This window comes from Phyllostomus discolor, chromosome 8, assembly GCF_004126475.2.
Source record: "Phyllostomus discolor isolate MPI-MPIP mPhyDis1 chromosome 8, mPhyDis1.pri.v3, whole genome shotgun sequence".
Classification (NCBI taxonomy): domain Eukaryota; kingdom Metazoa; phylum Chordata; class Mammalia; order Chiroptera; family Phyllostomidae; genus Phyllostomus; species Phyllostomus discolor.
The window spans coordinates 75,341,641-75,413,729 of record NC_040910.2 but is presented as its reverse complement, the minus strand read 5'-3'; the positions used below and the strand labels follow the sequence as shown (position 1 = coordinate 75,413,729).

Sequence of the window (72,089 nt, the reverse complement as noted above, 5' to 3'; positions counted from 1 at the left end):
CAATTGTAAGACAGAGATGATGATGCCATGGTCCCTTGAGATTTCCAACTATGAACAAGGCCCTAAAGGCAGGGGTCTGGTTTGTAATTTCTCTTTGGTTCAAGAGATGTGGCCACAGATCTGTATGAAGTAGAGAGCTAATTTGAGACTTCTGTGTAAAAGGTGTGAAGTCTTGCTCTGTTTATGAAATAACATTAGAAGTTTTTGGTATGTGAGAATTGGGAAGGAAAGAAAAAAGGAATGATACAATTGTCTACAAAGAAAACTCAGGAAAATCTAAATGAATCATGAATTCCAAAGGGAATGTCTAGAAGTATTAGCAAGTTTGTCTGATACAGATCAATATTTAAAACAGTCAACACTGTTCTTTTACATAAATAATAACAAATTAGAATATACAAATTTTAAAAAGACTCCTCATTCACGATGGCAATAGAAAATATTAAGGAATCCAGAAATAAATTTAACAAAAGAGATCCAGTTGGTTTCAAAAATTACAAAACTTTACTGAAGTACAAAAAAAGAATACCTAAAAAAATGAAGAGGTAGCCCTGGCTGGCATAGCTCAGTGGATTGAGCACGGGCTGCGAACGAAAGTGTCGCAGGTTCAATTCCCAGTCAGAGTACATGCCTGGGATACAGGCCATGACCCCCAGCAACTGCACATTGATGTTTCTCTCTCTCTCTCTTTCTCCCTCCCTTCCCTCTCTAAAAATAAATAAACAAAATCTTTAAAAAAATGAAGAGGTAAGCAATGTTAATGACAAGATTCAGTGTGGTAAAATTGTCAGTCTCTTCCAAATAATCTATGAATTTGATGTAATCCCAATCAAATGATGTAAAACCAGTAGGTTTCTTTTAAACCTGGAATTTAGCACACAAAGAATGAGGAAACATAAGGAGTTAAGATGATTTGAAGATAGAGAATAAGGAGAAAGAAATGGTCTCACTAGGTATCAATATGATTTACTACGGTAATTGAAACAGCGAAGTAGTACTGAGGTCGAAATGAAGAATATACCTATTAACAGACTGACGAGTTCAGACACAGACCAAGCATTTACTAGCTGCAGGTATCCGACATGCATTGGTTTGGAAATGAGCAGGGAAAGGATGGAGTGACCATAGTAAACAGTGTTGGAACAATGGAATACCCATGTATGAGAAATAATCCCTAAAGGATAATCGTGAAAAGCAAAGCTTCAAACAATTTAGAGGAGCATACCATAAGCATATCAAATCAACACAGTGTACTCCTTAAACTTATCTGTATTTCCAGATACTTATGTGTATCTGTATTATCTGTATGATACTTAAACTGTATCTCTACAACACTGAAAAAATTTTAGGGGAAAATATGTTTATGATATCAAGAAAGTAGTTAATTTCTTAAACCAGCACAAAACACACAAAATATATGAAAAATGTCTTACATTTTGACTATTTTAAATTTAAAACATTTGTATGAAAAAAAAAAAAAACACTATAAAGGAAGGGGAAAGACCAGTCATAGACAGGAAAGAAGTGCTTGCTACACAGGTAATCAAGATAGCACTAGTATTCAGAATACATGTGAATCTCACACACTGATAAGAAGAAGCCTGAAAATACAGTAGGAAATAACGGGCAAAGGCTTAGATTAGACAAGTCATAGGGGAGGAAATGTGCATGGCCAATAAACGATAGAAAAGATGTTAAATTAAAACAAAATTGAATAAGGAATAGTGGAGAAAACACACAGAATGGGAAATTAGCCTGAAAAAGAATTTTGTGGTTATTGTGGAAAATTTATAGTTTGAGCTTGATTCATAACATACTAAAAATTAGTATAGCAGATATAAATTCAACTACCTATTTTTTGGTGACAGAAATAAGCAACATTTTGTTTAATGCAAACATAAGTATTTGGATGTGTGAAATGACTGATGAATAAAGCAACATTTGGATGACAATCTGGTGCAAGGACAACCACAAGTTAATTTTAAAAAGAGTCAATAAATGTAAGAATAAGCTGCACCAGGTGAGAAGTGGTTGGTGTAATTCATGTGGGAACTAAAAACACAGGAAACCAGAGCAGAGAAGTTTCTGAGCACAAGGACTTCACAACCCACAGTGTTAGGGGCTAAGGTGTCACCACGGGAGAGATGACTTCTGCTGAAATATTGAGAGAGGTAAAAGAACCTTACGCTACAGGGAGAGGAGCCAGGAAATGCATCTGCGTGAATGTTAGACACAGTGGGCACCCTGAGTTCACTGGAATTAACCAGAGCTTCAGGCAATGGTGAGCTACTAAAATCCTTGTTCCTGGAAAGTGTTTGTGCTCTGAGTGTGACAGGGCTGAGGACAGTTTTTCAGGCACACAAGAGGCCAAATACTTCTCCTTAACATTGTGGGTAGCAGACAAAATCAAAGAAATGTCACCTGACTGCTTTGACCCACCAGTGCTTTGATAATAAGATAAACATAATTTTCCAAAGGGGCCTGTTAGCATGCACTGTTGAATGTGGGAATGGGAGGATCAGGTGGGTATGCAGTTCTAAGACCAGCAGGCTCATAGTGCGCACACACACACACACACACACACACACACACAAGCACACATGCACATGCGCACACACCATTTCTTCAGGAGGTGGAGAGCTCAGGACTGAGATCACCAATTCAAAACAACCCTGTCCTCAATTTGTTCTTATGGATAAGGGTCTCAAAATAACCACTGTCAATTGTCATAAGGGGAGGTCTCTCTCTCCTTCTCACCCCCTCTCTCCCTGGCTTCTCTCCGAGTTTTGTCCATCCTATCTGGAGATCTTGGGTTCTGGAACCAAGGTCTGAGTCCTAGTGTTGCCAGTCCTTCTCTGTGTGTGACCTGAAGCCATTCAATTCACCACTTTTTTAATTTGTTAAAATGACAAAATAATTAAAAATAATTCTACTTACCTCTTCAGAGTTTGTGAGGGTTAAAGGAGATAATGTATATCTGTAGTTGCTGGCTACCTGTCCCTTGATATCACTGTCTTAGAGACCTTGTTCTTCAGTGTCCACAGCCCCTGCAGGGGGAAGGGGGAGTCAGCTCAGATGCTGTCAGAAATGGTCCTGATCCTGCCTCTACTTCTCTTCCACAAATGGGAAGATTACCGCCAGCCGTCTAGCACCTATTAACATTCCTCCTGGGTGGCAGGCAGGCTGGAGGAAGTTCCAGTAGCATGCTTGTAGGGTGGGTCCTTTGATCCTATAGCAAAGGAGATAAGATTAGGATGGTTTAGAAAGAGGAACCTCTCATTTCCCAACTCCACAGTTGGGGTGGAGCAGAAGTGGTGGAAAGAGCTGTCCTGGACGAAACCTGCCAGTGTGGATTCCAGTTTCCTCCTCAAGGAACTGTGGTCACAGCATAGAGGAGATTTGGAATTGCTCACCAGGTTATAAAGCCACCTGAACTGTAACTCCCACAGGTCTTTTTTTCTGGCCACAGAGTAATTGTTGAAGCTCATTAAATATACCTATAGCTGTCCCAGGGGGCACACAGTGGTTCTCAAGAGTAATAGTTTCCAGAGTTCTCTTTTAGAAGGAAGGATGGGCAAGAGCGTTTCTGAGGTAGTGTGTCTCCAGGGATTAAGCTCCAGGCTGACCCATTCTAGCCTCTTTGCTGGAATGTGGGCCCCTCTCCTCTGCTGTTCAGTACAAACTGGAACCACCCCATGGGATACAAGATCTGTGGTACAATTTTGTTCCTGGTCATACTTGCAGCCTTTACTGGAGCCTTTGTAGTGTTAAGTGTCAGGATTCTTCCTGAGAAGTATAGCCCATGAGTTGCTTGGGACATCTCATCTACGGACCCCCCCCCCCCCCCCCCCCGCCACCAAATGATCCATAGGCACCCTTTGAACTCATCCACTTTCCAGTAGCCAACTCCCTGCATGCCACCTTATGGAAGGTGAGTCTGAGCCTTTGCAAATGGCTTGTGAGCATGTGTGGAAACCCTGCCCAACTCTGTAAGTTTGGGAGAAAGCACACATTTTAGGGCATTGCATGGGGAAAACAAACTAGAGACTCTCAGTGTTATAGGGTGCAGCCAAGAGGGGGGGCCCCAAATAGGCATTTGAAATGGGGCCCAGAACTTAAGGTGTCTAGGAGATTTTAAGATGTCTCCATCCCCCACCCCAGGGTGTGGGTTGGGGGAAGGGACAAATGGAGCAGGGCCATTGAGAGCTGTTTTGCATAGCAACAGCCTTGCAGCTAACCTCTGGGTTGGTCATTTAACATATCTATAGCCTTTGGCTGGTTGCATAGATAGGTTAAGTAGCTGTGATCAGCTCTAAGCCAGGGGAATGGAAGTAACTTCCCCACCCAAAAGTAACTTCCCCACCTAGATGTAACTGGGGGAGGGGCGGGTCCCCTGAGTTACGGCGCCTGCATGGGAGCTCAGAGAGGATTGGCTCCAGGACATGGGGCCACACCTGCCCAGACTCATGATGGCAGCCCAGTAAAGCTGGAAGGATATGAGTTCTGGCATGCGAAGCCAAGTGTGGGAGGAGCCGGAAATGAGGCTGCAGAGGAAGATTGGCCGCGGGGATTTAAAACCCAGACTTGGCGGCCATTTAGGAGGGAGAACCATGCTGCTTTAGGAAGGTGAACCTTGAGCAGCCCTGGAGGGGAGACCCATGCTGCTTTAGGAGGAGAACCATGCACAGCCCTGGGGAGAACCATGCTGCTTTAGGAAGGAGAACCTTGCACAGCCCCGAGGAGGAGAGCCATGCACAGCTCTGAGAGAGAGAACCATGCTGCTTTAGGAAGGTGAACCATGCGCAGCCCTGGGAGGAGAAGCACGCGGACTTGACGGAGTGGAGACTCCTGCAGCCCTGAGAGAAGGAGAGCCATGCGCAGCCCTGAGAAGGAGAATCATGCTGCTTTAGGAAGGAGAACCATGTGTAGCCCTGAGAGGAGGAGAACCATGCTGCTTTAGGAGGAGAACCATGCTGCTTTAGAAAGGAGAACCATGCTGCTTTAGGAGAGAGAACCATGCGCAGCCCTGGGAGAAGAAGAACCACACGGACTTGACGGAGTGTAGACTCCTGCAGCCCTGAGAAGAGAACCACGCGGCAGCCCTGAGGAGAGAACCACGTGGCCTGGCAGAGTGGGGACCCCCACAGCTTTAGAAGGGGGAACCACCACCTGGTTTTAGCAGAGATCCCGGCGACTCAGCTGAGGGTGCCGGGAACCCAGGGAGGTCTCCCAGTCGAGAGGGAGTACTAACTGGGAAGAACCAGAGGACTGCCTACGCCATGGACTTCTATTTCCTTTCCTGAGATACGGTACTCTGGACTGGGCAAAGGGGGAAGGAAGGAAGGACTGTCTGTTTGTGGGTGTTTTAAGGGACTTTGGGATTTTGGTAAAGACATTAGGTCACTACTTTAAGTTAGTATAGCATTAAATAAACATTTCCTTTCCTTTTCACGAATCTCTGGCATTGAGAGACGTCTTTCCTCTGGCGGCGGACATAACGGACCCGGGGCCTTCTTTCAAAAATAGTATATCATCCCAGGCCCCCCTTGTTGTGTTCTGTAATATCAGCACCTGCTCTGACTTTCCAGGATTGAGAGAAGCATGCAATCATTGATTGTGCTATTACAGTTGTCACATTTTCCTCCTTCATTCCCTTCTGCCCTGCACACCCCCTCCCACCCACGTTCCCCCACTTTAGTTCATGTCCATGGATTATACATATAAGTTTTTTGGCTTCTGTGTTTCCTATACTATCCTTAAACTTCCCCTGTCTATTTTGTACCTACCATTTATGCTACTTATTCTCTGCACCTTTTCCCTCTCTCTCCCCCTGCCCCACTGATAATCTTCTGTGTGATCTTCATTTCTGTGATTCTGTTCCTGTTCTAGTTATTGGCTTAGTTTGTTTTTGTTTTAGGTGTGGTTGTTAATAAGTGTGAGTTTAGTGTCATTTTACTGTTCATACTTTTTATCTTCTTTTTCTTAGATACATTCCTTTAACATTTCCTATATTAAGAACTTGGTGATGATGAACTCCTTTAACTTAACCTTATCTGGGAAGCACCTTATCTGCCCTTCCATTTTAAATGATAGCTTTTCAGGATCAAGTAATCTTGGATGTAGGTCCTTGCCTTTGATGACTTGGAATACTTCTTTCCAGTCCCTTTTTGCCTGCACGGTTTATTTTGAGAAATCACCTGACAGTCTTAAGGGCACTCCTTTGTAGGCAACTGTCTCCTTTTCTCTTGCTGCTTTTAAGATTCTCTCCTTATCTTTAATCTTGAGTAATTTAAGTAGGATGTGTCTTGGTGTGTTTCTCCTTGGGTCCATCTTCTTTGGGACTCTCTGAGCTTCCTGGACTTTCTGGAATTCTATTTCCTTTGCCAGATTGGGGATGTTCTCCTTTAGTATTTGTTGAAATAGTTTTCCATTTCTTTCTCTTCCTCTTCTCCTTCTGGCACCCCTAGAATTTGGATGTTGGAACCTTTCAAGTTGTCCCACAGGTTCCTAACACTCTCCTCATTTTTTTGAATTCTTGTTTCTTCATTCTGTTCTAGTTGATTGTTTGTTTTTTTCGTTCTGGTCCAAACCATCAATTTGAGTCTGGATTTCCTTCCTGTCACTGTTGGTTCCCTGTGCATTTGCCTTTATTACCCTTTTCACAGACTTTACTTTTTCCTCTGTTTTGTGACCATACTCAACCAATTCTTTGAGCATCCTGATTACCAGTGTTTTCAACTGTCCATCTGATAGGTTGGGTGTTTTTCTTTTTATCACATAGTTGTAATTTTTGGGGAGCTTTGAACTGTTCTTTCATTTGGGCCATATGTTTTTTTTTCTTGGTGTGCCTGTTTTGTAGCAAGGGGCGGAGCCTTAGGTGTTCACCAAGGTCATAGAGTTGTGATGAAATATGTGGGGGAGGGGCTTGAGAGGTGGAAAATGCAGCTTGCTCCACTCTCTGCTGGTTTTCACTTCCCCTGCTACTCACAATCAATTTAGGCCCTTTTGGTGCCGATTCCCTGGTGGGTGAGCTTGTGTACATTCTAGGACCCTGTTGGTCTCTCCAAGGAATTCTCCTGTGAAACTGGGAGATATTCCCACTGCTGCCTCAACCCCACAGGTGCTTTCAATCAGAGGTTGAGGCTTTAATTCCCGGCACTGAAACTCTAGGTTGCGTGGTCTGTCACACTCCCCAGTTGTTCCTCCCAGTTTATCTGCATATGAATGTGGGGCCACCCAGTCCACAATCTGCAACCTGGCCTAGTCCACCAGGTGACACCTTGCCCTCCAGCTGCAAGAAGGCATGCAATCTTAAGAAGTCACTCCCCACAAGGGAACAAGAATCATGGAATGTGTGTATCTATAGAAAGGTCCAAGAGAGCTTTAGAGTTGCTAGTGGACTGAGTAACAGATGTATTTCTCTTCCTAAGCCAGTCAGTAAAAACTGGAGAAGCTGACTCCATTTTGGAATGTGAAGAAAGCAACTCAAAAATTCAAGAACACAAAAACTAAGGAAGCATGATGCAACCAAAGGAATACAATAACTTTTTAGTTACTGATCCCAGAGAAATGGAGATCTAGGTACTGCCTGACAAAGAATTCAAAATAATTATTTTAAGGCACTCAGGAAGCTACAATAGAAAACAGATGAAAAAAATACCAAACAAAATCAGGAACCCAATATGTGAACAAAAGAACTTCAACAGTGATAGAAATCATAGGAAAGAATGAAAGAGAAGTTCTGGAGCTCAAGAATACTAAGACTGAAGTGACAAATGCATTTCAGTTTTTTACAAAAAATCTGAATAGACTTTTTACAAATGCCATAGGGAGTTCTTCAAGTTGAAACAAAAGGATGTTAATTTGTAACATGAAAGTATAAAACTGGTGAAGGTAGGTAAAAAGACAAATTCAGAACACTTGAATTTTGTAATAGCTGTGTGTGTAAGTCATTTTAATTCTAGTATAATGTTTAAAAGACAAAGGTATTAAAATAACTATAACTACAGTAATTTGTTACTGAACGAGTGATATAAAGAGATGCAAATTGTGACATAAAATGTCAATTGTTTGGTAGGGACAAAGTGTAGTGTTTTTGTGTGCAATCAAAGTTTTGCTATTAGCTTAAACTAAACTGTAATAACTGTAAGACTTATGTAAGATTCACGATAACCACAAAGCAAACTCAAAACACAAAAGAAAAAGAAAGGAATCAAAGCATACCTCTGCAAAAATAATCATCAAATCACAAAGAAAGACTATAAAAATGAAAGAAAAGAGCAAAGGAACTACCAAACATCCAAAACAACAATGAACAACATGACTCTAATCCTTAGTTATCAATTACTTTAAGTGTAATGAATTAAATTTTCTTATTAAAAAACATAAGCTAGCCCTGGCTGGCATAGCTCAGTGGATTGAGCGCGGGCTGGGAACCAAAGTGTCCCAGGTTCAATTCCCAGCCAGGGTACATGCCTGGGTTGCTGGCCATAACCCCCAGCAACCGCACATTGATGTTTCTCTCCCTCTCTCTCTCTCCCTCTCTCCCTCCCTTCCCTCCCTAAAAATAAATAAATAAAATCTAAAAACAAAAACAAAAACAAAAAAAACACAAAAAAACATAAGCTAGTCAATACTATCATATTTAATACTTTTGTATGGTGACATATGGTCACTAGACATATGAGGGTGATCACACTGTAAGGTATATAAATGTAGGATCACTATGTTGTACACCTGAAACTAATATAATGTTACATGTCAACTATAATTTAATAATAATTACAAAGACAGAGTAGCTGAATGGTAAAAAAAATTAACCAAGACCCAACAATATGCTCCCTGCAAGAGACTCACTTCAACTTGAAGGACATAGATCAGCTCAAAGTGAAGGGATGAGAAAAAATATTTCATGCAAGTGAAGCTCAAAAGAGTAGGAGTTCAACATATACAAATCAATAAATGTGATACACCACATTAATAGAATGAAAGAAACATTATATGATCATCTCAGTGTATGCAGAAAAAGCATTTGGCAAAATAGAACAGTATTTTTCCTAATATTTAACTAACCATGCATTCCTATAATAATCCCCATGAGGTAAAGATAGAGGGCCCTTTTAGTGTTTTGTTGGTGCCTGCTTATATATTTCTGGGAATTTTTGCAGCAATACTCACAAGTGAGATTCCTTTGTGGTTTTAGTTCTGTGAAATATTTATCAGGCTTTAAAATCAATATACATTTGCTTTATCAAATTATTTTCGAAGTTTTTCTTTTCTGTCTATAATTTGAGTAAGTATCCTCAGAGGACATCTGGTTTTAATCTTCAGGGTAAGGGAGGCATGGTTTTAGAGAAAAAAAATGTTTCTTCTACTTTGGTTTCTGCCAAAGCCCATGGCCCAGTGACACATCACTTAACCATTTCCATGACTTCCTGGGAAACCGGAGACATGAATGGAGTCTGACAGCTGTGATTTATGTTACTGTCATTTCCTCCTCGTGAAGTTCCCTGGCATCTTCTTTGGTGGGACTGGCTATATTTGGGTGGACCCCATGATGATGACGAGAATGGGAACTGAGGCTAGAAGTTGTCAGTTAATTTTCCTGCTTTACAATTTGATAGCTTTCTATGGGAGTCCATGTTTCCCACCTCTGTCCTGTAACTCAACTATTATCGTGACTGGAGTGTCCTCTCTGCCTCTCAAAATTCTAGCCATGTCTCCCGCTAGTGCACACATTCCGACTGACTTAGACATTGTTGCTCATTTCTTTACATCTCCTCCATGGGCCCGCTGTTGAGTCAGGAGAATGCAGTTGGTATGAGGGAAACTGGACTCAAATCCTCATGTATTTTGTAATGCAAGTCATTGAATAAGTCACTTCAACTTTTGGGGATTTGGTTTCCTCATCTGTAACAGAGGGCTATTATTATCTATATTATAAGGCTATTTTGAAAATTTAAAAAGACAATAATACATGTGATAGAATAAAAGTACATATGCACTTGTGTATATTTGACATTTAATGAAATACTTTCTCTGGAACTACATGGTACATTTTGAACTATGTGGCACTTGGCACTTTTCCTTTGTGTTGATATTCTGCATTTACTTTTTAATTGTTTAATTTATTTTAATTTTTAAAATTATTTCAATTATATTTTACATTCAATACTGTTTTGTATGAGTTTTGGGTGTATAGTATAGTGGTTAGACACGCATATACTTTACAAAGTGGTCCCCCCAGTATTTCCAGCATCCACCTGGTACCATACATAGTTATCACAATATTATTGACTGCATTCCCTATGCTGTACTTTACATCCCTGTGACTATTCTGCAAATACAAATCTATACTTCTTTTTTTTTATTTTAATCATTGTTCAAGTACAGTTTTCTCCCTTTTACTCCCAATCCAGCCCACCCACCCTATACTTCTTAATCACTTCACTTTTTCATTTAGCCTCTCAAACTCCCCTCCCTTCTGGCAGCCATTAGTCTGTTCTCTATGTCTATAAGCCTGTTTATTGTTTCATTAAAAAAATAGTATCTGTGTGCATACTTAGTAGTAATATGACAATAAACCAAAAGTATCCTTGGCCACATGCTTTGAGTGACAGAAAACTAAGAGAGACTCATAGGTTGATTTGCATGGACATCAAGTTGAGTTTGTGTAAGTTTCTTTCTTGCCCAACTGGAATTTTCATTCTCCACTGTGACCCCCTTCTTGAAATTTAGTCATTATATCAGAGTCTTTTACACAATTTCATCTATTTTTGAACTTTTTCAACTACAGTCTGATTTATGCTTTGCTAATTTTTTAAATCCTCACCTGAGGATATGTTTATTCACATTAGAGACAGAGGAAGGGAAAGAGAGAGAAACATCAATGTGAGAAACATTGATTGATTGTCTCTTGTATGCACCCTGACAGGGATGGAACCCACAACCTTTTTTTGGTGTTCAGGATGACACTGCAACCAGCTGAGCCACCAGGCCAGGACTACTCTGCTAATTTTGCTGCAAAGTTTCATATGTTCCTTGGACAATGCATTGAATACTTCCATTAGAATGTTACACAAGACCCCTTTAAAACTGGCCCCAAAATGGAACTAATTTCTCTGAAATTACTGTCTTCTTACTAATTTCAATAAAGGTATCCTTTATTATCCTACAAATTACTACATTCTATTATTTCTATTCCCACATTACTTTTGCATCTAGATTCTTTGTCTGTATCTTCACTCTTGCACTCCAGATTGCTCTGAAATGCCTAATTAAACTCCTGGTCTCACCACTCCCTTCATTTCCCTTACTGCTCTCTTTCCTACCTAGGCCTTCTTAAAGAAAAACTCTTATCAGTGTTTCATGCAGAGCCCTGTATCTTGTTTTTTACTGATCAACAGACTTCTGTCTATTTACCTGTCTAATATCTATTTATTTATTCATTCATAATGGAAAATATTGTAAACATCATTGATCCAGTACCCAACCTTAAAATCAGGACTTTAGTCATGGCCTGCATGGTGCTGCACCTCCATTACCTTGAGTCCTCCCTCTTGAATATCCTCTCGTCCTGAGTTCTGTACTGATGTTTTGTTTTTGTTTTTAATGTGCTTTTATTGCATCCACGTTTATTCCCACAAAGTGAATTTTTTGTTATTTTACTGGCTTATAATCTTGCAAAAAGTTTATCTATAGTAGCATTTTGAAACCTACATATTTCAGCATATATTATTATAAGAACAATCAAATTATATCATGACTCAATCAAATTACCTTGGGCCATTCAGAAAATAAAATATTTCTCTGTTGGCTGCAGTCACTGATCCCAATTAGATGGACATTGTGTTGATATTACACAAAGGGGTGTCAGGAAGACCATGTCTACAATGATGTCTGGGATCATTTGTATGTCTATGCCCAGCAGTAAAGATGAATAGAAACTACATCAACAACAATAACAAAAAGAGGCAGTACTATGTGGCCTCCCCTCTTCTGAACTTCATGGTTATGGTAATGCCACCTTTTCTCTTGAGTTCCTCCAGTCCCAGTGAAAGTAAGTTCTTCCTGAAGTTACAACAGTGTTCATCTTTTATCTCCTTTAGTTGCTTTCAGGATACACCTATGTATCTAATTTTCTGTTTTAAGTCTTCTTTGTTTAAACATTATGCATATGATTTCTGAATGGCTCCTAAGTGACTTTATGACATACCACGTACATGTGATGGGTGAGAAATAAAGTCAAAGCTGATTGCATGTAATCATTATCAGATTACATTTATTCATTCCCCCTCCACCAATAATTATGTTCTTTAATGATCAACCTTGATAAAAGTAGAGTGATGTGTTAAGCCAGCCCTTTTCCTCAGGTTTGCATGCAAACTAGGGATGATTAAACATAAAAGTCCAAAAATGACTTTTGAATGGTGATTTATAGCCTTCAAAACCTGAAGTGCTGTGATCCTCAACCTACGACAGAGACAAGGCAGACATTATTTTTATTATGGATATCTGGCCACCCAGGCTCCCAAATTCTAACCTTTGCTCTGGTAGTTTGTAGCAAAGCTGGGACAGATCTCAATATTCCTTGTCTGCCACTCTACCAAAAGGAGCAATAATGTGCGCAAGCTGATAATCTCAATACAATGTCTTGTCAAACTGCTATAAGATTCCAGAGAAGAGGAATGTGGTAGCTGTAAAGAACGAAGGTGGCTTATCAGGTGGGGAAGACATTGGGGATGGATTTCCCAGTGCATTTTAATTGGTGACTGCAGTCTCCAGTGTGTGAACTCCCATTGCTTACATAGAGACTCTCTTACTGAAGAGTGTCATGTCCCGATTTCTCAGACTATAGATGAAAGGATTTAACATTGGGGTCACTGCGATGTACATCACAGTTATCACAGCATCTTTTAAGCTGTAACTGGTCAGAGGGCAGAAGTACATGCCCATGACTGTCCCATAATACAAAGAAACCACTGTGAGGTGGGAGCCACAGGTAGAGAAGGCTCTGAGCACACCCTTGGTGGATGGGACATGTAAGACTGTGGAGAAGACCCGAACATAGGAGATGATGATGCATAGCAATGGCACAGAGAAAACAGCAACCCCGAGGTACATCATCTTCACATTAAAGTGGATGTCAGAACAGGACAGCTTGAGCAAAGGGGTAATGTCACAGTAGAAATTGGCTACTTCCTGGTTGCCACAGAATGACAGACTAGCTGTGAGCAGAGTGTGGGGGAGGGCATTCAGGTTTCCAATGAGCCAAGACCCAACAACTAGCAGGACACAAGTTCGTGGGCTCATAATTGTTGTGTAATGAAGTGGACGGCTGATGGCTGCTGCACGGTCATATGCCATCGCAGCCAGGATATAGCTATCTGTGTTACCCAAGGCAATCATGAAATACATCTGTGTTAGACAGCCCCCAAAGGAGATGGCTTTGGTGCCCAAGAGATGGTTGGCCAGCATCTTAGGGATGGTTACAGAAGACAAGAAGATGTCAGCAAAGGAGAGGTTAGCAAGGAGAAAATACATGGGGTTATGAAGTCTAATGTCAGAGTGAATGGCCAAGATGATGAGCAGGTTTCCAATCAGTGTGATGGGGTAAATGAAGAGGAAGAGGATGAAGAAGAAATCTTCCTGTTCCTGCTCCCTGCTGATTCCAAGGAGGATAAAATCCAGGGCAGAGGACCTGTTGTCTTCTCTCATGGATTCTTCAGCAGGAAAAGGGAGAGAAGTCCAAATTATTAATGAAGTTGCTATGTGTAATAATCATCCTCAACCACTTCTTTTGACTCCCTTATTTGTTGTGTCTAAACCTGGGTGACTAAATTCAGAAATAGGCAAATATGTTGGTGTGTAGGGTGGGGTGGGAGGGAGAATTTTTTTTGGTCAATAGGACTAATTGACAGTTGGCCCTGGATGCTTCTGTCCAAGAAATAATCGATCTTGAATCAGTGGTGCCCATCTTCCCAACCCCAGGACTATCATCCAACCACCTAGGGTCTAGATGCTTTGATGGACCTCACAGTAATAGTATAAATATGTGAAAAATACAGTTTAGTTGCCCATTTGTTTATATATGGCATAGTCTCTGCTCTTAAGGACCTTACATCTTAATGGAGAAGTCAGAATCGCATGCTAATTACACATGAAAAGGAAAGAACAGCATTTTGAAGTCTTTGAAAAACTATTTCAGGGCAAAGAAAGATCAGTGAGCACCCTAGACAAGTAGAAATTTTTTCACTGACCAAACTCAGGATGAGTCCAGAGCCAGCAGGTAACAGGCATCTAACTGGCATCAAAAGATTGCAAATCACAAAGACCACTGGGTTAGGCCATGTCAAAGCAAGACCAGTGAATTTACTTCCCTTCTTACCCATTTTAAAATAGACATTCACCTTTGATAGACTTTTATCTTTACTTCAAATCCTCAAATATATGTAATCGTGATGCTTTTCTCTTCAACCTTCTTCTACCTTTCTTTATTATTTCCTTGGCTGAGTCATCCACCTCCATCATGGCTTCAGTTGCAGATTAGTAGAATCTCAGATCTGTATCTGTGGGCTTAATCTCTTTTTTTCCATATTTCCACATTCAGTCACCCTGTCAACCTGTCTGACCAAACCTCATACTCTGTGAACCCACCCTAAGTAGACTGCAAATGTGTTTTGAGGAGGAGGACAATATCTTGTTCGTTTTATCTTTTCCAACAAGATTATTATGGAATAGTTCTCATTCCATTCACCAATCTGTTTGCAGTCAATACCTCTTGAATACTATGCAGGTTTATTCTATGGGTTCTCCACATGTGGGATGTTCACAGGCACATTCACCCAATTTACTCCTCACCTACATCTGATCTTGTTGATAGGTCATTTAAAATAATTCATAAATGCAGCATTATTTACAATGGCTAATATTCAGAAGCAGCCCAGTGTCCATCAGTAGATGAGTAGATAAAACAACTATGGGACATTTACACAATGGAATTCTACTTGGCCATAAAAAAGAAAAACATTTTACCCTTTGTGGCGGTGTGGCCAGACCTGGAGAATATTATGTTACATGAAATAAACCAGTCAGAGAAAGACAAATACCAAATGATTTCACTCATATGTGGAATCTAATGAACCAAAAAGCAAAATAGAGACAGACTTATAAATACAGAGCAGATGACAGCTCTAGGAGAAGTTTGGTGGTGGAGGGATGGAGCAAAAAAGGAAAAGGACTCATGGACATGGACAACAGGGTGGTGATTACTGTGGGGCAGGGAGTGAGTGGAGGTGGAAAAAGGTATAAGGGGGTAAATGGTAATGGAAAAGTACAATTAAAATGAAATAAAATAATTTATAATAATTTTTCTAATCATTGTCTCAGTGTTTCAGTTTGACCACCATCATGTTCTACCTGCAATATTGTAATCCTTTTTTAACTTCTTGACAACTGGTTCTCTCTTCTTTGATCCAATCCAAGGAATATTAATTGTGGCAGAACATTAGCTGCTTACCCTAATCCAAATCCCACTGGGGCAGTCAGCTAGACTACACTTCCCAACATCCCTTGCATTGAGGCATTGTCATGTGACTGAACTTCAGTCAACCCACCCAGTTGTTCCAGTTCTGGATTTTCTTCACACTGTCTTTGCCCTATTGTCAACTGATGTGAAAGGCCAGGAGGCAGAATGGGATGGCTGAGTCACAAGGCAGCATGAGCATGTGTCCAAAGTTTGCCACATCTAGGAGAGCCACCAGCTACTAAGAAGACACATTGGAACTGTTATATAGAAAAGAAACTTTTATACTTTTTAAACAAATGTACTTCTGTGATTTATTTGCTAGTATAGTCCAGGATATCCTAAGTAATTCACTAATTTTTCTAAATAGAGCTCTATTCCATAATTGATGCAGTCATTCATCCAACCAGCAGCTCTCAGGGTCTCCCATAGTGCAATGGGGATTATACACTAGGCATAGGGAATCCAGGTAAAATTATCTTTCCCCTAATAGATGTGCCTTTTCATGTCGACACCTACATTAATTTGGTTCTCCCTTGAAATGCCTTTTCCTATATTGCTACAGAATCATAATGTCTCAGAACTGAGAAGGTTCCACAAAACTGAGGACTCAGAGACTAGAGTTAGTTCAACTAATTCTAAGGAAGTATAAAATGAAGGGGGTGGGCTTTCTGCAACACGTCAACTAGGCTGATATTGACAGGTCACATTTTTATTAAAAGACCTAGAAATTCTAAATGTTATAAAAGTAAAATTAAAAAAATACATGTAACCAAACATAAAAGAAAGAAATGAAAATACCTAGTTATGAGAAAGAAAAAGAATGCTCCTTTAGATAGTACTGGATGGTGTGCTGGGTGGAGAGCTTCCATTTGCTCCTCCAAATTCATCCTCTTTTGTCTATCCTGCTCTGCACTCCTGAAGTTGATCAGTATCAGCTCAGTGAAGGGCTGCTGTATCCTCTGGCATCTGGTTTGGTTTAGTCAGTGGAGAGCTGCAGCAGAGATGGGAGGAAGTGAAGAGAGTGAGGCGGGAGAATTTTACTCCTAAAAAATCCTAATTTGTAGCTGCTTTATCCTTATCCTGGTAGGAGTTATAACTCCTACCAGGCAGCTGGTAATACATAGCTGTCTCTTTCTATCCCTGGGCTTTGTTAGCTCTTTTCTTCTCTCCTCCCAGGCAGACTTGGGGCTTAAAGTCCTTCCTGATGTTTCAAAACTGATTTCTGGATGGTAAATGTCACTGCCATGGAGGTGTCATTGCTTCTAGGTCTGCTCAGTGGACAGAGCAGAAAAATTACACATATGCATAGATGTGCATATATGCACACACCTCAACATCTCTCTGTTTGTGTGCCAATCTATAGTCTATTTATTATCTAATCTATCTATATGGCTATGTATCTATCGCCTTCAAATCCATGAGTTTACACACATACCTCCAGTCCCAGTCCAATACACAGGGTTTGTCCCCAGCCTTTTCCCTTTCCATATGTGAAAATCCCCCCCGGCAACAGTAAGAAAGCTGGCTTTCATTATCCACATTATAGTCACTTATTTGCTCAATCATAGAATACCAAAAGCAGATTCAGAATCACTAACCAATTCTATTATGAAAAATAAGTTAATAACAAGAAGAAAATATGTTTTTTACAGTTAAATATGTCATTAGTCTGAGGTACATAGTAAAAATACTATGTTCAAGAGCTACTTGGGTTAGCATTCCTCCCCCTTTTTAATGTAGTTCTGTTATTCATTTGAAATCCAGTTAGATTTATTTGTGTATGTTTGCCTTATGTTTGGGTTGATTTTTTCCTATTCATAATTTTATATCTATACTTGTAACTATACTTTATCTGTATCTATTTCTATGTAAATATACCTATAGATAAAGGTACAGGATCTATCTAACTTGCATATCTGCCTATATGGTGCAGTTTATTATCTGGTTAAATTATTTTCACACTACTCACACAGTCTTTCCAACAAATAACATAACTACACTGAAAGGGGCACAGGAAGAAGGAAGCTAATTCTCAAACACAATATCTTTGACTAAATCCAATGGGAAACATAAACACATATACTCTAGTTATTTAATTGTTTTTTTTCTCAGTGATATGGGTTAACATTTCTAAGACAACTTTATGTATATTTTAAGACTGAGCCTGTGTTTTCCAGTGTTTTTCTCTCTTTTTTAAAAGACTTTATTTATTTTTAGACAGAAGGGAAGGGAGAAAGAAAGAAAGGGAGAGAAACATTAATGTGTGGTTGCCTCTCCAGTGTCCCCTGCTGGGGGCCTGGCTTGCAACCCAGGCATATGCACTGAGTGGGAATTGAACTGGGAATTGAACTCTTTGCTTTGCAGTCTAGCACTCAATCCACTGAGCCACAGCAGTCAGGGCTCCAGTGTTTTTCTGAGTGAAGAGCAAAGAAAGCACAGGCCTCAGAGATGCTGATGGGGTGGGGCTATGCTGGATCTAAGGTCTGGTCACATGTGCAGCAGCTGCAATTGAAAGACTGATGCTGGGCACCCACTCTGGGGGAGGGCAACTGCTGGTGACCCCAGAGCTGTGAGTGTGCCTGAAGTCTGGAGTTTTCTTGCATCCCTTGCCCCTGGTGTCCCTTAGTCCTCAGTGTCTTCTGCCTGGAAGCTCACAAACTGTTGTTGTCCTCTACACAAGATATCTTAATCTTAGCAGAGAACTTTTATGACAATTGAAGTGTGCCATTTCAGATACCAGGAACCAAAGGAGATATTTTTGGATGGATCATGTGGCTCTCTAGTTCAACCCAAGAGACGGGCAGTTAGCAACTTTTCTTAAAGGAAACCCCAGTACTGTTGGATCACTTATTTCCTCCTCCCCAGTTACTGCTCCTGAGAGAATGTCAAGGCCATGGGACAATCACTGAGCTGCAAACTCCCGCAGGGCTCCTGAGAGAAACCACGCTGATGCTATCTGGGAAATAAATACATAGCAGCAGTCCCTGTATAGCCCAGGCCTGACACCCCAGGGTTATTCCTGAGGCCATGATGTAATGAATAGAGGCCTGTCTGCTGCCCTGCCTCAATTGAGGTGCTGGAGAGGCATGGTGTGACAGAGGTAGGCAACCTGGTCATGAGCCTGATACAATGTTCATAGCTCACATATAGACAACCTCTGAATATGCAGGCAACCTTTTCATATCCATCTTCAGTGATGTGGAAGATTGAAAAAGAGGGAATAGGTCATTGGTGATGGTGGCAGAGAGGAGCACAGGCAGGCAGGTAAGCTCCCAGCTGGGGTGGGACAGCAGCCCCAGCACAACCTGTGGGCAAGAGCAAACATGGACCAGCATGTCCCAGGTGTAGTGAAGATATGAAGGTCAGTATTCTCCATCTCTGAGGTGTCAGAGGCAAGCAAGGAGGAAAAGACCTAAGCATTTAATAATACGAGTATAACAAAAACTTGACATTGTTTGGGAGGAAGGATGATGTAAGTATGAAAGTCTTTTCTACCAGAAGAGAAAGACAAGAGATTCTCCCAGCAGGTAGTGGGAGCCACCAAATGAGGGGTGCAGAGAGTAGGCTAGGCGATGGAGGAGATCAGACAAAGGAGGATCCCTACAGACTGGTGTGTCTGGGAAAGCTTCGTAGACCAGAAGAGCAGGCAGGATGTAGAGCTGCCCCCTAACCCAGCAGGGTGGAGGGACTGGTGACTGGAGTGTCCCTTCAGCATGACATCTTGAGGATGGCTGCATTTTTACCTTCTAGCCCCTGAGGAAACACTTAGAAATTTGGAGTCTGTGTTTAGACTGAGAAACTGCTTCCTGTGGGACTGATCCTTGGTGTTAGGTGATCTCAGTGTTGGGTGGGAACAGAGAATGTGTACTAGTCTCTGGCTCTGCATCAGGACAAGACTATAGTTGTCACAGCTCCCAGTGGCAGACAGTATAGGGAACAGGGGTGGGAGGTGACAGTGCAGATTGTTCCAGGCAGAGGGAAAGACGAGGGAGAACATTCAGAGATGAGGACTAGGGAATGGGGTGAGGGAAGCCCATGTGTTCAAGAGGCTGACTAGTAGGGAATGTGCTGCCACTGCTTGAGCAGAGGCAGTGTCAGACTGACAGTGATGTGGAATGGACAGGTCCAGGGAGACATTCAGGCTGAGGCAGGTGCTGATGGAGGGGCCTTCCTTTCCTGTTGTCAGAGGGTACCAGTGTCTGGCAATAGGAGTGACAAGAGTAAAGAACAGATGTTAAATTGTAATGGAAAAAATTACAATAAAGATTAAAAAAAATTGGATCCAGATTTTTCTACTGTGTGACCTTCCTCAGCCACTTGGAGACTCAGTTTCCTCTTTAGCACAGGAAAATGGCAATGCCTGCTTCCAGGGGCTCTGCAGGGAGTTCCCTCTCTTTAACTCTGTGGTCCCCCAATTCCCACCCCCTCCTCATCTGGGAGGCTCTGGCAGGAACTTGCTGGGCTCAGCCTGACCATGCAGAAAATGCCCTTTACTTGGGCTGGGGGTGTTGCTCTGAGCCTGTATTCTCAGGGGTGGCCCAGCCAGGCATTCAGCTAGTGTGCCACATTCTGCCCTGTCCATGAGAGGGATTCAGCCTCAGATATTGCTCCATTCCAGTGTCTCTGTCCAGGCCCTTAGACCCTTCCCCTCCTCTGGGCTCCTGTCTGTGTGCACTTGGATGAGCTTCTGACAGCATAGAGAACCCTTTTCCCTGCAGCTCTGGTCCTCTGCTCCATCCACACAGGCTCTCCCCTAAGACTAAGCATCCCAGGGGTCTGCCCCATGGACGGGAGTCTGTCCCTTCATGACAACAGACCTGTGACTCATTAGAGGTAATGGAAGGAGCATTGGAAGCAGAGGTGTTGCAAGAGCTGCTCAGTTCATCCTCCCTTTCCACTCAGGAATCCTTCCTTGCACCAGGGCCTCACAGATGAGTCTTCCCTCAGTTTAGGGACAGATAGTGATGGAGACTCGTCCAAAAAAGACCCTCACGCCCCTCTTTGGATCAGGTTCCCATTCTATCTTTTGACGCTGCAAGTCTGGTCACCTCTTAACACTGTTCAGACAAATTTTTCAAACGCCTTTCAGGTGGCATTATATTGCATGCATTTTTCTGTATTATTAAAATTCTTCAGACCACATTTTACTCATGCATGAATTTCTCCTCCTTCTATCAATGCAGATGTCCCCTTACTCTCTCCACTGTATTCTCTAGCCTCTCTGAGCCCCTCTCAATGCCCTGAGGGTACCACACTTGCTTTTGCCTCAGCTCAGATGTTACTTCTTAAGATGCTAAGATGTTAGTCAGGAAGCCCTCCCAGACTAACAAGATTGAATTGAATATCCCTTCAATGTCCTCCTGTGGCATTCTATGTGACTCTCTATTACAATAGTTTACAAGCAAAGACCGAGTTTCTAGTCTGCTTCCACCACCCTTGGGGACAATGAAGAGAACAAGTCAGGCAAGGAACTTACTTTCATGAGGGAAAGAAAGGACCATGAACACATAAACACAGAAAGAAGAGAATCTTAGCAAGCAGAGAGTGCCATGAAAACAATGAGCGTGAGAACACCATGGAAGGTAACTGGGCTCTGGGTGTGGCTTCTTAAAATACAGATGTCAAGAAGGGACTCTCTGAGGAGGAGAATTTGGGCTGAGACTTCAAAGTGGGGTTGAGTCATTTAATTGGAATTGCATTGTATTTTGGACTGGGGCATTTGAATTTTTATATTATTGAATTCTTCCCAGGTAAGAATATGGAATGTCTTTCCATTTTTCATATTTTGATTAATTTTCTTCAATGAAACTTTATAGTTTTCTCCATATAAGTCCTATGCTTTATTGTTGCATTTACTCCTAAGTATTTTATAGATTTGGTTGTTGTTGTTACTATGAATTTATTTCTAGTCCCAGACTGCTTTTGCAAGAATGGAGAATTATATATATATATATATATATATATATAAATATATATAATATCTATATTATATATATTCTTCCATTCATCTTTATTTTATTATTTTATTTTTAAATTCTACTCCATTTTATTTTTATTTTTAAAGTATATTTTGTTGATTAGGCTATTACAGTGTCCCATTTTTTCTCTCTCCTTTATTCCCTTCCACCCAGCACCCCCACCCACCTGCATTCCAACCCCTTAGTTCATGTCCGTGGGTCATAGCTATAAGTTCTTTGGCTTTTACATTTTCTATACAATTCTTAACCACCCCCTGTGTATTTTGTACCTACCATTTATGCTTCTTATTCCCTGTATCTTTTCCTCCATTCTAGCCCCTCTGCTGCTTCTTCTCTGATAACCCTCCAGGTAATTTCATTTCTGTGATTCCTTCTTGTTCTAGTTGTTTGTTTAGTTTGTATTGTTTTGTTTTATTTTTTATTCTTTTTAGGTTTGGTTGTTGATAGTTGTGAGTTTTAGTGATTTTACTGTTCATATGTTTGATCATCTTTTTCCCCTTTGTGAGTTCTCTCCACCCTGGCTGCCTGTCTCCACCCCTCCTACTGGTCTGGATGAATATTTCTTCTTTAACTGCTTGGTTGTCAGACTTCCATACAATTTGATTTTCTGGTAGTTCTGTTTCTTTTTTGTTGTTGTTGTTTTGAAATTTGTTATTTTTCTTCTTTTGGTTCTTTGAGAAGGCAAAATGTATCTACTTACACCTCCACCTTGGCCAGAAGTCGTATTTATCCTTCTTTTAAAATTAAATTTATTGGCATAACATTGGTTAATAACATAACATTCAAACATACCATTCTACAATGCATTATTCATATATTGCATTGTGTGTTCATCACCCAGGGTCTAGTCTCCTTATCACCATTTTTGACCTCTTTTACCCTCTTCATCTTCCACCCAGCTGTCCTCCCCTCTGGTAATCACCATACTCTTATCTGTGTCTTTGAGTTTTTTGGTTTGTTCCTTTGTTGCTTTCTATTTTATATCCCACATATGAGTGAAATTATATAGTTCTTGTCCTTTTCCATCTGATATTTCACTCAGCATGATAGTCTCAAGATCCATCCGTGCTGTCTGAAATGGCAATATTTTATTCTTTTTTATGACTGAGTAGTAATGCATTGAATATATGTACCACGTCTCCTTTATCCAGTCATCTGTGGAAGGACACAGGTTATTTCCATGTCATGGCCACTGTGAATAATGCTGTAGTGAACATAGGGTGCATAAATCTTTATGAATAAGTGTTTTCAAATTCATCCTTCTTTGTATACATAATCTATTTGTATCTTCACATGCTTACATGTTCCTGACATTCTGCTCACACTTAAGTAATATTGTTGAATGAATGAGTGTCATTCTATTAGCACTGGAAATGACATCTCTTCTTGCACTGTGGGGGAGAGAGAATCTTTGAAACACCCAGGTAGTGAGAGGGAGAATCATTTTTGTGTGGTTGAAGATAAAAGTTGAGGTTTCAGATTTTGAGGGAATTGAGCTCGAATTGTGATTCTACCACTTAGAAACTGTGTGGACTAGGCAAATTATTTTTACTTAATTTGTCTGATTATCGGTGTCCTCTTATATAGGTGGAGCTAATAGCTTCTATTATTTTTTTTTGTAGATAGTTTAAAAACTTTATTTTTCACAGTGGAATAGCTATTAATAGCTCCATTTTACAGGCATAGAGGGGTAAGTACCTTGCTCAAATTTCAGAGTGTAGATTCATAATTGAACTCAGGCCAAAGTGAAGCCCAAATGGGCCTAATCATAGTGCTCTTCTAAAAACGGGAGATGTATGCAGAGCTCAGGGTTGTATGCCTGTGTGAACCTGACTAGTCATTGGCAAATAGTCCTTAGGAATGTCACCTATTACTAGTACTTTGAGACAAAGATTATTGAAACTAAAATTCTCCTTAGGTGAATGCTTTTCCAGTGATTTTCTAAATTTTCCTTTCCATTCTCTCATACTCCTGATTGCTATACTTGATTTTCATTTCACTGTCAGAAGTTATCCATTTTTATTGCAAGTAGTCTACTTTTTCATTCATCTAAGAAGTCCTTATTGCCAGTTGCCAGATATAGCTTCTATTTCATACTGTAATGTGAAGGTTAAATAAACTTTGGAAAGTATTCTTGAGAGCAAACTCTCAATATATGTTGACTACTCTTTTAAATTGCTTGGTAGATGTTCTTTGAAATTTATATGTTCCAGGATATGACAACTTATGGGTCTTTTTTTTTTCAATAATTACGTGCAGAATTCAGGGGACCAATTAGATTTTCAAATGCAAAACTCTTTCCATTGTAGTACAATTTCCATCAGATTCACGTATTTTTCTTTAGTTTCTTTGTAGTTGCTCATGATATTACAATCCTAAATATTAAGCATACATCCTGAAAACAATCTTTTCCACATTCCCTAAATATTATTTGTTACAGGGTACAGGCAAGAAGGGGGACCCCAAATGGCCATTTGAAATGGGGTCCAGAACTCAAGGTGTCCAGGAAATTTTAAGATTTTTTCACCCCTTCCCCCACAGGTGTGAGTTGGGGGAAGGGGCACACAGGGCAAGAACATGCAGGGCAGCTTTGCAGCTAATCCATGGCATGGTCATTTAACATACCTATAGCTTTTGGCTGGTTATTTGGATATGCTAAATAGCTATGGCCATGCTCTGGGCCAGGGGAATGGAAACGGACCCCCTCCAAGATGTGATTGGGGGGCAGGTCCCCTGAGTTACAGCACCTGAGTGGGAGCTCAGAGAAGATTGGCTCCATGACATGGGGTCACACATGCCCAGACCCACGATGGCGACCAGAAAAGCTGGAAAGGACAGCAGATTGAGAGCAAGTGTTACCGAGTGTGGGAGGAGTCGGAAATAGGGCTGCAGAGGAAGATTGGCACAGTGATATAAACCCAGACATGTTAGCCATTGAGGAGAGAAGCGCGCGGTTTTGGCTGAGTGGGGACTCCTGTGGCCCTGGGAGAGAGGACCACGTGCCTTTGCCAGAGTGGGGACACCCACAGCTTTAGAAGGGGGAACCACCACCTGGCTTTAGCAGAGATCCTGGCAACTCAGCTGAGGGTGCTGGGAACCGAGGGAGGCCTACCAGCCTAGCACGGCTGAGCCATGGACTTCTATTTCCTTTCCTGAGTTACAGTACCCCAGACTGGGCAAAGGGGGAAGGAGGGACTGTGTTTGTTTGTGGGTGTTTTAAGGGACTTTGGGATTTTGATGAAGACATTATTAGGTCACTACTTTAAGTCGATATAGCATTAAATAAACATTTCCTTTCCTTTTAACGAATCTCTGGCATTGAGAGACATCTTTCCTATAGACGGTGGACATAACGGACCTGGGGGTTTCTTTCAGTAATAGTATATTGTCCCAGGCCCCCCTTGTATTGTTCTGTAACATATTCACACCAACCTGATGAATAATAATTTATTATTATCCAATTCTGGTGTACATACAGATTTCTCCACTGAAAAATAGCTTTTTCAGTTGGTTTATCAAAATAAGAATTTCATCTGGGACTTTGCACTGTGTCTGGTTGTTATGAATCCTGCTGTAGACCCTTCATCTCTAGCAACTCAGTGTTGCACAACAGTGACTGATTGAATAGATTGCCTCATTCTCCTATTTCTAAAAGCTATGTTCACTCAAAGCAGCATCAGCACAATCTGGAGCTTATTGAAATGTGGATTCCAAGTCCTGCTCCAGACTCACTGCATGCAAATCTGCATTGACTTGTGTGCCCCAGGAGGCTTATATGCATGTTAAAGTTTAGCAGGCTCTGTGGTAGAGTGTCCCATCTTCATCTATTTATTTTTCCTGTTGGAGCTAATTTGCTCCTTGAGATCCTATGTTCCTATAAATGGAAGTTATTGCTAGCAGTTTGATTACATTGAAGTTGAACATTTTTTGGTAAAATACATCACATTATATCCTGTGCCATGATTGATTGATAGAAAGATTAACCCCTGAATTTGTAAAATGAGAGACTGGTCCCTCCATTGTAAACTCACATTTTCCTTCTTGTGAGACTGGGAAGGAATCTGTGTGGAGTGTTTGGCATCATATAAATATCTGGTTCTCCACCAGCCATTCACCCAATGACTTTAATACCATTTAATATCTTTTTATCCCTGCCTGAATCAAGGGTTTAATGGGGCATTAAAGTGTTCTTCATATACAGAGGGGAGAGAAGAGGGAATTTCAGGGGGGGAATGGGTAGGGTTTACAGGAACAAATTTGGAGGACACATGGACAAAAACTAGGGGTGGGGGGTAATGGGGGGGAAGGGGGGAGGGATGGGTGGGTGAGCTGGAATGGGAGTAGGGGGGAGAAAACTGTACTTGAACAATGATTAAAATAAAAAAAAAAGTGTTCTTCATATAGATCTTAAAATCTTCTCAGGTGCTTTTCCCCTAGGTATTTTGCCTTTTTTTAGGTTGCCGTTTGGTTGGACAGGGTGGGGCAAAAGTAGGTTGACAGTTGTTCATATGACAAACAATATAATTAATAAATAATAATATAAGAATAAACTCTGTTTCATGTACTCTCACCTTTAAACCTGCTTTTGCTCTCACCCTATGAATGGGTTCTTCTCTTTCATCACAACTTCCAACTGAATGTTGTTTGTGTATATGAATGACTGATTTGTGCTGTTGATTCTAAAAGATATGAGTCTTAACTGTTTTTCAGCTGATTTTCTCCAACATTATTTTCACATTTTTCATACTTATCAGACTTTAAAATCAATCTTATACCTGCTTTATCAAGTGATTTTGGAAGTTTTCCTTCTCTTTCTGTACTCTGAATAGAAAAAGAGATTCTCTCTCTTTTTAAAAATTATTTGTTGTTGATTTTACTGTTAACGGTTGTTCCATTTTTTCCCCTTTTGCTCCCCACCCCACCTAGCACCCCACAGAGCCTGAGGCCATCCCCACACCATTGTTCATGTCCATTGGTCATGCATATTAATTCTTCAGCTACTCCATTTCCTATACCGCACTTTATATCCCCCTGGCTATTCTATTACTACTTATTTGTACTTTAAAAAAAAGATACTATTTATTGATTTTTAGAGAGGGGAATGGAAGAAGAGAGGGAGAGAAACATTAATGTACAGTTACTTCTTGAGCACTCCTTTCTGTGGACCTGTCCTGCAACCCTGAGAAGTGCCCTGACTGGGAATTGAACCCACAACCCTTTAGTTTACAGTCCAGTGCTCAATCCACTGAGCCACACTAGCCAGGGCTGCTTATTTGTACTTCTTAAACCCCTCACCTCTTTACCCATTCTGCAACACCTTCTAAAGGTTTGGTGGGAGGTCCTGTGAACTCAGTGTTGCTGGCCCTTCTTCAGGGAGGAGCTTTTGACAGGGATACTAGAATCTGCTCTGGTGGTCAGTTATTTTCCACCTCTCCTGAAGGAGGATGTTACACTCCGGTTCTTTGCCATGTGAGTGCTTCCTGTGGTAGGCCAGAGTTCTGTGTCCCTCTGCTGTCTGGGTGGGCATGTTACTTGTTTTACTTATGAAGCTGAGTAGATGTGATATGACATGCCAGTTTCAAGCAAAACATTTAAAAGCATAATTAGCCCTCTCTCTCCTTTCTCCTTTTCTTTAAGAATGGCATATCCCAAGGACTGCTTTAATCACAGCAGAATGCAGCTTGAAATTGCTGTGTAATATAAGTGAGGAAATAAATCTTTTTGTAATCCATTGAGACTGAGGACAGTTTCTACTGCACTATAACCAAAAGAAAAACAATTAATATGATATATTTAGTGGGATGTAGTTGGCTCAGACTTTCTGTTTCCACCATCAAAATGCCCTCTATATCAATGATTCTGTCTCTGTTCCTCTTGCTTGCTTAGCTTGTTTTTTAGATTCAAGTATTGATAGATTTGTATTTTTGCCATTTTATTGTTCATAATTTTGATCTTTTTTTTCTTAAATAAGTCCCTTCAACATCTCGTATAACAATGGTTTTGTGATGATGTACTCCTTTAGTTTACTCTTGTCTGGCAAGCTCTTTATCTGTCCTTAGATTCTAAATGATAGCTCTGCTTGGTACAGCAATCTTGGCTATAGGTCTCTGTTTTTGACGACTTTGAATACATCTTGCCAATCTCTTCTGCCTGCAAAATTTCTTTTGAGGAATCAGCTGATTGTCTTATGGGAAGTCCCCTGTAGATAACTAACTTATTTCTTACTGCTTTTATTTTTATTTCTTAAAACCCTTCCAAGTGCCAACCACACTGTGCAGTGCTTTTTTAACTTCCATATATAATATCTTTTTATTTCTTATTTCTTTTAAATAATCTTATTGTTGTTCAATTACACTTGTCTGTATTTACCCCCTACCACTCCCTTCCACCCCAGCCATCCCCACCTCCCTCCCCTGCTTCCACCCCTCTTTGGTTTTGTCCATGTGTCCTTTATAGTTGTACCCAAAAACTCTTTCTCCCACCCCCAATTATTTGCCCTCCCCTCCCCTCTGGTTACTGTCAGATTGTTCTTAATTTCAATATCTCTGGTTATATTTTTCTTGCTTGTTTGTTTTGTTGATTATTTTCCAGGAAAAGGTGAGATCATGTGGGGGAGCTTCGCCTACAGAGTCCCCCATCCACCATGGATGAGAATAAGTCTACCAAGACATAATCTGCTTGGGGAGGAAGGTGGCGGATCTCTCAAATGAGATGAGCCAAGAGCCTTTTCCTCAATGGGCTTTTATTGGGTTTCTTTGCACAAGAATACAGCTAAAGCTCATTAATCATTGTCAGGCAGTAAGGATCAAACAATAGATAACAATGAACTCTAAGGGCCTATTTTGAGTCAGGGTCTATTAGCTAAAGAGATACAAAACTTTGGAAGACAAACTCATTTTCTGCTCAGATCTTTATCATTTAATTAAGAACATTTTTAGCAAAGCAGGTTTCATGGGATTTTAGGTATTCTTTCTTAGGCTTAATAACTGAGGGAGCCTGCCCTTTCCAGCACAGGGCTGCACCACCCTTTGCCATTGTTTCAGGCTTACATCAGGCAGTGGAATTAAGGCAGTCAAGAGATTAGGAGACTTCTCACAGAAAGAATGATGACTCTGGCTTTGTCAAAGTCAAGGGGCAAAGGTCCATCACCCCCCTTTGCTCTAGCGACTCAGGTCCTTCCTTGGGGCCTCCATGTGATCGTGCCTGTCTTAGATCATTCCCCCCTTGGGGAATCTTACCTGTCATTGGCTAACCAACCAGGCACTGGGGGCCAGTTATGGATGAAGGAAAAGTAGCAGAGGAGGCGCTCCTGCCAGAGAGATAAGCTTTATTTGCTTAGTGGCTTCTGGTCCTAAGGTTGCTCCCTCAGCCTTAGCCTTGTGGGGTTAGAGCTTTTGGAACCAGACAGGGTAACTCTCAACAAGATCACATGGTATTTGTCCCTTACCACCTGGCTTATTTCACTTAGCATAACGCTCTCCAATTCCATCCATGCTGTTGCACAGGTAAGAATTCCTTTCTTTCTGCTGCATAGTGTTCCATTGTGTAAATGTACCATTGTTTTTTTTATCTATTCATTTATTGAGGGCAACTTGGGTTTCTTCCAGCACTTGACTATTGTAAATGGTATTGCTATGAACATTGGGGTGCATAGGTTGTTTTGGATTGGTGTTTCAGAGTTCTTAGGGTGTAATCGTAGCAGTGGAATTGCCAGGTAAAAAGGCAGTTCCATTTTTAGTTTTCTGAGGAAATTCCATACTCTTTTCCACAGTGGCTGCACCTTTATCTTCAACATTTGGCATCTTACTTATGCTGTGTCCTGGAGTGGACATCTTTGAAACCATCTTGTGTGGGATTCTCTGCACTTCCTGGACTTGTTTGTCTATTTCCTTCACCAAATTAGGGAAGTTTCCTTTCACTGTTTTTCAAATAGATTTTCAATTTCTCACTCTTTCTCTTCTTTTTTTGGCACTCTATGATGTAAATGTTGGACCCCTTGAAGATGTGCCAGAGGCTGCTTATACTATTTGGCATTTTTTTTGGATTCCTTTTTCTTCTTCTTGTTCTGATTGGTTATTTTTTGTATCCTTATGTTCCAAATCATTGATTTGGTTCTCAGTTTCATGCACTCCACTGCTGTTTCCCTGTAAATTGTTCTTTATTTCGTTAGTGTATCCTTCATTTCTGACTGGAATGTTTTATTCTGTTGAGGTCCACAATCAGTTCCTGGAGCATCCTTGTACCCAGTGTTTTGAAGTTTGCATCTGGAAGATTGCTTATCTCCATTTTGTTCAGCTCTTTTTCTGGAGTTTGGATCTGCCCTTTCATTTGCACCATGTTTCTTTGTCTCCTCATTTTGGCAACGTTCCCATGTTTGTTTCTATGTATTAGGTAGAGCTGCTTTGACTTCATGTCTTGGTAGAGTGGTTTCATGTAGTAAGGTCTTGTAAGGTCCAGTAGCACAGCTCCTCCTATGATCCAAGCAGAGTATTCGAGGTGTGCTCTTTGTGTGGGCTGAGTACACCCTCCTCTTGTAGTTAGCCTTGGTTTCTGTTGGCTGATCAATGGGTGGAGTTTTCCCAGGCCAGTCACTGCAAGGATTTGCTGTGACCACTGACCACCAACCTCTGCCCTTCATGGAGGATCAGCTGTGCAGGGGCATGGTGGTGCTGCTCTGATGTGTTCTATACCTGTCCACAGGGTTTGCAGGTCCTAGGGTTTCCTTGGTGGTGCAGGCCAGGATCAGCCCACACCTGTATTCTGCCCAAGGCCACCTTACCTGAGCTATAAAGCAATCCGAGATGGCTGCTATTTATGCTGGGCTTGGAGATTCCAAGGTGAAGCAAAGCTGTGAGTCTAGGCTGGCTGCTGCTTGTGCTTGGCCTGGGGCTCACTGAGGCCAGCTGTTGCTTGTTTGATAGGATTTAGGAAATTTTGAAGCATGAGCCAAGACTAGCCACTCACATGGAAATATAACTTGGGTGGGCCAGTACATTGGGTTTGGCAGAGTCTCTGGGGATCTCTAAGGTGGGTCAAACAGTGTTAGCCAGGTTGATGGAGACTCAGATATGGCATCATCTTTCTAGTGCTGTGGAAGGACAGTTTAGGAACAGGTTAATTGCCTCTATTTCTTAATGCCAGACACTTCAGTTTCTCCCTGTATACCACTGGTACCCTTCAAGTTGCTACCCTGGTGCTGGAGCTCTGAGGAAGGGGGTCTGAATATGTGAATTCATGTGTGGGTTCTTTTAGAGGAACTCCTTGGGGGTCCACAAATTTCTTCCACCATCTCAATATTTGTTTTTGTTTTTGTTTTTTTTTTTGAGCTAGAAGTTGTGGGGACTTATCTTCCAAGCACTGGGACCCTGGGCTGTGGGACCTAATGTGGGGCTGGGACTCCTCACTCCCAAGATGTCCATCCAGAATTTTTATCCACCATACATGGGTGAGGGACTAGCCTGTTCTGTGTCTGCATGCCTCCCCAACAGTCTGAATGGATGTGGTTTCTTTAGTTCTGTATTTGTCAGACTTCCATTCTACTTGATTTCTGATGGTTCTGCATGATGGTTGTTCTATATTTTAGTTGTAATTTTGATTTGGTTGTGTGAAGGGGTGAGCCATGTCTGCCTATGGTGCCATCTTGACTGGAAATCCCATAGGATTTTAACATAGGCAGTTATGTCTATCTCATTAGATTGAAAATTCTCTGGGATTAAGAATTATAATTGTTTTATTTACCTAGCATTCTACCAGGTCCAGAGTTGGTACTTAATATCTGTTGAATGAATGAATAAATCAAACTTCTTGATTCTCCTGAGAACACAGATGAAGAAAAAGAAACCAAAACTAAAAGGAATGTACAAAAGCAAAAACGGGTAAAGAAAGAAAGAAAGAAATCTAGTTTAATTTTCTTAAATTATGTCTCTCATGCTATTTAGTATATGGCATTTAGTAGTTTTCAATAAAAACATACAGTGCAAATAGTATGTGATCAGTACAAATACATTAAAGTAATTCTTTTCTCTAGAGTTCAGAGAATGACACATTCATTAATAACATAGAGTGAAATATGTTTAAAGAGTTTTAATGGGTCTCACTCCATGTCTCTTTCTCTGACTTCTAGGCATATGGCAGGAGGGAACCAGACGACTTTCTTTGGGTTCCTCCTCTGGGGACTCTCAGAGCATCCAGAGCAGCAGCACATCCTCTTCCTGCTGTTCCTGTGGATGTATGTGGTCACTGTGGCTGGGAACCTACTTGTTGTCCTGGCCATTGGCACTGACACACATCTCCACACGCCCATGTACTTCTTCCTTGCAATCCTTTCCTGTGCAGACATCCTTTTCACTTCCACCACTGTGCCCAAGGCCCTGGTGAACATTCAGTCCCAGAGCAGATCCATTTCCTATGCAGGATGCCTGGCTCAGCTCTACTTCTTCTTGACATTTGGGGATATGGACATCTTCCTTCTGGCCACAATGGCGTATGACCGCTACATGGCCATCTGCCACCCTCTGCACTACATGATGATCATGAACCGCCAGCGCTGCACCCTCCTGGTTACTGTCTGCTGGACCCTTACAAGTCTTGTTGCCATGACCCACACCTTCCTCATATTCCGGCTCTCTTTCTGCTCTAAGAAGATCATTCCTGACTTCTTCTGTGATCTGGGACCCCTGATGAAGGTGTCCTGCTCAGACACTCGGGTCAATAAGCTTGTGCTCCTCTTCTTGGGGGGAGCAGTCATTTTAATCCCCTTTATGCTCATCCTGGTCTCTTACATCCACATCTTTCTAGCCATCCTGAGGGTCCCCTCTGCCCAGGGAAGGTACAAGGCCTTCTCTACTTGTGGGTCCCACCTTGTTGTTGTTGCCCTGTTCTTTGGTACGGTGATCAGAGCTTATCTTTGCCCCTCGTCCTCATCCTCCAACTCAGTGCAAGAGGACACAGCTGCTGCTGTCATGTACACAGTGGTGACTCCCCTGCTGAACCCTTTCATTTATAGTTTGCGGAACAAGGACATGAAAGGAGCCTTGGGAAGACTTCTTAGGGGCAAAGTCTCTTTCTCATGGGGCAAGTAATGTCTGCAGAGAGACTGCAGGTGTTCTCTGTTCTGTCCAGTGAAAAGCTTGACAGAAATTGATACCTCATGTGTCTCATTTTTGAATCCCACAGTTGTCTCCTCACCACTCCCCTCCCAACTTCCCCACAAGAATTTGATAATGTTGAGAAAAATTAAGGTTTTGCATTGTGCTTTAAAGTTAATCTGTTAAGAGTAGCTTATTTACTCATTTATTTCACTTGTTATATAACTTCAGGAGAATGAATGTCTTTTGCAATGTTCTTAATTCAAAAATTTTGTGCAGCCTTTTATGTTATTCATTTAAAACTTGATCCTGGAAGGTAGATTAATTATAAAAATATTCACATGTTATGTCAATATTGGGTGTGAAAGAGTTTATAACATTAAGAGAACTACTATATTTTTTCCTACAAAAATAGGAAATTATACAAATACTTATTGACTGAAGGTTATGAGTTAAAAATATAATAATCATTAAAATAAAGCACAGTTACAATTTTGTTCTTTCTCTGAGTGTGTGATGAGAATACTTAAGATCTACCTTCTAAGACAACTTCAAGTATATAAGTGGTATTGTTATCTATATTCACACTACTGTGCATTCAATCTTCAGAAATTCTTCTTTTATTTTTGTTGAAGTATGGTTGTCTCCATTTCAACCCCCTACTCTCCCCCAGCCTAGCCATCCCCACCTCCCACCCTTAATCCTACTCCTCTTTGGCTTTGTCTATGTGTCCTGTATAAAGGTTCCTTGACAACCATTTCCCTCTTTTCCCCTGTTATGCCCTCCCACCTCCCCTCTGGTTACTGTCAGTTTGTTTTTCATTAATCTTGCAGAACTAATATTTGTATCCTTTGACCAATATCTGCCCTGTCCCTTATATTGCTAAAAAGGCTCACAGATAATGTTGATATTGGTAGTCTAAAGTCCACACTTCAAGTAGGAAGACTATGAAGTAAGAAAAGTACCTGTAATTAGAAAATTATAAGACACTGGAGAAAGAATTTGAAGAAGGTACAAAACATGAAAACATACATTGTATTCATAGATGGGAAGAATTAGCATCATTAAAATATTCATACTACCCAAAGCAATCTATAGATGCAATGCAATCCTTATCTATAGCATTCTTCACAGTGCTACAACAACAACCCAAAAACTTATATGGAAGAACAAAAGACACCAAATAGGCACAACAATCTTGAGAAAGAAGAAGGAAGTTGGAAGAATCACATTACTTGATATCAAAATATTCTACAAGGCCATAGTAATCAAAACAGCATGACATTGGCATAAGAGCAGGCATGTAGATCAATGAATCAGAATAGAGAGCTCAGAAATAAACTGATACCTGTATGGTTAACTAATATTTCACAGAAGAAGCAATGATATACAATGGGGTGAAGGCAGTCTATTTAAAAATAGTGTTGGGCCCTGGCTGGTGTGGCTCAGTGTACTGAGTACTGGCCCATGACCAAAGGGTCACTAGTTCCATTCTCAGTCATGGCACATGCCTGGCTTGCAGGCCAGGTCCTCAGTGTTGGGTGTGCAAGAAGCAGACACACATTGATGTTTTTCTTCCTCTCTTTCTCCTTTCCCTCCCTTCTCTCTAAAAATAAATAACATTTTCAAAAAATAAGAAAATGGTGTTGGGATAATTGGACAGATACATGCCAGAAATGAAACTAGACCATATTTTTACACCATATACAAGAATAAACTCAAAATGGATTCAAGATGGAAATGTAAGAGCTGAAACCATAAAATGCCTAGAAGAAAACATAAGCAGTAAACACTCTCACCTTTCTGTTAGCAATATTTTTTTCTGATATATCTCCTCAGGCAAGAGACACAAAAACACATAAACAAACGAGACTACATCAAACTAAAACATTTTTGCGTAGCACATAAAACCATCAACACAATGGAAAGTCAACCTGCTGAATGGGAGAAAATATTCACTATTGATACATCTGATAGAGAATTAATATTCAAAATTTATAAAGGAACTCATAAAACTCAATACCAATTGAACCCAAACAATTCAATTAAAACATGAGCAGAAGACCAAAATAGACATTTCTCCAAAGAGGACATAGAAATGGCCAATAGACATATGAAAAGATGCTCAGCATCACTTATCATCAGAGAAATGCAAATGAAAACTGCAGTGAGATATCACCTCACACCTGGCAGAATGGCTACCATCAATAAGTTGACAAGTGTTGGTGAGGATAGGGTGAAAGGGGAACCCTCATGCACTGTTAGTAGGAATGCAGATTGGTGCAGCCACTGTGGAAAGCAGTGTGGAGATACCTCAAAAAATTAAAAATAGAACTGTTTTATGACCCAGCAATCCCACTTCTGGGAATATATCCCAAGCAATCCAAAACAATAATTTGAAAGACTATCTGCACCCCCATGTTCATTGCACCATTAATAACAATAGCCAAGATTTGGAAACAGTCCAAGTGCCCACCAGAAGATGAGTGCATAAAAAAGCAGTGGTACATTTACACAATGGAACACTACTCAGCCATAAAAAGAAGGAACTCTTACCATTTGTTATGGCATGGATGGACCCAGAGAACATAAAGCTGTGAGGGAAAGACAAATATCATATGATTTTACTCGTAAGTGGAACCTAATGAACAAAATAAAGTAACAAAAAAAGAACACACATCATGCTGTCAGAGGGGAGGGGGCTGTAGGACTGGCTGATAAGGTGAAGAAATTAAGCAAAAACAATGCAACATTATAGACACAGACAACAGCATGGTGTTGACTGACCATAGGGGAGGGTGGGAGGAGGTAGAAGGGGGTATAGAGGAAATAAATGATGGTGGAAAGAGGCTTGACTTGGGATGGTGAACACAAAATAGAGTAGACAAATGTGTTATAGAACTGTATGCCTGAAACCTAAATAGTTGTATTAAGCAATGTTTTACCAATAAATTCAGTAAGAAGGTTTAAGAAAAAGTATAAATATAAACACATTTGCCTTTGCTTTAACGTTGTTTGTCAGCCTCCAAGGATTTTTTAGAAGAATATTGATGTGGATTTCTTCTTCTATTTAGTTTGGATGCTAATGAAAATCCCCTCCAGGTCACAAATATAAGGTGATCCAAGGTACAGAAGTTGTCACTCCTGGCTCAGATGTGTGAACACTTGTGTTCAAACTTCTCTGTCCACTTCTGTACCATCCCCTCTCCCTCCTTCCACACATAAACCTGCATTTTTGTGAAACATCTTTTCACCTTAGATGTGATGGTTGGACATATTTATCAATCATGTTGCCCCATGTAGGGGATACGAATCTTTGATTAGCAAGTAGTGTGCTCCTAAGACTGTGGAAATGTCACTGTAACCTAAAAAACCTAATGACAGTGACTGGCAGGAGACCTCATTAGACTCAGTGTGGCTGTTGTTGGATATGTCCAGTGAAGGAGAGATAATTGTTCACTGCATTTATCAAGTAATAGAACAGCCCACAATGATGGTTCCTACTGGGTGCACAGCCTGTCTCAGAGTGACCCAAAGCATCTGCCTTTGCCTATTGTCCTTTCCCAGTGGAAAGGTGACTGAAACCAGTTTTATGCAGCTGTTTGCTTGCAGATCCCAGCCAAGGCCTTAGAGAAATGGCAGCTATTTGATGTTCTGCAAACAAGAAAAATGCTATAGTCCTTGTGTCACTGGCCAGTGGTCCCTGAATCCTGGATTCTTCTTTTCAACAGGATTCCAGCCATGTCAATCAAATCATTTGAAATATTTTATGAGACAGGGACAGTATGTGAGAGAAACTGGACATATGTCTCTGAATGCCCATGTGCATACAAAGCTAAGATACAGTTAGTCATTGCCTGTGCCTGCTCCAAAGGCCCACCTCCCCTGTTTCACCCTCCCAGAGGTGGGCCTGTCAGTGATGAGCCATGAACTCCGAAAGTCAAAAAGTCTGTGATGGTCATTGAGAGTGAATGAGGACAAAAGAGTGCCGCTGCTATGCCCACTTGTGGGGACATCAGATCGCAGCGCAGCACAGCCCCGATGGCCTCTCTCCCTCTACCCCACTCCAGCGCCATCACACGGCTGCTCCCAAAAGGAAACACCAGGAAAGATGGAAACTTCTTAGCAATGGCAATTCTTCCTGGTGAAAAAATCCAGGGTCTATTCTGTTCTGTTTCCATTTCAATCCTCCTTTTCGTAGTAAACATTGGTTATCATTGTCCACATCCTTCAAAAGTAGTCCTATTCATTCATACCTCTGTGTTAAAGGCCAATATCTGACGTGCATATTCTCACAGCACGCCCGTGAGAAATCTTGAAACACTGCCTATACAGGAATGAATGGAAAGATATCCAAGGTGTCTCGAAGACCCGGGCACTTTCCTACTGTGACCGGCTCTCATGTCATAATGTTGAACGTGGTCCCTATCCCAAGGTACTGCAAATGTTAACCTGGGGGCTCCTTTATCCTCACGGAACCTTTGCTCCTTATGGAGTTTCACTCCAACCCCAAATTGTATTATTTTGACACCAAAGGACAGTCAGTGTCCCCATCCATTACGTGGTCAGACACAAAAAGCCTCGGGTGCTCTCATGTCACGCCCACCAGAATCCACAGTGGGAACATGCACAGAGACAGGAAGGGATCAGGGTCTGCCCGGGCAGAGCGGGCAGGAGGAGGAGGAGCGAGGCAGCTGCAGGTCCTGGGTTGGTCTGGCCCAGCTTGGAGCTTGTTCTGGAACGAGGGAGTGCTTGGGACGTGATGGATGGTTTGGAAAAGCTGTGAATGTAGCGAAGACTGCTGGGATGGACACGCTGGAGGATCACACAGGTCAATTTCCGTTTCACTTAACTTAAATTTTACTTGCTTTTCACATTTCAATAGAGTTTATACAAGATACATTTTAATTTAAGGGAGTACTATACTAACACACGAGGTTTAAGAGTACAGGTAAGAGACGGGGAACTGTAGAAATTGGAGTCAGAGGGCAGGGGGTCGCTCTGTGCCCGGGGCAGTCAGCAACGCCAGGGGCTGAGTCCGTGGGTCTGTGGGCCTCTCAGCAGCAAAGACCAGTGGCTCTGGGGCCTTGAGCGGTTCTGCTTCTTGCAGTTGCGTTGTAGCTATGCCTGGGGCTGGCTCGGGCCCTGGAGAAGGCCCAGCACTTGGCATTTCCTCTTCAGGTATCTCTTGTTCTTGGTCTTGCTCTGGAACTGGTTCTGTAGTAGCGAGAACAGAATGATTAACTGCCAAGACCCCCTCTTACACATCTTGTGAGAGCAGGAAACTTCCCATGTTCGTGGACAAAGTCTCAGGTTAAATCCAGAGGTGACCAATTCTTCCCAGGCTGCAGGCCATGGAGACAGCAACCTGAGCTGATGCTCTGCTCCTACTTATCCCAGCCTCTAGAAGCCCTAGCCTGTGTGGCCCTGCCCTACCACTGCCCACGAGCCCATCACATACCCAGTCCTATTGCTCCTCCTCACCCTGGGTGCCTGCCTCAGAGGGCTAAATGTGCTGCAGCTCTGAAAGGAGAAGCTGGGCCCAGTGCTCCAGGACTGAGCCTGGAAAGTTGAGAGCTCTAGGTAGGCCAGCAGCATCATCAGGCACAGAAATTCCGGGGGCTTGAAACAATTCTCAGGGGCCTGGTCCAGCCAGATGTCCAGGATGGAGGAGATGGCCCTGGGACAGACCAGAGCAGCTGAGTCTGAGGCCTGGCTTTGCCTTCTCCACAGCTCTCCCTGAGCTTTCCCATGGGGTGTGGGCCCCTGCGCCTCCTTCTGCTGCCCAGGAAGAGCCAGTCCTGCTCAAGGCCTCCCTTCAGTCGGGCAGTCCTGGCAGAGATGGGCCTGGTCACTTGTGAAGGGCTCACACAAGTCCTCTGTCACTGAGAGCTCTGGCTCAATGACGTGGGTGTGGGTCAGCTTGCTTCAGGGCAGCCCTGCACCCTCTGTCAGTGTCCCTGCCACCTGCTCATGGAACTGAGAACCCCATGACGGGAGGGAGGGTGGTGCATGCTCTTTACTCGGCACTCCTTGGCCCATAGTCAGTGTTCAGGAACATAGACGAGTTAGAGAAGAAACATACTCTGTGTCTAGCCCTGGCTTCCCAGGACCCACCTAACACCTCCCACTTTAGCTCCTGCAGCTTCTTGCTGTCTGATTACCAATGTGCCCAGGGAGGGTGTTCTCTTCCCACTGACACTGAGTTCCCACAGGGCAGAACCCTCAACTGAGCTTTCACTGAGCTTACTGAGCATAGTGTTTCTCACAGCCCCTATTTGGGACCCAGCACAGAGTGGGAGAAAGTGCTCTCCCACACCAGTAAGTCTACATGCATAACTCTCTGGAATCTGTTTCTGGTTCTAGGAGAAACCCTCCCACCTCTGCCCTCTACAGAAATCCCATGATGGGAGGGGGGCATGGTTTTGCCAGCACCTCAAGTGCTCAGTCCCCTTGCTCCCTGGATATCTATGTGAATCCAGTGCCCAGATACAGAAAGATATCATGGTTTCCCAGGCAGAGCATGGAGCAGGACATGTGACCATCTGTCATGTGTCCTCAGTGCATTTCTTTCCTTTTTTTTCACCTGTGTCTGCTTCTCTTGTCATGTCACCTGTCATCATCTCACAGAGGACAGAGAAATGAAGATGTGACTCTGTGTGCACATGCTTCCTATGCTCTCCTTCCAGGATGAAGTTCTGAAATGTGTTCTCTGTCCCTGGGCATGAGGAGGCTGTCAGCTATATAGAGGTGGTGACTCTGGGCTCAGTAGATGGGGACAGTGGGTGAGTGAACCTGGACATATGTGTCTGAATACTCAGGTGCATACAAAGCTAAGATGTGAGTAGTCATTGCTGTCACAGCCTGAAATCCCACCCTGCCCTCTTTCACAGTCCTGGAGGTTCATTGGACTGTGTATACATTGGAGGTCCTTAGCTCCAATGTAAACATGAAAACTAAGAAAATCTGTGATGGTCTCCAAGTATTAGTGATTTAGCCTTAATACCAGATTGTGTAAATTTGGGGGTGGCAGGAACTGTGAAGGGTACTTGTATAAAAAATCTTATGTGAAGAGAAATAGAAACAGGGATAGTAGCAATAATAACAATCGCCTCATCTGCAAATGTAAAATGGGATGGGAAAACTAATAGAAACAAGGATATTTATAAAATATAGGAAACAGTGATATTAATAATTGCCCTCATATACAAATAGAATTCTGAGAAAAAGAGAAATCAGAAGGAATGAACATTTCAAGAGTTAATGTTGACAGATTTTTTCAAAAGGAAATGTAGTAGAAACATTGTTAGAATGCAAGAGCCCATGAATTTCCTGAAAAAGTTATTAAAAATGTCTGAGCACAGCTTAGCGGAATTTAGCAAAAGTGCTAAGACAACATTTTAAGCTTCCAGAGAAAAACAGAAGATCCCTGACAAAGCAGCATCAGTAACACTGAAGTCTAATTTCTCCACAACATACTAGATGTAAGAGGACAATGAAATCATATGTGTAGAGCAGGAGAGAAAATAACTTTAAATATAAAAATCAATGTTCAGTCTAAGAGTCACTTAAACTTGATGTCATCATGAAACTATTCTTAATTATGCATGGCTTAAGACGTTCTCCAGAGAAACATTTGCCTTGAATACTCTCTTGAAGAAAATACTCAAGTTAGAAGACAAATGTAATCAGGACAATGATGCAAGTGTTATGATAAGTCGTGAGAAAGATAAGTTAGTCATGCTTCCTCTTGATGAAAAGAATCCACACAAAGTCTGAAATAAAATTGTAAAATACTAGGTAATGTCAACACTGTCGAGTGGATGAGGGTCTGGGGTGGTGGGACACGAGACCTTGTTAACATAGTTGTCCTGCTGGGAGAAAAGAGAGATGTGTTGAAGAAATCCTTGGGGGTAAATTTCAATGCATGCATTTTAATTTAAGAGAGGGCATCCTGGCTTGTAAAATAGAATGGATAAACTAAACCATTCTTGTGAAAAAGGACCTATTTAATGAGTAACAGTAAACTATGAGAAAACATCAGAAGAAAATTTGGCCAATCATAGTTATTGTTTGCTCTGTCATACACATTGTGTCAGTACCTAGCAGATAACACCCAGCCTTTTAAGCAAAATGAAATGCTAGCATCTACTATGCCACATAGGAAGTCTCAATAAATTCTGAAGAAACACATGTTCATTCTCCATTTAGACGACAGATAATGCCTAGTGCAAATATGTTCTCTAACCATCATGCACTAAGGTAAGAGGTTAATAATAAAAGGATATCTCTCAAATGACCAAATATCTGACATTTTAAGAAGGTGTTACTAAATATGAAGTGAAGTGTATACTACATAAACCTTCTGTTCAAAAAGAAATTGTGAGACACATTATGGAATACTTACAATTAAAAAATAAAGAAAAGCTACAAATCAATAGCAGGAAAAAATTGAGAGTTTTAGTTTTAAAAAGGAAATAATATGAGGAAGGAACTACAGTTGGAAGAAAGATCTAAGTATCCAAATTAAAAATTAGAGTGAGACCCAGAGTGCCCTTAAAAAACAAGAAGGGGAAAAGGTAATGGCAGAAACCAGTAAAAGAAGGAACTGCAAAATGGCCTTTAACAAACTAAAAAACTGGGTATCTGAAAAGGCAGGTAAAATACATAGATTTCTAGCCACACTGACCAAGAGAAAGGAGAAGGATCCTGTGTACATATTTTCAACAAATGAGGTGAAAAGAACATGTTCCTTGAAAGAAACTATAATACCTTACTCAAAAGGATATAACTGGAGTCCTCTGAAAGAAACTGAACTTGTAGTTAAGACATTCTAATGAAGGACATCCAGGCCCAGATGGTTTCTTTGGAGATTTAAACAGGAAAAATAAACATACATTTCACTGAAGAGGCTATACCAATGTCAAATATGCACTTGACAAGTTCAACATAGTAAGCCATTAGGGAAAGGTCAATTAAACCACAATGAGATATACCACTACACATTTGTCAGAATAACTAAAATAAAAAAAAACAACAGTGACAACACTAAATGCTGATGAGGATGTGGAGAAACTGTATCACTCATAGAGTGCTGGTGGGAAGGTAAAATATTACAGCTGGTCTGGAGAGTAGTCTGGTCATTTCTTATAAAACTCAATATGCAACCTGCCAGTTACTCTTGTGGGAATTTATTCCAGAGAAATAAAACTTGTGTTCACTCAAAAACCTGTACACAAATGCTTATGGAAGCTTTATGTTAAAACCAGCAAGCTATATCTTAAATCCCTTGTTGGGATTAATGTGTAGAATTTGTAAGAAACATCTGTCAAATGAAGACAGGAAGAAAACTCAGAACAAAAATGTGTAAAGTATGACTCCAGGCAGGAGTCATCCAAGACGTTTTGTGAACAGCTCCAGCCTTTCATGAATATAGCAACAATGTCTTACATCTGTTGGTATTTGGACTTTCTTTAAAGAGGCCTTACCTCTCCCTAGGCTTTATGACAGGTAGTTCTGGCAGATGATGTAAGTTTCCCCTAATCATGGGTTGCTGGGGTGTGTATAGCTTGTCCTCATCCCTCAGTTCCCCCAGGAAGCCAGAAGGGCAATTGAGACCAGAGACAGGCTCCCTAAGGGAGGGCTTTGCTTTGGCAGAGGCCAGCCCCATGCAGGGGCTTGTTCCCCACAGGAACAAGCTGGTTCTCAGACTTGCCTTAGGCCTGAGAATGAGGAGGGGTGAGGGACAGACCAGGAGAGAGACGAAAGGAGAAACCTTCCTCAAGCCCAGGTCCCTATGAGTTTTCAGGGACGTGGTGCCTCCCCTTTAGGGCCTTGTTAGTGGGGGTGTCCTGGGACTGTGTCTCCAGGGCTCCTCTGATGATGCCTGAAGGGGTGATAAAGAGCTCTATAGAGCTAGAAGGCCACCTAGGGGCTGCCTGCCAATATGATTGTCTAGGCCAAGCTCTTCGAGATGAAGAGGTCTCATGCAGGCTTCAGATTCAAAAATGGACAATGGGGAAAGGTGGAGGAGTCCTGTATCCACCAATAATTGCACATCGCCCATCCCCCAAGGGAGAGGGCTCTCTCCTCTCCCACCAGAGAAGCCTGATGCAGTCAGAAATGCACTGTAGACAGACTTGATTGTCCAATTATGAGTTGTTTGAATTTGTACATGCTGCTGCACCCTTCTGTGTCTCAGTTTCCTCATCTGTGAAATGAACGTATCTTCTATCACAGAACATTGTTGTGAAGATCATTAATGAACTAGGATTCATTAAGATGTTAAATAGAAGTTCAACAAGACATCAAGGTACCAACTGGTCACATTTTTATGAGTGCTTGTTACAGACACAGGGATGTGCTAAGGACCACGCAGCTCAGAGTCCCTATCCATCCTCACCACAACTCTGTGAAGTAGATTACAGTAGACAGAGCCAATGTGCAGATTTATTTCCTGCTCAGCCATTCTTCTGATTTCAGCTGTGGCCGGAGTGGAAATTTCCCTGCACGTTTCTGCTCATTGTGTAATGACAGTGTTTCCACTGGCCTGGGATCCTCTGATGCCATGAACAGTGGGGTTTGGGGGCTTCACTAGGTCTGAGCACAGGTGAAATTCACAGAAGCAGGGAGTAGAATGGTGGTTACCAGGGCAGGGAGGTGAGGGAAACAGGCAGATATTGGTCAAAGTTTCAAAATTCCAGCTTTGTAAGTTCTAGGGATCTAACATAGCACGAGGACTGCAGTTAGTAATATTGCGCTGTAAACTGGTAATTTGCTAAGAGAACAGATTTCACATGCCCACACCAGAGGAAAAAAAGGTGATTATGTGAGATTGATATGTTAATGAACTTGCCTGTGGTGATGACTTTACTTTGCCCATATCTATTAATTATTATGTATTACACCTTAAATACAATTTTTTAAAAGGTTTTTATTTATTTATTTTTAGGGAGGGAAGAGAGGGAGAGAGAGAGAGAGAGAGAGAGAGAGAGAGAGAGAGAGAGAGAGAGAGAGAGAGGGAGAGAGAGAGAGGGAGAGAAACATTAATGTGCGGTTGCTGCGGGGTTATGGCCTGCAACCCAGGAATGTACCCTGGCTGGGAATCGAACCTGGGACACTTTGGTTCCCAGCCCGTGCTCAATCCACTGAGCTACGCCAGCCAGGGGTTAAATACAATTTTTATGAAAAAGAAACAATGGTTCTTCGAATCTGAGATGAGGACACCATATACTTCATTTATAAAAGTCTCTATTTTTAAATCCTCTGGTGAGTGGGTACTAATAATATAGAAAATTTGTTGTAACACTAGATGATGAAAATAATTTTCAGTTTTCAATGCTTATGGGAAAATCACCACCCTTACCAATAGTTATTTTGTGTGATTATATATTTATGAAGTAAATATAGTGAAATGCTAGTAAATTTGCTGCTAGTAAACTGAGTAACAGAATGAAACAGTTGATGCAACCTTGGGGAGATACTTATGTTTTGATAACAATTTGGTAGTATAGAGCATGAACTGTAAACTCTCCATAAGTACACATAACATATTTATTTTTAAGAATGTAGGCTAGGAGAAGAAATCATATAAAAAGTAATGGTTGTTGGAATGATTATTTTTAATATTCAAAAATTGGAATTAATCCTTAGGCAGTATAGTCAGGCAATCTCTGACAAAACTATGAAGTAAGGGAGTGTTGGCACATCTCAGAAAGTATAACAATGGCAAATGTGCAAAATGTGTCATTACAAGGGCACTCATATATAAAATATAAATACTGTTTAAGTTAAAAAGTAAAACTAAAATGATTGGTGAATATTAATTTCAATAGTGAGAGATGCATATGGGATGGTGCAAACCTGTGCATTTTAAGTGAAGTGGACGATTTTTACTTTAAATTTAAGTGTGCAGTAAGCATGGTTTCAAAGGTAGACTGAAATCTTCCCAGCACATGGGCCCTGGAAAGTGAATGATCCTATCTAAAGCCCAAACATGTTCTCCAAAAAAATGATTTAAGCACAGGATCCCTTCTGGTTTCAGAGTGCAGGAACAGGCAATTCCTCATCAGCAGTTCTGAAAGTGAATTCACATGATCTGCTGCTGTTCAGTTTTAATTTTAGCAAGGACTACCACTACAATAGCTGACATTTATTGAAGGTATACTGCATACTAGGAATATACCATTTACCTGCTTACATGCATATTTCAATCATCACAAGAATATTTTACATATTTTACTTCCTGAAAACACAATAAAGTAGGTTATACTTACTTTGAAAGGTTAAGTAATTTCCCAGGATCATGCAGCTTGAAAGTGGCAAAGCCAAGATTTGAACTTGCTTCAGTCTAACTCAGAGCCAGTGCTGTCTACTGCTTTGCTACACTACTTGTTATTGTCAGAAGGAGTATGTGAGCTTACTTTAAGGTAAGTAGGGAGCAGGTGAGTTGGCTATCCACAGCTGACTTCCACTGGTGAGATATTATGTGCAGTAATCGCAACCTATGTGACTGTAGTGTGCAACCAGATTTCTAAAGGGAAATGGACAAGAATGAAAAATAGCACTCAGTAGTAGCCTTTCATTTTCTTATAGAATCTAGTTGGTCATGGTATACCTTATTGTATATACATTCCCCCCAACTTTTACTGACTCATGTTTCCAACAACTGCTGATGTAGCTTTTTGGTAACCATCAATAATAATCAATGCATTGTGAAAATATTGGCTTGAGTTGATCTCGGGAAGAATATAAGACAGAGTGGGTTAACTGTGGACATAGAAGTTGTGAACTGGAGATGGTGGACCCAAGTGATAGGAAGAATAGTTTGAACTTTATTTTGCCAGCAGTAGAGAGCTACTGGCGTCTTCTAATAGGACAAGACTCATGGTGCTATAGACAACCATATTCTTTGGAGATCAGTCTGATTGTGGTGTGCAGAATAGGTGGAATGGGGAGAGCCTGGGGACTGGAGAACTTCTAGGAGGGGGTGTCAATCACTGAGGTAAGAAATTATGAGGTATCCATAAAACCATTCTTTCCTGGTCCCTAAATGTATGACTGCAATCATGCCAGTGCTGTATAGAACATATTAAGGGGACCAGGCCTTATGCCAAGTGGTAAGCATTGGGGAGGCAAAGGTAAAATTGACTTGGAAAAGTTTCCCCAAAAATAAAAATGAAGATTTTCACATGACATTGAAGATGTTAAGAGTGATGGGGGTCTCAGATGTTTGGTAAATTATGGCAGCAGGTCTATCTAAATACTCCATCAAATCCTTCCCAGCCCTAGCTTCTGTTCTTTCAGCATGGGGGTGGCAGAGGTACACTGTTGGTATGGACCCAAGGTATCCAGGTCACGATGAGAGGAGAAAGTTATCTTCCTGGAGTTTATTCTCAGCCACATACAACAGCACAACCAGATATCGCTGGTGGTCATGAATTGTTCCCTGTGGTTCCAAAGGTTTTCAAGCACATTTTTTATCACATTATATACTAGGGTGACTATGACTTTAAAACATCATGATGTTAAGAACTTTATCTAAAGATATTGATGTGAAAATGGGTTTGTTCTGATGCACCCTTATAGGCTAGGAATGAAAATTTCAAGTTCAGATCACAAGTCCTAGAAGTAGGTTTCCACTTTCTCTCCCTCTCTTGCTTCTCACTGCTTACTGGTGGGGAGTACACCTGAGGGGACACCCCCATACTGGATGTCAAGTCACTACTACCAAGGGGAATAATTTTTCCTAACCCAAATTAGCTTTCTCAGGGAAGACTTGATGTCTCTGTTCCTCAAGCTGTAGATAAAGGGGTTCAGCATTGGAGTTACTGCTACATACATCACTGATGCAACTGCACCATTCAGTGATGAGTGGGTTGAGGGGGAATTGAAATAAACAGAAGAGGACGTCCCAAAGTATAGAGAGACCACAGAGAGATGAGAGCTGCAGGTAGAAAGGGCTTTCTGCTTCCCCTGAGTGGAGGGGATCTTCCAGATTGTCAAGAAAACGTATGTGTAAGAGATAATCAGGGTAAGCACACACACCAGGACTGTGAGACCTCCGATGCTGAAGATCACCAGCTCATTGATGAAGGGGTCTGTGCAGGACAGTCTCAGAAGAGGGTTGATGTCACAAAAGAAGTGTGGGATCTTGTGCTCTGCACAGAAGGACAGGCTGTTCATCAACAGTGTGTGTAGGAGGGAATAGAGGCCGCTCATGATCCAGGATGCAGACACTAGGAGGACACAGAGCCCAGGGCTCATGACCATAGTGTAATGGAGTGGGTGGCATATGGCCACATAGCGGTCATAGGCCATGACTGCTAAGAGCAGTGCCTCCAGTAATCCAAACAGTATAAAAAAACATAGTTGTGATAGACAACCTGCATATGAGATGACCTGACTCTGGATCCATATGTTTGCCAGCATCTTGGGGACTATGCTGGATACAAGACCAGTGTCAGTGAGGGAAAGGTTGGCCAGGAAGAAGTACATAGGTGTGTGGAGTTGAGTGTCAGTGATGATGGCCAGGATGATGAGGAGGTTGCCTGCCACTGTGACCATGTACATGGACAGGAAGAGCCCAAAGAGGACCTCCTGTTGCTCTGGCTGCTCTGAGAGTCCCAGGAGGAAAAATTCGGAGATGCTGCTCAGGTTTTCCCATCCCATTTATCTGTAAGCAGAAAGTGAGGACAACTGAATGAGGTTGACAAGCCCTGGATTGTGAACTTTGAAACTTACTCAAGATGCCAATGTTGATCTACTTGTATGAGGTGGAATCATACGAAATATTGAATATTTAACTGCTTGGGACCTATAAAAATGGCAGTTTCATGTAGTTAAATGGAATATTTGCAAGTGCCTGTGTCTGGTGCCATGGGAAACCAAAGATTTGTTTTTAATGGGAGAGCGTCGTTTTTTTTTTTTTTTAACATTATTACATAAGCATCAACTTAATGCACACATTTCAGGGCTAGGCTGGAGCTGTTTGTTGGCATAACCCTTGTAGTATTCATGTGGACATTATAACATTAATCCATCCTAAGACTCTGCCCAATTTATTCCTTGGACTGAAATAGTCTTCCCTCTCTCATTCATCCATCTAGCTAAACTTGAGACATCAGCTTAGATGCTACTTCTTCTGGGAAGTCTTCTCTGGCTTATCCTCTTACAACAAACTCAGGTTCATGCCCCTCATGCTCCTGTGCCTTCCCCATCAGAGCATGTGTCCCTCTGGACTTACTTGTCTGTATCCTCCACACTCTCACTAGTGTGAGCACCACTGATAGTAGGCAGAGAAAGTGCCGGTTTTACTCATTTTTGAAATGAAGCATTAGCCATGGGCCTGGTACAACATAGATAACTCAGTGAGTGTCCAGCATGTGAATAAAACTCTATTAGAATAGAAAGAAGAGAAAGTAAAGTTGGATAGAGATAATATCAGGCACAGGAAACAGCCTGAATCTTTTTGTTAGTCGGTTCATATGTAGCTTTGATTTAATGGAGTCCTGGCCATAGGAATATGTAGAAAACATGGTTACAGAGACAGAAAGATGTCAAACAAAGTAAATACACTCTTTCTAGGGGAAACTCTGGGAGTAGAACAGTGTTTCAGCTGAGGAATTGACCCAGAGATTCAGTTCTCCACCCTGTGCTAATTGTTTCCCTCCAAAGTAAAATATGTCCTATGAATCTGTCAGCCCTAGTAGCACTCACTGAAATGACCACTCCCCACATGACACTGACATCTCTGTCCTTCTCACTCAGTGACCATGAATATCTCTCACCAAACTGTCTTCCTTTTGTTTGTAGGTATCCCAGGGCATGTTGCGAGCTGCTCCCCTCTCATTAAAATCGTTACCAGAAAGAGTTCTGGCCTCATGGAGGCATAGATAGAAACCCTTGCTTTCCTGCACAACAAAAAAGAGAAAAACAACCAATCTAAAATAAAAAAACAACCAGAATTGCCAGAAAATCAAACTGCATGGAACTGCAACAACCACCCAATTAAAGAAACAGTCAAACAGAACAACCAGACTGGTAAGGTGGTAGACGATGAGGGCGGGGCTGGCTGAGGTGAGGCAGCAGGCTGCATGAGAGGGGGGTGACTTAAGGGGAAACTGAGACTCATAGGTGGCTGTGGGCTACAGTGGTTGCCACAGTGGGAGAAACTTGCAGTCTCATACAGGAGTTCCTTGAAAAGTGGGCTGGAGACAAGCAGGAGAGCTGCATTGTTCCCTTTATGGCCCCTCTCCCACAGGCAGCACCGCACAGCAGCAAGGAGTCTGGGTGAATGAAGGCCTTGTCCCCCTTACAACTTATCAGGGGCCCCGAGTAAAGAAGCAGGGCCAAAGCGAAAGAACAGAGCTAAACCTCTGAAAGAGAGCTAAGCAAAGAGGAGGTAGCCAACCTATCTGGTGGAAAATTTAGAGCCCTGGTAATCAAAATGCTCACAGAACTTATGGAGCTTGGTCAAAAAATGAAAGAAGAAATGAAAGATACATAAAATGAAATACAGCAAAATATTCAGGCAACCAACAGTGACAGGAAGGAAACCAAGACTCAAAGCAACAGCTTGGAACAAAAAGAAGAGATAAACATCTAACTAAAGAGAATAAAGAAACAAGAGTCCAAAAAAAATGAAGAGAGGCTGAGGAATCTCTGGGACAACCTGAAACATTCCAATATCCGAATAATAGGGGTGCCAGAAGGAGAACAACAGCAAGAAATTGAAAACTTATTTGAATAAATAATGAAGGAAAACTTCTCCAATATGGCAAAGGAAAAAGACTTTCAGGAAATTCAAGAAAACCAGAGAGTCCCAAAGAAATTGTACCCAAAGAGGAACACACCAAGGAACATCATCATTAAGTTATCCAAGATTAAAGACAAGAGACAACCTTAAAATTGGAAACAGAAAACAGGATTTACCTACAAAGGAGTGCCCATAAGGCTCATTTCTCAAAAGAAACCTAACAGGCAGGAAGGGGCTGGAAAGAAGTATTTCAAGTCATCAAAGGCAGGAACATACATCCAAAAATACTCTATCCAGCAAAGTTTTCATGTAGAATGGGCAGGCAGATAAAGTGCTTCTCAGATAAGGTCAAGTTAAAGGAGTTCATCATCACCAAGCCATTATTATGTGAAATGTTAAAGGGACTTATCTAAGAAAAGGAAGACAAAAATATGAACAGTAAAATGACAACAAACTCACAACTATCAACAAATAAACCTAACAAAATAAAAGAAAGAAAAATAATGAAAACAAAAACTAAGTAAACAACTAGAACAGGAACAGAATCAGAGAAATGGACATCACATGGAGGGTTTTCAGTGGGGAGGAGGAGGTGAAGAATAGTGGGGAAAATGTACAGGGAAGAAGAAGCATAATTAGTAGGCATTAAATAGACAAGGAGAAGTAAAAAACATTGTATAGGAATCACAGGACTCAGAGAACTTATATGTACAACCTGTGGACATGAACTAAGGGGGGATGCTGGAGGGTTGGGGGTACAGGGTGGAGGGGGATAATGGGAAGAAAATTGGGAAAACTGTAATAGCATATTCAATGAAATATAATTAAAAATATCTTCACCAAGGGCAAATATAGGAAGCTCAGAAACAGAGCACAATATACATCATGTTTTGGTCTGCTGAAGGCAGCATTGCCAAATGGTAGGAAAGGGGAGAGGGATTGAACAAATGGTGCTGGGACAAGCTACTTGACTCTTTGTGGAAAATTAATTTAGATTCATACCTCACAGTGTTTGCTGAATAAATTTCATGTTACTAAAGCATTGTATCTGCAGGTATAAGTGTAAAGTGACCAGAAGGAAATAAAGCACAATAGTTATTTGATATCAGGACAAGGATGGCTTTTCTAATTAAAGAGCATGGAAGGAACAATAATGGAAAAGAAAATTGGTTTCATCAAATCAAATTAAAATTTTCTCCTTTTAATGGGAAAGATCACACACAAAGTAAAAAAAAGCAAGCAAAAAAGTGAAAAGCTGAATTTAACATACATTATAGAAAGAATATTCTTAAAGGAGTAATTAATAATTTTAAGTCCATTATTAGTTTATTAATTATTTAATAACAATAAGTAAAGAACATTATCCACAATAGAAAAATGGATGATCACTAATGCTAAGTCACATCCAGCATGGGCAGAAGTGGATCTAGTCTCAGTCATTTAGTTCCAAGACCCATGCTCTCCACCCTCCACATGGTCTCCATAAATTTCTATACCTTGTGTGCTGGCAGCTAAAATCCCCAAGATCACCCACTGTGTGCAACTGACCCAGATATGATCATAATAGACAGTGTCTCCTCCATGTTTTCCCAAGTGACTCCACATTGCTCAGGGCCTGTGTTCATTAGACTTTGTATTCTCCATAACCCGTAGAGCTAGCTCTTGGTGTAGTGGATGGATTAGTGGGGTTCAGTACATGGCTGCATTGGTTGACCTCTCCCAATGGCTCTTATGAATACAATCACTTCTGTAGTTTCCTGGCCTCAAGAGCTGTTGTCTTTTCCACAGCCCAAACCTGACCCTCACCTCTCCCTCACTCAGGACAGGTCTATTGACTAAGGCAGGTCAAAAGGCTTCAGATTCTCCATTCTCCTCAACCTTGCCTCTTGAGCACTTCTGGCTCAGCAGACACAGAAACCTTGGTCCTCATTCCCTCACCAGCTTTCCTCTTAGCTCCCTGAGTCACAGACCAGAGACCTTATGTACTTCTTTCTTTCCTTGTTTGCTACAGTTTAGTCCCAACTTTTCAGCCATGTTTCCCATTATGAATACAAAGTACTTTATCAAAACATCAAACTCATTCAAGGCAGTGTCCTTCCTTTTCCTATGGGGACAGGGGGCATTTCCCAGGCTTCTCATAAACTATAACTCCTACCACTCAAAACAAATTTGTTCTTACATTTTATATTAACTGTGTGATGTTTTAACACATAAATTTTCTGTGGTTGATCATAATTTTTGGTGAACTTCACTTGGATGTTTCCTAGACTCAGGTTCAGTTTGAAAATGGATATGAAATTTAGAGGACCTGTGTTTTCCACTGATGAGGAAAGAATCATCCAGAGGAAAGGAGTGAAAGTCAGCAGGGTAAAAACAGCGGGAAGGAGGTGTTGGTGGGGAACTTAGTGATCAGGACGCTTCCATATTTGGAAATATTTGTTCCTGTTCCTATTCCATACTTGTTTCAAACATAAACATTTTAATGGCACCTCCCAAACTAATATATATTTTGTTAATTAGTATGTTTGTTAACAATTAGTCAAAGAACATATATGCAGAACCCATGCACATGGACAATGGTGTGGTGATGACCTAAGGTGCGGGGGACAAGAGGCTGGGTGGAGGTGGACAAGTAGAGAAAAAGTGGGGACAACTGTAATAGCATAAACTATAAAAATTTTTGAGAGTAAACAGTGATTACTTGTTAGATGTATGGTGACTGGGTGGATGAGACATGAGAGAGGAAAGGAAATTTTCATGTGTAGTTTTTAGTACATTTTTTCTCAACTGTGTTTTTTTTAAAAGTAGGTTGGTATATGTCATCTTATATTGTTTATATATTGTTAGTTTCAGGTGTATAATATAGTGAGAAGTTTCAGCTATGTGAGTATACTATTTACTGAAAAATAAATTTAAAATGTACAAATAAAAGAAAATGCAGAATAAAGCAGCCTCTGTGTTCCAGAAATTCCATAAATAGCAGAGAAATTTGGTTGCAGTCACATCCTTTTAATCTCTTAATGCAGTGTGAGGCCATGAGTGTACTGTTCACATTTTGTGCATCTGTGTGAGTGCATGTGTGTATCGTGCAAAGGCTGGAGGTTGAAAGGAATCATTGTGGAATTATTTGAAGAGAAGTCACTGTTGATTCCTGAACTCTGTTCTCCTGATAACACGTGTCTTTCATTGTCTGTAAGATTTTATGGATATGGACCTCTGCCTCTTTTTGTCACTCAAGCAGCATAGTATCATCACTGTTGGAATAGGATTGTTTGTGAAAGATAGGCTCCCAGTTGACTATAGGGTAGGATGGGCAAAGAAAAAAGAGGGAGAAAAAAGAGGCAGAATGAAGTCATATATCATGTACCCTAGTCCTTACCTGGTTGTTCTTGCCAGTTGCTGAGGGTGTTCTTGGCAGGCTTCTGTCTACTTTATACATATATCTCCAGCAGTGGAGGGCCAGAAGAAGGTGACGGGAACTCCATTTAAAGGCCCAAAAAGGAAATATGTGTCACGCTATGAATGTGTTGAATAATGACGCTTGCCATCACTGCACCTGTTCAAAAATTTTTTTTTGCCTCATAGCATTAGATGACTTATATTTGTCCATTCTGAGCAAAAAGGAAAAGAGCTCTGGGTTAAGATTGTGATCATGCCAGTAGATGTCATCTTGGGAAGCTACATCCACAGAACACCAAACTGCACCTAATAACAGCCAGGTAGCATCCCTTTTCTATGTATATTAGAATATGGTGCTAGTGTCTGCCTCTTTTACTTGCTCATACAACCCACAAGAAAGACATTCTTGTAAATGTCTTCATTCTTCATCAGTTCCCAGGACGTTCTTCATCAATGTCCTGGGAATAAAAATTCTGCTGTTCCTAGCTGTAGGTTGGGCCATTTTCAAGATCTGTTAAATCAAAGATAATTAATTCTGCAAAGTACTCAAAACCCAAGAGGACTGAGAGCACAGTGTAGTGTCCCTGCTGTGAGCTGGTCCAAGAGAGGCTAACGAGTTAGGGACCTATGACACATCTCTGGTCCCAAAGGGATGCTAGCAGTTCATTCAACAGAAAAGCCACCAAATTGTTTTGGTCAATTCATTTAGCCTTGTGATATCTTCCAGTGACTTTTCAGGGAGGCACAGATAGAAGCCTGCAGCACATGAAAAGGGCCAGATGAGGTGAGCCACTGATGGCTCAGAGAGTACCTTACCATCTTGTCTTCTTCTTGACATAATAATACATAATAATCCTAGTCCAGGTTGAAGCTTTGTTGGTACAGCCCCACTTGTAATATATGTAGCCTTTTGGTCTGGGGATATCAGGAATAGGATCAGGGCATTCTTCATCATGACAGGGCCAGGGAGCTGAATCTTGTCCTTGCAGATGTTTCATGGACAGATCAGTGGGGCATGTAAAAGCTAAAAGACACCAAGCAAATAAAATCTCTTTTTTAATCCTGAAGAAATGATCACATAATTGCCCTTCTGGTGCCAGGTCATCTAATCAAGGACACAGAGAATAAAGAAGTACAGAATGTGGGACCCACTGACTTGGGAATGTGGGTTATTCTGGGGTCCCCTTGGCATGCTGGCCACTTCCTTGTGTGTTCTAGAAGTGCTGGCATGATACACCCTTATACAGTAATCTAAAAGTTTAAATATATTATTCCATTGTATTCAACACAATAACCACATAATTTCATGCTAAAAGAAGTCTAGTTTAATCTTTTTTTCTACCATGAGCAAAAGGAAAAGAGTGAACTGGTCCTATAAGAAGAACATGTAACATGACTTGGAACACTGTTGTTTGATACTCATTCGCCACAGTGAAATGGCAACTGGAACAGCTGAATAGACAGAAATTGGGAAGAGGGTAATGCAGGTGTTGGAATGAGAAAAATGATCTGTGCCAAGTCCTTTCTATACCACTTCCTCTTTGCTTGAATCTGCAGAAATAAAACATAAAGAGAGCTCAAATTCAATCATGTTTCCACAGTTTGATCATACTGGCCTCTTGAAGGCCTTTTTATCTTTGTTTTTCAGTCCTGTATCTGGAGAGGTATAGCATGGTGACAAAAGATCATAAGTTACTTAAAGCCTGGAGTCAGGAAGCTGGGATTGAATTCTAGCTGGGTGAACCTGTGCAAGTTTCTTAAATTCTTCCAGCCCAAGTTTCCTCACTTAATGACCCTTGAATCACTCATGTATGAAATGGGGTCCAGCTAAGGATAAAGAATTAAACTGAGATTTGAGTGATTGCCATAAAGAAAGAGCTTTTAGTTTGATTTCAGCCAAGTTTTGTGCCTGCTGAAGTGTACAAGTATACCAACAAAACCCCAATGTTTTTTTGAAAAAAAAAATCCAAAGTTTCCATAATATAATATTCACAATGTCTAGGAATCAATAAAAATTACTAGACATATAAAGAAACTAGAATAAAAGAGCCATTCTCAAGAAAAGAGAGATTTATTTTATTATTTTTCTTTTCCTTTTCCCATTTTTCACTGTTGTTCAAGTACAGAGAGCACCCTCCACCACTCCCCCCAACTGCAGCCATCACCACCACCAACCCCTGATCCCACCCCCTCTTGGTTCTGTCCATGTGTCCTTTATAGTTATTCCTGAAAACCCTTCCCCTCACCATTCCTTTATCCCCTCTAACCTTCCTTCTGGTTACTGTCAGATTGTTCTTAATTTCAATGTCTCTGGTAATATCTATATATATATTTGAGTTTCCAGTTTTTATTTTATTTTATTTTATTAAATACTTTTGAATTTTAGTGTTTTTCAAGTATAGTTTTCTGCCTTTTACCCCCACCTCCCTCTTCTGTTTCCACCCCACCTTGTTTCTGTCCATGTGTCCTTTATACTTGTTCCTACAAACCCTTTGAATTTTCCCTTCCCTTATCCCCTCTCCTCTCCCTCTGGTCTGTCAGTTTGTTCTTAATTTCAATGTCTCTGATTATATTTGCTTGTTTGTTTGCTTTGTTCATTAGGTTCCACTTAAAGGTGAGTGAGTATTTGTCTTTTACTGCCTGGCTTATTTCACTTAGTATACTGCTCTCCAGGTCTATCCATGCTGTCACAAATGGTAGGAGCTCCTTTTTTTCTGCTACATAGTATTGTGTAAATGTGCCATAGGTTTTTTTTTTTGAGAGAGTAAATGTTATGTATTTACTTTTCAATAATTTTATTTTAATTATTGTTCAAGTACAATTTTCTACTTTTTACTGCCATCCCAACCCACCCAGCCCCCCCGACCTCCCTCCCATTTCCACCCACCCCTAATTTTTGTCCATGTGTCCTTTATACTTGTTCCTATAAAGCCTTCTCCCCTTCCCCTGAAATTTCCCTGAAATTCCCTCCCTTCTCCCGTCTGAACACTGTCAGCCTCTTCTCTATTTCAGTGTCTTTGGTTGTATTTTGCTTGTTTGCTGTTTTGTTGATTAGGTTCCTATTAAAGGTGAGATCATATGGTATTTGTCTTTTACTGCTTGGCCTATTTTGCTTAGCATAATGCTTTCCAGTTCCATCCATGCTGTTGCAAAGGATAGAAGCTCCATCTTTCTTTCTGCTGCATAGACTTCCATTGTGTAAATGTACCATAGTTTTTTGATCCATTCATTTACTGATGGGCACCTCAACTGCTTCCAACACTTGGCTATTGTACATTGTGTTGCTATGAACATTGGGCTGCATAGGTTCTTTTGGATTGGTGTTTCATGGTTCTTAGGATATAATCCTAGCAGTGGAATTGCTAGGTCAAAAGGCAGATCCATTTTTAATTTTCTGAGGAAATTCCATACTGTTTTCCATAGTGATTGTACCAGTCTAAAATCCCACCAACAGTGCACTAGGGTTCCTTTTTCTCCACAACCTCTCCAATACTTGTTGTTTGTTGCTTTGTTTATGATGGCCATTCTGACTGGTGTGAAGTGGTATCTCATTGAGGTTTTAATTTGCATCTCTCTGATAGCTAGTGATATTGAGCATCTTTTCTAATGTCTCTGGATCCTCTATATGTCTTCCTTGGAGAAGTATCTGTTCAAGTCCTTTGCCTATTTTTTAATTGGTTTGCTTGTCTTCTTAGGGTGGAGTCCTGTCAGTTCTTTATATATTTTGGAGATTAAACTCTTGTTTGAGGTATCATTGGCAAAGATGTTTTCCCATGCAGCTGGTTCTCCTTTTATTTTGATACTGTTTTCTTTTTTTTTTTTTTTTAAGATTTTATTTATTTTTTTAGAGAGGGAAGGGAGGGAGGGGGGAGAGAGAGAGAGACTTTAGCCATACAGAAGCTTTTTATTTTGATGAGATCCCATTTGTTTATTCTTTCCTTTATGTCCCTTGCTCTGGGGGACATACCAGTAAAAATGTTTCTGCATGAAATATCTCTGATTTTCCTGCCTATGTTCTCCTCTAGGACTTTAATAATGTCATGGCTTATATTTAAATCTTTTATCCACCTTGAATTTATTTTTGTGTATGGTGTAAGTTGGTGTTTGAGTTTCATTTTTTTTTTTTTTTTTGCACGTGGCTGTCCAGTTTTCTCAACACCATTTGTTGAAGAGGCTATTTTTACTCCATTTTATGTTGCTGCCCCCTTTGTCAAATATTAATTGACCGTAGAGCCTTAGGTTTATTTCGGAGCTCTCTGTTCTGTTCCATTGGTCCATGTGCCTGTTTTTATGCCAGTACCAGGCTGCTTTGATTACAGTGGCCTTGTAATACAGTTTGGTATCAGGTGTTGTGATGCCTCCTACTTTGCTTTTCTTTCTCAAAATTGCAGCAGCTATTTGGGGTCATTTATGGTTCCATATCAATTTTTTTTAAAAATAATTTTTTAAAATTATATTTTAATCATTGTTCAAATACAGTTTTCCCCTTTCTACTCCCAATCCAGTCCCCCCTCCCAACCTCCCCACTTCCCTCCCATTACCACCCTCCCCTTAGTTTATGACCATGTGTCCTTTAAGTTTGTTCCTGTGAACCCTTCCCACTGTCCCCTTAAATTCCCTCTTCTCTCCCCTCTGGTCACCATGAGCCTGGCCTCTATTTCAGTGTCTTTGGTTATATTTTGCTTGTTTCTTTGTTTTGTTATTTAGGTTCCTGTTAAAGGTGAGATCATATGGTATTTGTCTTTCACTGACTGGCTTGCTTCGCTAGGCATAATGGTTTCCAGCTCCATCCACGCTGTTGCAAAGGGTAGGAGCTCCTTCTTTCTTTCTGCTGCATAGAATTCCATTGTGTAAATGTACCATAGTTTTTTGATCCATTCATTTACTGAGGGGCATCTTGGTTGCTTCCAGCATCTAGCTATTGTAAATTGTGCTGCTATGAACATTGGGATGCATAGGTTCTTTTGAATTGGTGTTTTAGTATTCTTAGGATAGAGTCCCAGCAGTGGAATTGCTGGGTCAAAAGGCAGATCCATTTTTAGTTTTCTGAGGAAGTTCCATACTGCTTTCCATAGTGGTTGTAACAGTCTGCAGTCCCACCAGCAGTGCACTAGGGTCCCCTTTTCTCGACAACACTTGTTGTTTGTTGGTTTGTTTTTGATGGCCATTCTGTCTGGTGTGAAGTGGTATCTCATTGTGGTTTTAATTTGCATCTCTCTAGTGATAGCTAGCGATATTGAACAACGTTTCATGTGTCTTTGGATTTTCTATATGTCCTCCTTGGAGAAGTGTCTGTTCAAGTCCTTTGCCCACTTTTTAGTTGGATTCCTTGTCTTCTTAGAGTACAGTCTTGTAAATTTTTTATATATTTTGGAGATTAAACCCTTGTCTGAGGTGTCATTGGCAAATATGTTTTCCCATACAGGTGGTTCTCTTTTAATTTTGATACTGTTTTCTTTGGCTGTGCAGAAGCTTTTAATTTGGATAGGTCCCATTTGTTTATTATTTCCTTTATGTCCCTTGCTCTAGGGGACAGGTCAGTAAAAAAGTTTCTTCGTGAAATATCTGAGAATTTCCTACCTACGTTCTCCTCTAGGACTTTAATGGTGTCACGTTTTATATTTAAGTCTTTTATCCACCTTGAATTTATTTTTGTATATGGTGTAAGTTGGTGCTCAAGTTTCATTTTTTTGCACGTGGCTGTCCAGTTCTCCCAACACCATTTGTTGAAGAGGCTATTTTTATCCCATTTAATGTTGCTGCCTCCTTTGTCAAATATTAATTGACTGTAGAGACTTGGGGTTATTTCTGGGCTCTCTGTTCTGTTCCATTGGTCCATGTGCCTGTTTTGATGCCAGTACCAGGCTGCTTTGATTACAGTGGCCTTGTAGTATAGTTTAGTGTCAGGCATTGTGATCCCTCCTACTTTACTCTTCTTTCTCAAAATTGCAGCAGCTATTCTGGGTTGTTTGTAATTCCATATAAATTTTTGAAGTGTTTTTCTATGTCTGTGAAATATGCCATTGGTACTTTAATAGGTATTGCATTGAATGTGTAAATTGCTTTGGGTAGTATGGACATTTTGATGATATTAATTCTTCCAATCCATGAACACGGTATATGTTTCCATTTGTTTGTGTCTTCCTTGATTTCTTTCTTCAGTGTTGTGTAGTTTTACACAACAGGTGTTGTGAATACAGGTTTTTTACCTCTTTGGTTAGGTTTATTTCTAGATATTTAATTTTTCTTTTTGCTATTTCGAATGGGATTTTTTCCTTGATCTCTGTTTCTGCTGTTTCATTGTTGGTGTACAGAAATGCCTTTGATTTCTGGATATTGACTTTGTATCCCGCTGTTTGCCAAATTCATTTATTAGGTCCAGCAGTTTCTTGGTAGAGTCCATAGGATTTTCTATGTATACTATCATGCCATCTGCAAACAGTGATAGTTTGTTTCCTCCTTTCTGATTTGAATGCCTTTTATTTCTTTTTCTTGTCTGATTGCTGTGCCTAAAATTTCCAGTACTATATTGAACAGAAGTGGTGAAAGTGGACAGCCTTACCTTTTTCCTGATCTTAGTGGAAAAGATTTTAATTTTTGCCCATTGAGTATGATGCTGGCTGTAGGTCTCTCATAGATGGCCTTTATTATGTTGAGGAATGCTCCCTCTATTCCCACTGTGCTGAGTGTTTTTATCATGAATGGGTGCTGTACCTTGTCAAATGCTTTTTCTGCATCAATTGATATGATCATGTGGTTTTTGTCTTTGCTTTTGTTTATGTGATGTATTACATTTACTGACTTGCAAACCATCCTTGCATCCCTGGAATGAATCCCACTTGGTCATGGTGTATTATCTTTTTAATGTATTGTTGGATACGGTTTGCCAGTATTTCCTTGAGGATTTTAGCGTCAATGTTCATCAGTGATATTGGCCTGAAGTTTTCTTTCTTTGTTGTGTCTTTATCTGGTTTTGGAATTAAGATGATGTTGGCTTCATAAAAAGAGTTTGGGAGACTCCCATCTTTTTGCATTTTTTGGAATAGTCTGTGAAGGATAGGTGTTAGCTCTTCCTTAAATGCTTTGTAGAATTCTCCTGTGAAACCATCTGGTCCAGGGCTTTTGTGTGTTGGGAGTTTTCTGATTACTGCTTCAATTTCTTTTGCTGTTATTGGTTTGTTCAGGCTTTCTACTTCTTTTTCATTGAGTTTTGGAAGATTATATTTTTCTAGAAATTTGTCCATTTCACCTAGGTTTTCAAATTTCTTGGCATACAGTTCTTTGTAGTAATTTGTTACAATCCTTTGTATTTCTGTGGTATCTGTTGTAATCTCTCCTCTTTCATTTCTGATTGTGTTTATTTGGGTCTTCTCTCTTTTTTTCTTGATGAGTCTGCTTAAAGGCTTGTTGAATTTGTTTATCTTTTTGAAGAACCAGCTCTTAGATTCATTGATCCTTAGAATTGTGCTTTTAGTCTCTATGTCATTTAATTCTGCTCTGATCTTGGTTATTTCCTTCCTTCTGCTTGCTCTGGACTGCGTTTGTTGTTGTTCCTTGAGTTCTTGTAGATGTAGGGTTAGGTTGTTTGTTTGGAACGTTTCTAACCTTTTTAGGTGGGCCTGTATTGCTATGATCTTCCCTCTCAGGACTGCCTTGGCTGTGTCCCATAAGTTTTGGGTTGTTGTGATTTCGTTTTCCTTTGTTTCCAGAAACCTTTTGATTTCTTCCCTAATATCATTCTTGACCCATTCCTTGTTTAATAGCATGTTATTTAATCTCCACAATTTTGAGTGTTTTTGTTTTTTTTTCCTTGGAGTTGGTTTCTAGCTTCAGTCCCTTGTGGTCTGAGAAAATGCTTGGTATGATTTCAATTTTCTTGAAATTGTTGAGGCTTGTTTTGTGTCCTATCATCCGGTCAATCTTTGAAAATGTTCCGTGTGCATTTGAAAAGAATGTATATTTAGCTTCTTTTGGATGGAGGGCCCTGTATATATCAGTAAAGTCTATTTCCTCAAGGGTATTGTTCAATGCCACAATGTCTTTGTTGGTATTTTGTTTGGAAGATCTGTCCATTTTTGATAGTGGGGTGTTAAAATCCCCACTATAATTGTGTTGCTGTCCATATCTTTCTTGAAATCCTCTAAGATTTTCTTTATGTATTTGGGTGCTCCTATGTTGGGTGCATATATTTACAATATTTATGTCTTCTTGGTGGATTCTTCCCTTGAGTATTATGAAGTGACCTTCTGGGTCTCTCTTTATGGACCTTTTTTGGAAGTCTGTTTTGTGTGATATGAGTATTGCCACCCTGGCTTTTTTTTCCTGTCCATTTGCTTGGAGGATTTGTTTCCAGCTCTTCACTTTCAGCCTGTGCTGGTCTTTTATCCTGAGGTGAGTCTCTTGTAGACAGCAGATATGTGGGTCATTTTTTCTTATCCATTCAGCTATTCTATGTCTTTTGATTGGAGCATTTAATCCATTTACATTTAAAGTTATTATTGATAGGTACTTATTCATTGTCTTTTATGTATGCGTGTTCCTCTGTCTCTCTCTCTTTTCCTTCCCTTCCTTAAAGGAGTCCCTTTAGAATCTCTTGCAGAGCTGGTTTGTTGGAGATGTATTCTTTTGGACTTCTTTTATCTGGGAAGCTTCTTATTTGGCCTTCTATCTTGATTGAGAGCCTTGCTGGATAAAGTAGCCTTGGTTGCAGACCTCTGGTTCTCATTACCTGGAGTATTTCCTGCCATTCTCTTCTGGCTTGAAGTGTTTCCATTGATAAGTCAGCTGTTAGCCTTATTGGGGTTCTCTTGTATGTTATTTTCTGTTTCTCCCTTGCTGCCTTTAAGATTCTTTCTTTATCTTGAAATTTTGCCATTTTAATTATGATGTGTCTTGAGGTGGGCCTCTTTGGGTTCGTCTTGATTGGGACTCTCTATGTTTCCTGGATTTGTGTGACTTTTTCTCTCATCAAATTAGGGAAGTTTCCCTTCATTAGTTTTTCAAATACGTTTTGGATCCCTTGCTCTTCTTCTCCTTCGGGTATCCCTATTATATGGATATTATAACGTTTCTTGTTGTCTTGCATTTCTCTTAATTCCTCTTCATTCTTTCTGAGCCTCTTTTCCTTTTCTTGCTCTTTCTGGGTGTTGTTTTCTACTTTGTCCCTAGCTCGCTAATCGGATCTTCTGCTTCATGAATCCTGATTTTCATTCCTTATACTGTTTTCTTCAGTTCAGAAACTGTATTCTTCATTTCCTCTTGGCCCTTGTTGAGAGTTTCTATTTTCTTTTTCATGTTTATATAGTTTGCAGTGAGATTGTTGTAGTTTCCCTCCAGTTTCTGATAGCTCATTGTGAGTTCATTGAACTCCTGATAATCATTGTTTTGAACTCACTATCTGATAGTTGAGTTGCCTCTATTTCATTTAGCATTTTTTCTGAGGCTTCCTCATTTCCCTTCAATTGAGGATTGTTTCTTTGTTTTCCCATTGTTCGTGGGTTTCTTCTTGTTAGCCTCTGTTTCTTAAATTGATCTGTTCTGGTTCCCTGTAATTATGGTGTGAACTTCTGTGGTAGAATACTTGTGAGATTCAGTGGTGTAGTCTCCTTCGTGTATTCTGTTGTTCACTGCTTCCCCCTACTCTTTTTTGTGATCAGTTGGAGGAGTAAGGCAAAATGGTTTAAGACAGCAAGACAGTATACTATGATATTTACATTAGGAGCCAGTAGAAAAGAGAAGGGTTATCCTTTGGCTCCTTATAGTGTTAACCATGACCCTCCACCCCACTATCCACGTTTTAGAAAGGATGGAAAGAAGGTAAGACTCTTACTGGGGACGAGAAGATTGTTAGTTGGATCTAGAAAGCTGTGAGGCTGTGGGAGGTCATATTCTGATGTAGGGTTGGAATAAAGATTAGTAACTAGGAGTAGTGTGTAAAAGAATAGAGACATCTCCCACAATAGTATAGTTCAGGAAATTGCGAAGTGGGCTGAGATCAGGTAGGGGTATTGAGTAGTATTTACAATTGTATGAACTAGGTCTTTTTAACAGTAATAGTACTGTCATTCTGACAGTATTCTGGCAGAATGGATGAGATCTAGATAACAAGAATAAAGAGTATAGAACCTTGAGGGGTGTATTAATGGAACACAGATGAAGGATAGTAAATTATCAACACACTGTGACTGAGATAACAGGGAGAACCTATCAAATGACAGTATAACCAGCCAAGCAAAGATTATACAGAAAGAAGAATACCAAAATACTATTAAAATAAAAAATGTCGGAAAAGTGAGAAAAAGATAATACAAATTTACAGTAACTTGCAAGATAAAAAAAAAGAAAAAGAAAAGAAAAGCAGAAGATGTAGTGCAGGAGAGATAAATTTGGAGTGGAAGGAATAATACTAGGATGAATGGAAGAGAAACATAAGGGATTGAAAGATATAAAAATAATAAGAATTGAAAAATAAAATGTCACTTAAAACACAAGATAAAATCAATCAACCAACAACAGCCACGAAAACCAAACCAGACCAAACCAAACCAAACCAAACCAAACAAAAAAAACCTCTTGTTGGTTCTGAGCTGGCCAGACCAGTTTTTCTGATCTTGCTGGCTTTCAGCTGGCTGAGGGACCTTTGAAATGCTTATCAGTCTTCCCAGCCAAATCTCAGCAAGTCTCTCTGGTACCCTGGGTCCTCCCGAGCACACTTGCTCTCCAGAGCTCACTGCCGAGTTCTTCTGGACTCCAGAGTCCCTGCAGGGTTCCAGCTCTATGATCTCAGGAGGCACCCACGACATTTTGAGATTCACTGTGCCCTCTCTGGGAATCATAAAAGCGCGTGCCCATCCACCAAATTTTTGAGTTTTGAGCTCTAGGAATGCCCTAAGCGCCGCGTCCCTTCCGGGTTCACTGTGCGAGAGTCAGGATTCCTGATGGGGCACGCGCTAGCACAGTTCAGCCTTGCAGGCTCCAGAAACCTGAGAACACCGGCACCCTTTCCTGGATCAGGGATGTGATCTCTGGGTTTTCCACCAATCCACACTCCCACTTGGCTAGGGGTGCGGGCGCATTTCCAGGCCACCCCTGGTCATGCCAGCTGGAGGCCCTCACTTCTCCCACGGCTCTTGGTGGGTGTTCACAGACCCTGGGTGATTTTTTCCCCCCAGTCCAACTGGCCTCTCTGTGCCTTCAATCAACAAGTTCTCCCCTGGTGTTGCTCAACCCCCGTATTTGGGGAAGGGAGCAGTGACTCCCCTTTCCTGGAGCCCTGAGGCAGACCCAGGAGCACCGGGCCTGAGAACTGCAAACCCCTGGTCCCTGCGCTGATCCCTGCATCCCTTTTCTCCTGAAGTAGTCTCCTTACCGTCTGTTTTTTCAATGATCACAATAATTTTTGATGTCCTGCTTCCAAAAATGATTCGGTAACCTAGGCCACTTGCTCTGTTTCTCCACTGATCCTCGAGTTTCCCTCCTCTTCACAGAAGCCGAGAAACACGCTGCCTAAAGTAAAGCTGCCATCTTTCCTGTTTCTGTTTTGTGAAATTCACCTATTAGGTTGAGTAGTTTTTTGGTAGATCCTATAGAATATTCTATGTACACTACAATGTCATCTGCAATGACAGTTTTGTTTCCTCCTTTACAATTTGGATGCTTCTTATTTTTTTTTCTTGTCTGATTGTGGCAGCTAGTACTTAAATACTATATTGAATAAAAGTGGGGAAAGCAGACATTCTTGTCTTTTTCCTGATCTTAGTGGGAAAACTTTTAGTTTTTGCCCATTGAGAATGATGTTCACTGTAGGTCTCTCATATATGGCCTTTATTATGTTGAGGAATGCGCCCTCTATTCCCACTTTGCTGAGTGTTTTAATGATAAATGTGTGCTGTACCTTATCAAATGCCTTTCTACATCTATTGCAAATCATACATTTTTGACTTTTGTTTTATGTGATGTATTATGTTTATTAATTTGTGAATATTGTACCATGATTACATCCTTGGCACAAATCCCACTTGATCATGATGTATGATCTTTTTTAATGTATTGCTGGATGTGGTTTGCCAATATTTTGTTGTGGATTTTAGCATTTATGTTCATGAGTGATATTGGCTTGAAGGTTTTTTCTTTGTTATGTCTTTATCTGGTGCTGGGTTTAGGATGATTCTGGATTTAAAAAAAGAGTTTGGTAGTGTTCTGTCTTCTTGGATTTTTTTGAATAGTCTGTGAAGGATAGAGGTTAGCTCTTCCTTAAATGCTTTGTAGAATTCTCCCATGAAACCATCCAGTCCAGGGCTTTTGTGTGTTGGAGTTTTTTAATTACTTCTTCAATTTGGTCAGCTCAAGGCTATTCAGGCTTTCTGCTTTATCTTCATTCATTTTTGGAAGATTATATTTTTTCTAGAAATTTGTCCATTTCACCTAGGTTTTTAATTTCCTTGGCATATAGTTCTAGTTCTTTGTAGTAATTTGTTACAGTCCTTTGTATTTCTATGTTATCTGTTGTAATCTCTCCTCTTTCATTTCTGATTATGTTTATTTGGGTCCTCTTTTTTTCTTGATGAATCTCCTTAATAGCTTATCAATTTTGTTTATCTTTTCAAAGAACTAGCTCCAGTATTTATTGATCCTTAGAATCATTCTTCTAATCTCTATGTGGTTTAATTCTGCTCTGATCTTGGTTATTTCATTCCTTCTAGTTGTTCTGTGTTGTCTTTGTTATTGTTCCTCTGGTTCTTGTAGGTGTATGGTTAGGTTGTTCATTTGAAATGTTTTTATCTTTTCTAGGTATGCTTGTATTGCTATGAACTTCCCTCTTAGGACTGCTTTCCATATGTCCCATAAGTTTTAGGTTGTTCTGTGTTCATTTACATTTGTTTCCAGAATTTTTTTGATTTTTTTTCCTCATCTCATTCTTGACCCATTCATAGTGGAATAACATGGTATTCAATGTCCATGAGTTCAGTATTTTTGAGATTTTTCTTTATGTTGGTTTCTAGTTTCCATTCCTTGTGGTCAGAGAAAATGCTTGATGTAATTTCATTGTTTTTGAATTTGTGGAGGTTTGTTTTGTGTCCTATCATCTGGTCTATGTTTGAAAATGTTCCATGTACATTTCAAAAGCATGTGTATTTTGCTTCTTTGGGGTGAAAGTTTCTATATATACCAATTAAGTCCATTTGATCTAGGACATTATTCAATGCTGCAATATCTTGATTGATATTTTGTTTGGAAATCTGTCCATTTTTGACAGTGGGGTGTTAAAATCCCCTGCTATCATTGTGTTGCTGTCTATATCTTTCTTGAAGTCTTCCTAGATTCACTTTATATATTTGGGTGTTCCTATGTTGGGTGCATATATATTTATAATGTTTATGTCCTCTTGATGGGGTCTTCCCTTGAGTATTATGAAGTGTCCTTCTGGGTCTCTTTTTATGGCCCTTGTTTTGAAGTCTATTTTGTGTGATATGAGTATTGCTACCCGAGTTTTTTTCCCTGTCTATTTGCTTGGGATGTTTTTTCCAAACCTTCACTTTCTGTTTGTGGAGGTCTTTTGTTCTGCGGTGGGTCTCTTGTAGGCATCATACGTGTGGGTCAAGTTTTCTTATCCATTCAGCTACTCTATGTCTTTTGATTAGAGCATTTAAACTATTTACATTTAAGGTTATTATTGATAGGTACTTGTTCATTGCCATTTTACTCCCTTTGTATCTTTGTTCTTTTCTTTCTCACTATTCTTCTTCCTCTTCTTAAAGCAGATACTTTAGCATCTCTTGCAGAGCTGATTTGGAAGAGGAGTATTCTTTGAGCCTTGTTTGGTCTGTTAAACTTCTTATTTAGCCTTACATTTTAATGGAGAGCCTTGTTGGGTGGAGTGGTCTCAGTTGCAGGCCTTTGTTTTTCATTACTTGGAATATTTCTTGCCAATCCCCTCTGGCTTGTAGTATTTCCCTTGAGAAGTCACCTGCTAGCCTTATTGGGGCCCCTTGTATGTTACTCCCTTGCTGCCTTTAAGATTCTCTCTTTGTCTTGGAATTTTGTCATATTAATGAGACCAACCATGAGGTGACCCAGATATTAAAATTACCAGAGAAGGGGCTTAAAATAGTAAGAAGGTATGTTCTAGGTTTTGAAGCTGAAATGCTAAAAGAAAAATAAGTTTGAGCTTTTAATGAAAATAATGAACAAGAGTGTAATTTAAGAAAAACTAGTTCCTCTTGGTCATGTTTTAAAGGAAATATCCAAATAAGGAGAAGAATGAGAGATATGAAACTTTGGAGTAACATTAACAGAGCATGGATCTGAGAGTGGAGTTGATAGGCAAAGTTATGGAAATAGATAAAATCATCTGGAATTATGAGCCTCAAGCCTGAGACTCTTATAAGGACTGAATCTTGATTCAGAATGAGGGTTCTAGTGGGGGAAGTAAGACACTTGAACAATGTAGAATTGATATCAAGTTATGTGTTTATCTCCTTTTTGGATTAGTTGAAGAGCACAGCAGAGTGTATTGTTACAGTAATTTGGAGTGGGTATGCAATTAAAGTGCAATACATAAATTACATATTATAAAACGTGTAAGTTAAAATATATGAATATGCAATATAAAATATGAATAAGAAAGTTTTATTGTATCTGTCTATTTTTATATGTTTGAAATCTTGTATTGATGTAATAATAAGTTTAAAAAACTTTTAAAATTAAGGGGAAAATAATGGTCTTCCAGAGTAATCAATAAAATTGTTCTGGACTTCAGATATCCCCCTTGATACTCTTAGCTCTCCCTCATCCATAACCACTCAATAACTCAGTAACTTTTCTGAAGGAAGTCTACTCAATACCCTGGAAAAGGGATAATAAATAGTCCAGTATAAGATAGCAACTACTATAGTAATAAATAGATCTCAAAATGTATAAGAGATTAAACAGAATAAAAGGTTATGCTTTCTCCTCTGTAACAGTGCTCCTGGGGACCTTGAGTGTGGGTGGCTCCTTTCACCACAAGCCTCCAGTGTCCCATTCAGCCTCTGGGCTAGTTCCATCCACCTTACACAAGGGAAAAATGAGTGTGGAGAAAGTCTACATTCGATTGTTTCCCTTTTCACCTTACCTTGGCATCTAGACCCTTTATCTGTAAGTTTACTGTTTGTTTAGATTGCTGTAAACTCTTTGCAGCTCTTTAGTTCTTCATAGCTGCCTCATTAAACTCCTGCTCTCACCACCCCTTCCTGCTCCCTTGCTTATCTCCCTCTCTATCCAATCTTACTTCAAGGAAGACTGTCTTCATTCTCCATGTAGAGAGGTTTTATTGTCTATCTATCTATCTATCTATCTATCTATCTATTTTCTATCGATCTATCTATCTATCATTATCTATCATCTGTCTTCCTATTTATTCATCTGAATAATATCATAAATGCCCTTAGACCAGTGGTCCCCAACCTTTTTGGCACCAGGGACTGTTTTCATGGAAGACACTTTTCCATGGACTGGGATGGGGGAATGGTTTCAGGATGATTTAAACACATTACATTCAAGCTCACCTCTTGCTGTGTGGCCCAGTTCCTCACAGGCCTGGACCAGTAGTGGTCTACAGCCTGGCTGGTGGGAACCCCTGCCTTAGACCTACTATGCAACCTGAAAGTTGAGTCCTTAGTAATAACTTGCATCTAACTACACTCTCTCCATAGGTGTACTGTCCTAACTTTCCCCTCTTGAAATTCCTTTTATTCTGAATCCTATGCGCCTCTTGCCTTGACTTTGTTTTTCTTGCAATTTTTCATTTATACCTATTCTAAGAAAGAAATTTGGTTACTTTAGCTGTTTATAACCTTATGAAAGTGTATCTATAACAATCTTTTGGGATTTACATTTTAAAATACTACTGTTATGTTGCTAAGATTCAGTCAAATTGCCACATGTCTCTGTGGGCCATTTGGGAAATGAGATTTGTCTTCTGGCTGGAACACTCACCCAATCACCACAACATCATGTGGCTGAGACTCAGTGAAGGGGCAAGGGGTACTGCACCTAAAGTTATATCTGTGATGCTCTTTGTATTCCTTCCCCACCAGCAAAGGTTAGTGGCAAGTACAGCACCCACCTCCTAGAATGAGAAGCAGTATTGAGGACTCAGATCCCACCTCAGGAATAAGAATTTGGGTCACTTCAACAGGAGAAGCCCAAGTGGCAGCTGTTCAGCAGCTCCCCTCAGAACATCAAATAGGTGGTCATTCCTCTTCTCAGCTCTTAGGTTCTGGTACCACCACCTTTCCCTTTTGTAACTGGGGGAGGTACTTCCTTCCTGCAGTTAGTTAATTCTGAGTTACCTTGGTATCCATCTTTTCCATCCTTTAGTCTCTTTCAGGACATGCCTATGAATCTACTTCCCTGTTTTATATCTTCTTGTTTTAAACATACCACATGTGACTTCTGTTTCTTGAATAGACCTTCACTGACCCAAACAGAAATGCTAGTTATTTAGTCTTTTCCAGACTTGGTCAATCTCTGGACATTGGTACAGGAAGTAATTTTAATGATAGTGTCAAAATTACTCCAGGACAGCTTGTTGGACAGAATCAAAGGGAAACAATGACTTTACATATAGGAGCAATGGTTTTTATTTGCATTTAAAGGCATAAACATACATATGGATTCTTGTAATTACTGTAGGAAATATAGTAGGGAAGGTCAACTTTCTGTGGTGAAATTAAAATAGAGATGTAATGTCCAATTATAGAGCAGTTTACTTGTATCAAGTTCTTTTAAGAATTTACATCCCCATTTTTCTTTTATAACATCCTCTTGGCACTTAATATTTTACTATGGAAAATATTTGAAATATCTCAAACTATTTGGCTTTTTTGAGTTTAACCACAACAGGAAACTAGCTTTGTTGCACTCATTATTTAAGCATAATATTGCAGGATTCATTTATGAATTTAATACAAATGCCTTTAATAATTACTATATTAGGGGAGACCCCAACAAATGCAGAATTATCTTCTGGGGTGGGCCCTTTGTAATACAGACTTGTCATGCTAGATGAGTTTTCTAGGAACCCATCTGTGTCAGTGTACCAGTTGTGAGAAGCTGTGTTTGGCCCCAGTGCATTTTATGAAGAGCATTTCAACACGTTTGCCCATTTCCTTATGGGTGATTTACAAGTGCACCTGCCCATACTGCACTGCATGTTTTTGACCAAAAACCCCAAATGGCATCACTCCTGTGCCCCACCCTCATTATACACCCTCCCTGAGGAAAAATTTTTTGTTTGTTTCCTTGGATGAAAATATTCTCAAAGGAAGATGCTTTGCCGCTGTGTAAGAGGTGAAAGAAGAAATGGCATAAGCACTAGAAGGCATCAGAATCAATGAGTTCAAGATTGTTTTGAGTAGTGGGAAAAACCATGTTGATAAATTCCATTTTTTGGGTCCACCCTCATATGTTAGCTCCAAGTGCTGAAGCTATAGCAAAAAAAAAACAGATCTCCAGTTTTCACATTCTCATGGGGACAGACAGACCATATGTGTATATAACATTTTCAATAGCCAACTTTGAAAATACCTCCATGCTTTGGTCATGCATTCACACCCAGAGTCATATGCATTTGTAACCAAATTGTTTTAGGTTAAAAAGAGGATAATTGGGATAGTTCTCATCCTTGGCATTTTAGAGGCTCAGAAAGCATTAAAAGGTGAATAACATCATCTTCTAATATTCATGGACAATTCTTGGCAATGTAAGTTATCTATAGAAGGTAATAATTTTATGTTTTTACTGGTAGTTAGAAATAGTAGATAGTAAAACAACCTGTACTCTGTTCTAAGATACACTCAATCCATCTCTTCAAAGTGTTATTCCCTTTGAGAGTATGATATTTAAGGATGATCATTTACATTTTATTAATATTTTGAAAAAGCTTTATAATTTTCTCATGAACAGAATCAAATCATAGTTAGTGGAGTTCCTCAGTGGGTATTTACTGACCTGCTGGGTTAACCACCTCTGTTTTGGGGATATCACCCACATAATCAGTGCAGGTCATTCAGAAGAAAAGCCTTACCTAGCCTGGCCACTCTGAGGAAACATGGTCACATCATTTATTTTTTATTGTTTTTCAAGTACAGTTTTCTGCCTTTTCCCCTCACTCCTCCCCATCTCCCAGTCCCCCCACCTTCCTCCATTTTTAATACTTCCCCTTGTCTTCACTTATTGACACCTGAATTTTTGTCGCTATAGCTTTATTTCATTTTATATTTAATTAAATAAGTGCTTTTTAAACATTATTTACATTAGAATAATTATTACTTGAAAATGCAATAACTATTGATGAGTGTCATTCTAGAAAGATTTTAGGGAAAGTATTATGCTCTTTAGAAACAGTCTATTTTCTAAACTAGAGCATTGTACCACAATAGAGCATTGATGCAGACTCTGGCCCTCTGGAGTCTGTGTATTGTGGATGTGGTACACAAATTCACACAGAGTACAGAGTCCTGTGGAGAAAAAGGGACAGCACAGCCACTCTCTGAAGTAAAGAGCACCTCTGAGTGCCTTGGCAACTCTCTCAAGAGGAGAGTGCCCTAACCCTTGCCTGGACAGGCTTGTATTGGTTTCCAATTGCATTACATCAAAGAAGGTTCTCATCATTTCTAAATTAGTTAAGTGATTATTTCTTACAGATAACAAAAAAGAAGAACAAGTTGTAAATGCAAGGAAATGATACAAATGATTGATTTGGTTACATTTCATCCTTGGGACATCTTAGCACAGACTTTAGGGAGTTGCTTCAGAGATATACATTAAACATCTGCAGTCTTAACTTAGGGTGAGGGAGTTTTAGCAAAATCAAGTCTCATAGCAGCCTAGGTACAAAGAAGGCCTGATTCCCCATGGCAAAGCCGATCTGCACACCTGGCTGCTGTGTGCCACCTCACATTGATTGGTTTTCCGGATCAATACTGGGCTACATTTGCCATTGCCATGCTGATTGGTTCCCTATAGAACAAAAGCATTTCCCCAGGTCAGCTTATTTAAAGATTTTATGGATGGATAAATAATGTCTGATATGATTATGTCTGATCATTATCACATTACATTCCAGAGACTGATATTTTCATTTGTTCATTCCACTTTCTACCAGGACTTATTGGATACACTTTATATGACCAAAATCATGAAAGGTACAGTGATGTGTTAAGATCTGCCCTCAGCACATGATAAGCCTAGTGGAGATGATTAACCATCATACCTTGATAAAAATAGACATTTAACTAGTGATTTATATTCTTCAAATAAAGAAGTCTTTTACTCACACCCTGTGACAGTGGCAGGCAGAG

General features: G+C 40.5%; 4 protein-coding genes across 4 annotated transcripts in view; 1 reads left to right on the top strand and 3 right to left on the bottom strand.

Annotated features, from left to right (window-relative positions):
- Positions 1-3,382, bottom strand: part of LOC114504141 (olfactory receptor 1A1) — a 6,719-nt gene extending 3,337 nt beyond the window's left edge. Inside the window, exon 1 of the mRNA XM_028521831.2 lies at positions 2,938-3,382. The gene's annotated coding sequence lies outside the window, so the exon portion shown is untranslated. The remainder of the gene's footprint in view (positions 1-2,937) is intronic.
- Positions 3,383-12,801: 9,419 nt separating this feature from the next.
- On the bottom strand, positions 12,802-13,731 carry LOC114503779 (olfactory receptor 1A1-like). The gene has a single exon (XM_028521392.2). The coding sequence runs from the start codon at positions 13,714-13,716 to the stop codon at positions 12,802-12,804; it is 915 nt and encodes a 304-aa protein (XP_028377193.1). The 5' UTR covers positions 13,717-13,731.
- A 4,809-nt stretch (positions 13,732-18,540) lies between these two features.
- LOC114504252 (olfactory receptor 1P1-like) lies at positions 18,541-32,852 on the top strand. Its single transcript, XM_028522003.2, has 2 exons — positions 18,541-18,887; positions 31,628-32,852. The coding sequence occupies exon 2, from the start codon at positions 31,632-31,634 to the stop codon at positions 32,583-32,585; it is 954 nt and encodes a 317-aa protein (XP_028377804.1). The 5' UTR covers positions 18,541-18,887; positions 31,628-31,631; the 3' UTR covers positions 32,586-32,852.
- A 13,057-nt stretch (positions 32,853-45,909) lies between these two features.
- On the bottom strand, positions 45,910-52,926 carry LOC114503778 (olfactory receptor 1G1-like). Its single transcript, XM_028521391.2, has 2 exons — positions 52,727-52,926; positions 45,910-47,265 (listed from the first exon to the last, which is right to left on the bottom strand). Exon 2 carries the CDS (start codon positions 47,259-47,261, stop codon positions 46,317-46,319), a length of 945 nt encoding a protein of 314 aa, XP_028377192.1. The 5' UTR covers positions 47,262-47,265; positions 52,727-52,926; the 3' UTR covers positions 45,910-46,316.
- Positions 52,927-72,089: the final 19,163 nt, after the last annotated feature.

Coding starts and splice junctions, on each gene's coding strand:
- LOC114503779 (XM_028521392.2), bottom strand. CDS start 13,716: ATGAGAGAAGACAACAGGTCCTCTGCCCTGGATTTTATCCTCCTTGGA.
- LOC114504252 (XM_028522003.2), top strand. CDS start 31,632: ATGGCAGGAGGGAACCAGACGACTTTCTTTGGGTTCCTCCTCTGGGGA.
- LOC114503778 (XM_028521391.2), bottom strand. CDS start 47,261: ATGGGATGGGAAAACCTGAGCAGCATCTCCGAATTTTTCCTCCTGGGA.